This window comes from Aulonocara sp. 'chitande type north' Nkhata Bay, linkage group LG22 (assembly GCF_057382095.1).
Source record: "Aulonocara sp. 'chitande type north' Nkhata Bay isolate Kocher_YH1m ecotype deep benthic linkage group LG22, A_spYH_male_GT1.1, whole genome shotgun sequence".
Taxonomy (NCBI): Eukaryota; Metazoa; Chordata; class Actinopteri; order Cichliformes; family Cichlidae; genus Aulonocara; species Aulonocara sp. 'chitande type north' Nkhata Bay.
Window position 1 is genome coordinate 1,931,157 of NC_141364.1, and position 67,746 is coordinate 1,998,902.

Sequence of the window (67,746 nt, forward strand, 5' to 3'; positions counted from 1 at the left end):
TGATTGGCTGCTGTCGGTCTGAAGAAGGCGGGTGTAAATGGAGGCAGCCAGTCGTCTGTAGCGCCCCCTACAGGCGGCAGCAATAATAATAATAATAATAATAATAATAATAATAGCAACCCGCGGGGACCGTGGGCTTGTTCTGAGCAGGTTTCTGTTTTTCTGAAGATTTTTGTCGCATCAAAATCATGAATTTCACAAAGACCTGGATCTTTTTGTTTCTGCCCTTCCTGTGGGTGAACGTGGGCCCGGCTGGAGGCGGTAAGTGGGCGGCATTGACAGACAGGAAGTGTGTGTTCGTTTAATCTCGCCCCCACCGACCTTAAATAAAAGCTTGATTCTGGGCTTTTCTGCACATCTGTGGCTGAAAGCTCGTCAGTGGACTGACTCACACTCAAAGTCTGGCTCTTATTCCTTCTGTTAATCGATCATCTGACTGTTTGAGCTTTTAGTCCATCTCATAATCCAGACTCCTGTTAGGACATGTTGACCTTTAACCTTCATAAATAGATGGATCAGCCAGTTTATTCATCAGGTTTTAATCTCTTCACATAAACGGAAACCCGTTTAGAGGCCTGTCCCGTGTGTGTGTGTGTGTGTGTGTGTGTGTGTGTGTGTGTGTGTGTGTGTGTGTGTGTGTGTGTGTGTGTGTGTGTGTGTGTGAGTTGGTTGACATATAATAACTCATCACCCGATTCTTCTTCATCTTTTGGTTTAATATTTGTTGTTAGTGTTACAGAATGATCCCATAGACACACACACACACATATGGACACACTTGTTATGAACATCTGGGGTCCATACAGATGTTTCTGTTTTCCAACATATTTAAGGAAACAAAAAAAGTTAAGTTATCTCAAAGTCTTTCAGTTCTTCCTCCTGTGAACATGAGTCCAGCTGTTGTGGGTGAACATCATTTAATTGGCTCATTCTTGTGTTACATCAGTACACACTGTCTGTCCTATGATTTTAATATTAAAAAAAAATAAAATGCCCATTTGTTTCAGAATTATGAGTCACTAAAAGTAATTATTATTAAATGTTATTAGATTATAGCTACTGATTTATTTTTTTATGTAGTCACAAACCCCGCCCATCAGAAGCGTCCGTTTCCTTGGATGAGTTTGTTTGTGTTACTTCAGCATTTCTTACAGTTTAACAAGTCCCCACGAACCCCCGTGAGTCCGACACGTGTTTAATGTGCGCAGATGAAATGTTTTCGAGAGAACAGCTCGATCAGCTGACGCAAACTGCTGCAACGAGGAAATAAAACACGGAGCAGGAACCAGGAAGCCCTGCGACACATTCACTGATCTAAGCTTAAACGTGTAAATACTTTCATCAGGCACGGCTGGTTAAGTCTTTAATCCGCACAGGGTCAAATCTGAAAAGTGATCATTTTAGTTTAAAAGGTTTAAACTATTCTAACGAACCACAAACACGTGAAACACGCACAGATTATTATTTTTTTTAATTAATCTTTTTCCAGGGTAGACTTTGAGTAAAAAGTGAATCCTGTTTCTCTGAGCTGAGTTTTTCAGACTGATCAGTGAGCGCTGAGGTGAAGGTGTCCGTGTTATCGGTCCTTCAGGTCCTGGTGGTCTGGGCTGCGTTAAAAAACTCAGCTCGGCTTCTTAAGTTTGTGAAATCCTTCCAGTCGGGGACATTTGGGGTCTTTTCAACCACTCAAACCGGAAGCTTCTGTCTCTGTGATTAAATAAATAAATGCAGTTTGTGGGACAGTTTGAGCTCCGTTGGTTCTACCTGCTCTCTCACCTTTGTCAGTTACGTAAACACAAAGCAGGCCAGCAGGTGGGCGTGACTTGAAGGCGTGTGTGGTTTACGAGCGGCAGTGAATGCAGCAGTGAGCAGACACAGTCAGGAAATCGAGACGATCACTTCAGGAAGGACGCGTCCGACCGAAAAGCGGATAAATCTGAGACTTTTACCGAGCAGAGGCTCTGATTCGGAGTCACGATGATCTTGTTCGCGGTGGTGGTCCTTCTGGGGACGGCGCTGACCGTAAACTGCGGTGAGTTTGCGCTTTTTTACCGAGGCTAGCGGAGCGGGTCCAAACCGAAAGTAAAAACGGACTGTGACGTCGCAGAAAAACAAAAGTTCAGACGACGATTTTAGTTTAATTTATCGGTATTAAACGGAGATTTCTGAGTGTTTCGGTGCCGTGGCGTGACTCTGTGCACCAGGTGTGTGAAAGTGGGAAATAAGAAAGCGCTTTAATCCTCCCAGGAGTTTCTCAAGTTCAGCTGCTGCCGCGGGTCTGCTGAGGCCCGAAGAGAAACACTTACAGACACAAATACTGAACATTTTATGGATTTAAGTTTTTCATTTAAATTCTTGGCTGTGTTTTAAGATCAGACAGTTTCGTATAAACTGCTGAGTTCAAAACCTGAAAACTTCAAAGCTGACTGAAGATCACGGCTGTAAACTGTGTGTGTGTGTGTGTGTGTGTGTCTCTGTGTGTCTCTGTGTGTCTCTGTGTGTCTCTGTGTGTGTGTGTCTGTGTGTGTCTGTGAGTGTGTGTGTGTGTGTGCGTGTGTGTGTGTGTGTGTGTGTGTGCGTGTGTGTGTGTGAGTGAGTGTGTGTGTGTGTGTGTGTGTGCGTGTGTGTGTGTGTGTGTGTGTGTGTGTGTGTGTGTGTGTCTGTGTGTGTGTGTGTGTGTGTGTGTCTGTGTGTGTGTGTGTGTTAACCAGTGCGATAATACAGGTTAGAGTCCTCTGGTTTATAGCAGTGGACTTCGTGTTAGCGGTTGTGAATCTTGTCCTGACACTCGTCAGTTCTCAGTAAACAGGTAAGAACAGGTGTGTCGCTGTGAGCTGCTGAGCCGGACTGATCGCATCGTTATCATATCTGTGACGTGACGACCAGTCAGAAGCATCTCAGAGTTTACTGTGAACAACTTGTTTTCCTGCTTACCTGAGACAGGTGCGAGATCTGAAAATCTTTGATTGAATTAGTAACATTTCCCCACATTCAGTGAACGCACCTGAGACACTGCAGGGTTTTTTCCCACGCTGACAGAAACACGTCACTCGTGTCTCTTTACACTTCTCTGTCGGTTTGAGGTCAGAGCTGCTGATCAAAGCTGAAATCAAAGGTATAACTTTTAAATGAAACGGATTACTGCTGTGCTGATGTTGTTTCAGGTCTGTGAGGTGACGTTTTTGACGTTTACACAGGAATGTTACGATGATCTCTTTACCAGGAGAACAGCTCATGCTGAGGAAAACTGTTTATTATTGTAACAAGTGATGATTCATTTTATTACATTTATTTATTTTTTACATTTAGTAATAAAATGTGACAATAATACTGATAGTTTCTCTCAGTCAAGTCTGCCTCACTAGTTTCCTTTGTTCATTATTTTGATAAGTTTTAAATTCAGTTTAGTTTTTAAAGTTTAAACATATTTTCTTAGAGTTTTTATTACTTTTGATGTTATTGTGGGTGTTATTAATAATCAAAGGAGCTTGCAAAGAAAAGCGTCTGGACTTCTTTAAGTTACTTGAAGACGTTTCACCTCTCATCCGAGAAGCTTCTTCAGTTCTAAGGTCAAATGGTGGAGAGTCCCAGATATAAACCTAGTGGGAGTTTCCCCCCCACAGAGGGACAAAAGGACCCCCTGATGATCCTCTAATCGCCTGAGCCAAGGTGTGAAACTGGGTGTGGGTCCCAATCAGCCAGGGTTTCAGGTGAGCTCAATGCAGCAGCTTCGGCAATGGAGACGCTGAACATGGTCCATTCGGACTCAATGTCCCCAGTCTCCCTCGGAATGCTGTTGAAGCTCTGCCAGAGGTGTGCGTTGAGGATCTCGCGGACTGGGGCCTCTGCTAGATGTTCCCAGCACACCCTCACTACGCGTTTAGGTGCACCAGGTCTGTCCAGCGTCCTCCCCCGCCATCTGATTCAACTCAGGTTGGTGGATTGTGTGATGTAAGAAGATATAAACAGATTGCAGTACCTGCAGCTGACTGATGGTGGCGCACACATTCTGCTGTGAGTGGACCGAAGCTGGCTCTGCAGTAACCAAACAGAGAGACTAAGAATAATATCTTTAATTTTTTAAATATTTTCAATAGTTTTGTAAGATTTTCTGTCAGTTTTCTTCAGGTTTAGTTCATTACTGTAACCTGACATAATGTTCTGTGACTGTCACCGGTTAACTTAAACATCCAGACTGGACTCTAGTTCTTGTTCTGTGTGGAATCATCATTGTTGTTAGAGCTGTCTCTATTTTCTTTAACAACTGAATGAACAGCGTTTTCATATAGAAAATTTCCGTTCAGCAGAGAATTATCTAACTTTATTAGATTAGATAAAACTTTATTAATCCTTCCGGTGGGTTCCTCTGAGTAATTCAGTTTCCAGTAGCACCGACAGAAGTTGCACGTTACAGAGTTGGAATACCAAAACAAGGGGAGTGAGAGAGTATGGAAATAAGCATAAATATAGCATATATACATGTATACACATATGTAAATACAGAACATATAATGGGGATAAAGGGGAATACTAGTGAAATATAGTCAATTCAAAATTTATTTCTATAACGTGTATATACGTTTAAAAAAACAACAGTCGACCAAAGTGCTTCACAATCGGTTAAAAACAAGAGAAAACAATAGAGAAACAAATAGAGATCAATAAGAAGACAGTGAATTAACAATAAAAACATAAAACAGGCCTGAAGGTGCTCATGCTGAACTCGAATTAAAAGCCAAAGTAAAAAAGTGAGTTTTAAGATGCGATTGAAAAGATTAAATCGACTCTGAAGTACGAATCTCCTGTGGCAGATTATCCCAGAGTCTGGGTGCTGCTGCGAAGGCCCGATCTCCTCTGTGCTTCCATCGAGACCTTGGTCGTGCTGAGAGCATCTCGATTATCTCAGCGCTCTTTTGGGGTCATACATGTTGAGGAGTTCGTTTAAATAACTCGGCACCATTTTATTTAAAACTCTGGGCTGAGTGTAGATGTCACACATCTCATTGATGAGATCTAGACCGCCACAGTCCATTGCACATTTCAACTATTGTGAGTCTATTGCACAGTGATTGTTGCACAGTTGAATATAAAAAAACACTGCAGCGTCGTTGCTCCCGCCCTCCTTCGTCCTCCTGTTTCCCCTCCAGCGAGGAGTTTGTTGGTCCGAGACTTTGAGAGGAGCAACCTGTCACTGAACAGACTCCTCTGGTTGTTTATGACCACATGCAGAGGATGTCCAGCATTGTCCATAATGTCCAGCAGCTTCTTTCTCCTCTTCTCTGCCACTGTCACCAGAGTGTCCAGCTTCATGCCCACCACAGTTAAAAACCAAACCACGTTTGTACCGAAACTCGTAAAACCGCATAAGTGTTTGTAAACGTGAGCTAACTGAAGGCCGAGCGAGAGGAGGAAGTGTTTTGCTCTGCCTTTAAACATCAGTCAGGTTTGTAGATCAGGTGCAGCGCACTGACGTCTACACATGGCCGAGAACAGAAACTGAAAACAGCTTCAGCTTTAGGCTGTGTCCCAATCCAGCGACCGCACGCTTCGGCGCACTACGTACGGTGCGTACTACAAGTACGAGAAGTGCGGAAGTGAGAGGCCTGTGAAATGGGACGGTGACAGTGTGTATACAGATGTATCATATATAAAAGACAAATATTGTTCGTTTACTATGTTGGCATTATTACGTTTGGCTAATTTGGCCATTTAAAATGTACGCGCTGTGATAGCTGTGTCTGATAGAATGAAGAGTAGACTGATATATGAAATATTCCTTTATTGGGTGAGAAAATCAGACCATGTCATAACTGCTGTAAGTCACACAGAATAGATATCAGAGCCTTAAACAGGCTGACGTCTGCTAAATGGGTCAAACTGGGCAGACAGTACACAAACACATAACATCCTTATAGAATATGATGTAACACTATAGATCAACTTAGCTCAGAATATATAAAGCATATAAACAGTTACAGCAATATGATGCAACAAACACAGCAGCTACTGATCCAAAATACTCAAAGCTTCATAGAACTGAAACCAACATTTATTTTAGCTCCATTCTGCTGCTGATACAGACTTTAGGTTTCTGAACATTAAACTTGTTGCTGCCTTTCATGGTGTGTAACTTGAAGGCCCTGAGTACTCTGAGTACTTTCTCCCACACTGGAAACACTGGGATGATCACATTATTTGAACATTACCTAATAAGACTGATTCAGCACAGACAGTTATGTTAAACTTTCCTAGCAGTCCTTCACAAACAGGGAACAGTCTGTCTATTCTCTCCATCTGTCAGCTGCTGCTGGCTCTTCCTCCTCCTCTTCCTCACACACTGCTGAGTTTGTCCTGGTGGATCATCAGGGCTGCAAAGCCTCACAGATGATGTGCAGCAGTGGGTCCCTCAGTCTGTCCTCACTCTGGACACTTGCAGTCGTCACACATGGACATCAAATGTGTGATAAGCTGCAGGATTCAAACACAAGTGTAACTTATAAACACATGTTCATACTTTTATTCCACAATCAGAGAGAAAGAAACAGAGAGAGAGTGCAGGACAGACAGACAGGTGACAGTCTCAGGTGTACACACTGCTACACAACAGCACAGAGAAGCAGGATTTAGTGTTTGTGTTATTACGAGTGTAAACAAGAAGAGTTCCAGATGGTGCAGTGGACACGTGTGTGACTGCTGTGATTAAAGCATCTTTCTTTCAGCTTAACGAGTGAACCGTCAGCTCGTTCAAACACACGTTAAAGTCCGTTTGGCTCGACACCACCGAACAGAGGCAGCAATATAACACAGCTCACATTAACAGTGCAGTGGATCCTGCTTGTGCCGTGATGTTCAGGAAACCGAGCAGCATCACTGACTTTCAGCTTGTTGTGTTTGTGGATATATGACTGACTTTAATTATCCACAAAATCATCACATTCTCTGTGAGATTAAGGTCGACTCTATATATATGTAGAGCAGGGGTGCTCAATACGTCGATCGCGATCGACCAGTCGATCGCAAAGGTAGTATTGGTAGATCGCATGGCATTAAAAAAATAGATGCCAGCCTATCATCCATCCCGTCACTTGATTGATACAGGGAAGCCAGTCAGGTGACATCAGATTTTTTCTGACGCTTAGGTCGCTGCGCATGCGCAAACAGCGGCGCGAAGTGTAGTAAAACTGACAAGCTAGTCAGCGAGTTAACTCCAATTTTTAGCTCTCGGTTTTTTCTCTTAAACCTGGCCGTCAGCAGCTACTGTCCGGACTATGCATCCCTGGCTGATTCAATTCAGTGCAAGTCATCAGAGTAAACTCAGGTAATGACAAAAAATTTACATAGTTAATTGTGTTGTGAAATATTGGATATTGCGGTTATGCATGTATATACATTGTAGATATAAAGAATCCTCAATATATTTATAAATAAGTATATGTTTTGGATTTTTGTAGTGGGTAGATCATTTTGACTTGGTCATTTTATAAGTAGCTCACATGCGGAAAAAGTGTGAGCACCCCTGATGTAGAGGCTTTAAAACCAAGTTAGTACAAACGTCACTAACGTCACATGACTTTGCCGACATGTGACCAACAGCAATGTTTTAATGTTCTTCATTATTAAACATTTGCACATAAATAAGTGACACAATATTCAGTACTTACTTTTGACAGTTCACTCTTCGGCCGCTCCCTTCTGCCGTATTTTGCGGCAAAATTATCCACACCCACCGCCGCGCTATGAATTGTGGGATATATGGGACCATAAAGCGTGCACCGGACCACGATTGATATTTGGGGAAATGAACTGCGCATTTGGAGTATGCATTTAGTGTACACGTCGGATTGGGACAGCCGTCGCCGCGTCGCCGTGACGTAATAGGTCTCAAAACGTGTACTCCGGAGCGTGCGGTCGCTGGATTGGGACACAGCCTCTGGCTGAACGTTACAGATGGTCAGTAAGCAGCTGTTGTTACTTTAATTTTAATTATCAGGAAAACAACTTCAATGCACGTGTCTGGTCTGCTGCTGCTTCTCAGCTGTCACACATAAATAAATTAATATTGTGTGTTTTCCCACCTGTGTGACTTTCAGACACTCACTCCCTCACCTACATCTACACGGCGCTCTCCAAGCCTGTTGGCCTCCCGGGCATCCACGAGTTCACAGCCATGGGTTTGCTGGACGACAGGATGATCGACTACTTTGACAGCGAGCATCAGGCAAAGGTTCCCAAACAGGAGTGGATGAGAGAGCGTTTACCTGCTGATTACTGGGATAAAGGCACACAGTCCCGCAAGAGCAAGCAGCAGTGGTTCAAGGTCAACATCGGCATCCTGATGGAGCGAATGAGACAGAATGACTCAGCCAGTAAGTCTTTGCTTTATTTCAGTGACAAAGCGAGGCCTGATTAATCTTGACCCACACATCATGGTGTCCTCTTTCTCTTTCCTTCAGACCCTCACGTTCTTCAGTGGATGCACGGCTGTGAGGGTCAGACGCAGCCTGACGGCACGCTCAGGTTTGTCCGAGGCATGGACATGTACAACTACGATGGAAACGACTTCCTGTCCTTCGATGATAAAAATGGAGTCTGGGTCGCTCCGACTCCGGAGGCAGAAGCCACCAAGAGGAAGTGGGACGGCGTCCAGGTGCTGAAAGAGTACACCAAGGGATACCTGGAGAACGAGTGCATCGATTGGCTGAGCAAGTTTGTGAATTATGGACAGAAGCAGCTCAAAAAGAAATGTATGTTTGTCATAAATATTAGTATTATTAGTCCACATGTGCCAAGCCTTACAGAGAGTGTTGAATATTGTTACGGTTTAAAAAATTAAATCCAAATGACTAAAGTGTCAAACACTTACGTCCTCACGTGCACATCCATTCAGCACCGTCTGGAAAAGATTAAACTTTTAAAGTCTTAAATGGAACTCCAGACTCTGCCGTTCCAGCCGAATCATAACTGAGTGTAGTTAAAGTATAAATGATAAAGTATAGTTCTGAGACAATAGACCCTGATTAGCCAAACGGCGGCCATTTGGACATGAAGCAGTCACAAACCCAGGTGTTGACTAAATAGAGCACAGCCTTCATTATTATTAACACCACATGTTTAACGACTGCTGTTACAAAGGCAGTGAGCCCCACCGTCTGTTTGTATGCACGATATTCACTGCATGGTGGAAAGTCTTACTGTAACAAAGTACTGAAGGTACCAGCTGATTCCATGAGTTAATCTGTGTTCCAGTTACCACATGTGGTGACACAGTTTCCATTTCCTGCTTCCAGCTCCACCTGAGGTGTTTGTGTTTGCAAAGAAGGCCAAAGTGGAGACAAACCTCATCCTGACCTGCCTCGCCACAGGCTTCTACCCCAAAGACATCATCGTGAGGATCAGAAGGAACGGACGTGTTCTGACTGCAGTCGACGGCCTGACGAGCTCAGGAGTTCTTCCAAATGACGATGAGAGCTTCCAGAGACGAGACCATGTGGAGATTTTGAAGTCTGACCTGTCAAAGTTCAGCTGTGAAGTCATTCATGAGGCGACTGGTGTGGATGTTACAAAGACTTGGGGTAAGAAACTTTATTTATTGCCTCTGTTGTTGATCATAACTCTGTTTCTTCAGTCAGAGCCTGGAGCTCTGTGTCCAGCAGATCTGCATCATTCTGTCCTGATCACAGTCCTGAGGTCAGATCCATGTCAGTCCATCTAGAACTAAGCTAGCATGTCACATGTAGCCCAGCTCTGCAGCCCTGAAGAAGCAGAGCAGCGATCTCCTCCAGAGCATCACTGAATAGTTGCAGATATGAACAGTTTCAGTGCCGTCCCCTCTCACTGACCTCCTGTTGCTGCTCCACATCACTGCTGTCAGATCACTGACTCCATCATGACTGTGGCTTCAAATCTACATCTCAGTAACAAACAGCAGCAAATAACTGACAGTGACCTCAACCTGAAGCTTGTGTCTGTGTTTCAGAGAACGGTGACCCTCCGGAGGAACCTGGATGTGGACCTCCGATCGCTGCTGCAGTGGGAGGAGTCTTGGCTGTGGTTGCTCTTGTTGCTGTAGTTGCCTGTGTGATCTTGTATAAAAAAGGCTGTCTTGGTAAGTCCAGTGTGCTGTTGTGTGTAATTATTGTTGAGTGGAGCTAAAATGTTTGTCTTTGTATCCTGTAAAAATGAAACTGTCCTGGTCTCAGACAGTGATGACATGGAGCTCTGTTACTGATCATCACATTTGAAACACATGAAGAAAATCATTGAAATGAATGTAAGAAATGTTGAATATCAGCTGCTCCAGTCTGTCAGCCTTCAAACACTTCACTTAGTATTCTATTAGGACTCCATGAGGGGGTCAAAGGTCACAGTCATGTGACATGATGTCAGACTTTCCTGTCTGCAGCTTCTGATCCAATAACTTTGAGCCCTCTGGGACATAAATGTAGTTTTTCTGTGCAGAACAGAAATGATTGATGTTTGCTGATAGTGTGCAGCTCGTTTCCTCCACCGTCTCCACTCAGACACATCTGCATGTAGAACAAACCACTGAGTTCATCCATCATCACTGACAGTCTGTGTTACGTCTGTTTACAGGACGCAGACGTGGAGCCAACGACAACAAAGGTAACATCTTTATTTTTCTCTTATGAAGTTTGATGCTCAGAGACTCGAGTCAGTCTGAGCCCATCCTCTAACACCTTTAACAGATTAGTATTTGTTCAGTGTAGCACAGAGGAGGTGAACAGGCAAACAGTGGAGGAGACAGAAACTTGAAGCATGAGGAGAAAGGTTAGAGCAGCCAGGCTCATGGTTACCTGTGTTCAGTATAAAGCTCCTAATATCTAATATCTGGGAGAGCCTGACAGGTGAAACATGGCTGCTGTCAGGTGTGTGCAGAGGTTCCTCTCTGTGACAGCTGCTCAGTTTCACTGACACTTTACATCTTTATGAAACAAACAGAAGAAAAAGTCAGACGTACTTTTGACTTTCAGTTTCTCTGTGGAGTCACTGCTCTTTAACATTTGTGACTTTTTATAAGAACACAGATAAAAAGAATCAAACATGAAGCACTGACTGAATTAAAATGTCGTTTTGTCTTTCTATCATTTGTATTTATCAGCTGGAATAAAGACTATTTATGCTCCTGTGTCAGGTAAGCTCTTTATTTCTCTGCTCTGGATGTTGTTAAATGTCAATGTTTCTGATATTTAAAGTGTTTATGTGGTAATAATATTTATACAGCAGCAGCTGAAAACCTTAAAGCTGATTTAAACCTGCAGTTCAGAACTAACGTGTGTGTGTGTGTGTGTGTGTGTGTGTGTGTGTGTGTGTGTGTGTGTGTGTGTGTGTGTGTGTGTGTGTGTGTGTGTGTGTGTGTGTGTGTGTGTGTGTGTGTGTGTGTGTGTGTGTGTGTGTGTAGGTGTAGTTGGTAATGGCGTTGCAAGCACACCTCTGATAAATGGTAGGTGCCCCTCCCACCCTACAAAGATTTATACAAAATAGTTTATTGAAGTTAATATTAATATTTTGTGTGTGTGTGTGTGTGTCTGTCTGTGTGTGTGTGTGTGTAGTTGCTCCTGTGCCTGCAGCTTCCAGCAGTGGTACGTGTTTCCTTCTCCTTCCTCAGACACACATAACAGTTTAGTTTAAGGCCCAGTAGATTGTAGGAGATGTTCTTCATATTCTGTGTGTTTTATGTGGAACGGTGCCTCTTTTATATCAGTCGTTCTCCATCTGTGGGGCACAGAGTGGGATGTAGAGGACCAGTGAAACAAATTTCTATGAGAGTCATTGTTGCATTAAAATGAAACTTTGATAACTTTTTATTGATAATGGTGAATAAAAATTGTGTGACGTGGATGTTTTTACTTTCTGAATTGGAACAAAAAGGTTTTTAGGAACGTCGACTCCTTTCCTGCAGGCTTTCCTCCACGTTCCTTTGATGTGAGGTGTTCAAGAACACTGGGGAATTCCCACGTTTATCTTTAAATTAAGACTACAAATATAACCCGGTTAGAGAAACTGCAGTAATCAATGAAAGGAACGACCCTCACATCAGAACGATCACCAGCATCACATCAGTGTGTTGCTAAAGTTTGCTGTTTCCTTCATGTAGCTCACAATGTATGTTGTCTTTACAGGAAGTGCAGCAGTTACTGTAGATAAGAAGGCTGATGCTAAAGATGGGAAGGATGGGGAAACCGAACGTCTCACAGACAGTGACAGTAAGTCTCCCTCAGCTAACATGCTGCTCTGTGTTGTATAATATGAGTCACATTATTCTGTACTGTGGTATTGACTGATACATTTTAAGCTCATGTTGCAGCTGATTACTTTTTTCCTCCTTCAGAGTCCCTTGACAAAGTGTCTAACTCCAGCAACGCTGACTCTGGTGTCTCTTGTAAGTATCTCTGATGCACTTCAGATTTACACTTTAACACAGGATAAACGGTAACTGGTCTGTATTTGTACAGCGCTTTACTAGTCCCTAAGGACCCCAAAGCGCTTTACACACACATTCACATACTGGTGATGGCAGCTACATTGTAGCCACAGCCAGTTTTTATTGTATCTCAACCTTTGTTCACACTCAGCTGATGTCAGTATGAAGCTCAGGTGACGACGATGCTTCCCCTTTCAGTTTCTCTGTTCCCTTTCAAACTTTAGAGACTTTATTTGAAAGAAGACACTAGTGTGAGTGTAAATAAGAGCAGTGAGCTGTAAGAGTTTAAGTTGGTGCATCCCTCACTGAGAACCTGCTGTTACTCTACATGTAAAATAATACTGTTGCTCCTCTCTGCAGCTGATTCTGACAAACAAGGTCAGGCCCAGGAGTCATCCTGAATCTTCGGCTACATCAAGTTTCAAGGCTCGCGTGAACTAGATTATTGGCATACAGACGACAATAATTAAAAATAATAATAATAATAAATATATATACTTTACAGATTAAACATTTGAGGTATAATGTGGTTCTTTAGCTTTCCATGAAATGAAATGAAATGAGTTTTAAAACTGTTCATGCTTCCTCAATCTGAACCTTCACGACAGCAAAATTTATGAGTCAGTTTTGATCCAGTTTAAGAAACTACAGGAAACCAAATGAAGTTTAAACTCTGATAAAGTGGGCGGAGCTCAGCAGTCACGCCTGCTGCCTCTGCAGGAAACGTCTCCAGGCAGGTGGAAGAAAATGTGTTAGTGTGACGTCTGTTGATGCATATAATGTTTTTATGTAGAAGAAATATAATTAAAATATCATCATATTTAGAGTGAATAAAATGGTTGGATACAAAAACAAAGCATAAATGTAATGTGAAGGTTGGTGCTTTAACCCTTTCACTGTAAGTTGGCTTAACGAATCAGACCTTTACAAACAGCGAGACCTCAGGCGCTCATGAGAATTAAATGATTTTAGATACTCTGGTGTGATCAGTGTAATGTAGGCGTGGACAAATCTACTGATTAAACTTCTTTTTTTATTATGGCTTTTATGAGTTTTTGGCCAAATTGAGTGAACTTCTAGATCATAGGTGTCAAACTCTGGCCCGCGGGCCAAGTTTGGCCCGCAGCCTAATTACATTTGGCCCGCGAAGCCATACCAAATGACTATCAGAGCTGGCCTACTGGTATTATACAGCTAATATATATATAGTTTAGTATTAAGCTTTGCTTGTTCCATATTCAGTTTTTCAGCAAACGTGTTTGAGTCCATAAGAAAAGATTCATTCTTATATCTGGAGGAATAAATATATTTCAATAAATATTAACGTTAGCCCGCGACTTTGTTCCAGTTTTGAATTTTGGCCCACTGAGTATCTGAGTTTGACACCCCTGATCTAGATGATTACAAAAACTAAAGTCTGTCTGTGTAAATACATTTAATGTTTTATTGCGCCTTAAATATTCATTTGCAGTGAAACTTTGTTTGAAAATAGAGAAACTTTTTCTGTGGGAAATTTAGGGCAGAAATCTGGAAAATGTTGTTTCAGTATTTTCTTGCATTTACATGTAAGCTCTTAATTTGAAAAGTTCTGTTTCCAAGGTAATTTCTGCTTTTATTCAGCACGAGCTAGGATTACTTTATTGGATAAGATGCTTTAATTATATTCTAGATTTTAAGTGTGAACGTTACAGTAAAAGGTTCAGTCCACATAATGAAACTGTCTGTGGATGAATGAGTGAAATATTTGCTGTAAGACTCAAATTCATCTTGTAATCCTGAAATGTCTTCCATTGTGTGGGCGTTTCCTGCTAATAATAATGGGATTGTAAAGCATCGTATATTTGAAGATTGTGTAGAAAAGTTCTTTCAGGGTTTGTGTTCTTTCTTTTAAAAAAGTTATTCTGTTTACTCTTTTTTCCCCATTTAAAAATAAAAATTTCACTTGTTTGTTTCTATTTTTTCCTGTAATAAAAAATATAAGAATAAGAAAGTGTAAGACTTTAAATTCATTTGAAAGCCTGATGCTTCGCCTCGTCCACCCCAGCTGTGAAACTCAGAAACCAGTCTTACTTGTTATCATCTATCGTCCACCTGGGCCTTACACAGAGTTTCTGTCTGATTTCTCAGACTTTATATCTAATTTAGTTCTGAGCTCAGATAAAATAATTATTGTGGGTGATTTTAACATCCATGTAGATGCTAAAAATGACAGCCTCAACATGGCATTTAATCTGTTATTAGACTCAATTGGCTTCTCTCAAAATGTAAAAGAACCCACCCACCACTTTAATCACACTCTAGATCTTGTTTTAACATATGGCATAGAAACTGAACATTTAACAGTGTTTCCTGAAAACCCTCTGCTGTCTGATCATTTCCTGATAACATTTACATTTACAATAATTGATTACACAGCGGTGGAGAGTAGACTTTATCACAGTAGATGTCTTTCTGAAAGCGCTGTAACTGAGTTTAAGAATATAACTCACCTCTCCACCTCTCTGGGAACATCTCAGGCCGTCCAAAGTTTGGAGGCCTATCTCTCCTCACCAGCTAAATTATTGTGATGGTGTTTATTATGTTTCTCTCTTTTTTGCTAGTTTTCTCTTTTTCTCTCAACAGGTGATCCGGGAATTTTTTTTTCTTTTTAAGTGCCCTTTCTCACGGTCCTCCTTCCTGTCTGTTTTTCTTTTCCTGCATCTTTCTTCCTTTCCTATCACCAGCCATGTCTGTCCCGTCTGTGACAGCTAACAGATCATCTGCAGAGGCTTATTTGAAGAGTTTCAGTCAAGTTTCAGAGCTCAGCACAGAAACGGCTTTAGTGAAGGTTACAAATGATCTTCTTATGGCCTCTGACAGTTCAATTCAATTTTATTTATATAGCGCCAAATCACAACAAAAGTCGCCTCAAGGCGCTTCATAGGTACAGAGAAAAACCCAACAATCATATGACCCCCTATGAGCAGCACTTTGGCAACAGTGGGAAGGAAAAACTCCCTTTTAACAGGAAGAAACCTCCAGCAGAACCAGGCTCAGGGAGGGGCGGGGCCATCTGCTGTGATTGGTTGGGGTGAGAGAAGGAAGACAGGATAAAGACATGCTGTGGAAGAGAGACAGAGGTTAATAACAGATATGATTCAATGCAGAGAGGTCTGTTAATACATAGTGAGTGAGAAAGGTGACTGGAAAGGAAAAACTCAATGCATCATGGGAATCCCCGGCAGCCTACGTCTATTGCAGCATAACTAAGGGAGGGTTCAGGGTCACCTGGTCCAGCCCTAACTATATGCTTTAGCAAAAAGGAAAGTTTGAAGCCTAATCTTGAAAGTAGAGATAGTGTCTGTCTCCTGAATCCAAACTGGAAGCTGGTTCCACAGAAGAGGGGCCTGAAAACTGAAGGCTCTGCCTCCCATTCTACTTTTAAATACTCTAGGAACAACAAGTAGGCCTGCAGAGCGAGAGCCAAGTGCTCTAATAGGCTGATATGGTACTACAAGGTCATTAAGATAAGATGGGGCCTGATTATTTAAGACCTTGTATGTGAGGAGCAGGATTTTGAATTCTGGATTTAACAGGAAGCCAAAACAGGAGAAATCTGCTCTCTCTTTCTAGTCCCTGTCAGGACTCTTGCTGCAGCATTTTGGATTAGCTGAAGGCTTTTCAGGGAGTTTTTAGGACTTCCTGATAATAATGAATTACAGTCGTCCAGCCTGGAAGTAATAAATGCATGTGTGGATCTAAATCTTCACCACAAAGTCTGTTCACATACAAGAGGAAGGGGAGTGAGTGGGTCAGCGCTCAGGGCACAGAGATTAAGTTGGCCTTAAACACACCATTTATTTCCATGGAAACAAACACAGCCAGAATTACAAATACAGTTTAAAATCCCCCTATACAATAAAAAGAGTGTTCTCAATACGCTAAAAAAAAACCCTGCCGGCAGAGATAACTATATACTATCAAAACAAAGGCTAAACAAATGTTTCCCATATGCTAAAATTCCCCCGTTTCTTCTCCTCCTGCTCACCTTTCCCGTCTCTGCGCTCACTATCCCCCTTAACAGGTCAGTTTGGCAGCTGATAGGCCGCCTTGGGGAACGCCCCCACCTCACAGGTGCCTAGAACTGTCCACTTAGTCCACAGTGGATTAAAAGAATATTGTGCAACTACACTAAAATACACAATATAAATATGAGGATAAAACCATGCAATATAAATATCACAATAAAATCATGCAAACACACAGCCTGATCCAAAACAAAATATAAGAACACAATTTTCCACTGTGTGATACATGAACTAGTTTTTCAGCATCACTCTGAGACAGGTGACCCTGAATCCTCCCTTAGGTATGCTGCAATAGATGTAGGCTGCCGGGGGATTCCCATGATGCACTGGGTGTTTCCTTTCCAGTCACCTTTCTCACTCACTATGTATTAACAGACCTCTCTGCATTGAATCATATCTGTTATTAACAGTGTTGGGTAAGTTACTTTAAAATAGTAATTTAGTTACATTACTAGTTACTTCTCTCAAAAGTAACTCAGTTACTTCAAGTTACTCGTTACTTTCAAAGTAACTAGTTACTAGGGAAAGTAACTTTGGTTTTACTCAGAATTCTCTTGTTAATGTGTTTCTTCCATAACTTTGCAGTCTTCTAGCTTGCTTACTTGCCACAGTGCACTGTGCCACCTACCAATAGAAAGGAAAAAATAATGTGCACATTTCCACGAGAGAAATCCCACGCCTGGACCGTCATTGACTGCTGCCATGATTCTAGCCTACGTCACAGCGTCATGTGCGCCTTTTACATCCAACACAAAAACTGCAGTCGTGGTGCTTTCGATTGTACTCAGAACTCGGAAATTCTGCCTTCTGAATAGGAAGATGTAGGTAACAGCAGACTGCAGATGAGCTGCATACAGGGCTGGACTGGGACAGAAAATTGGCCCGGGCATTTTGACTAGAGACCGGCCCACCATTATAGGAAAAATCATAAAGCCTTTGAATGAAAATAAACACTGTTGTGACAGTGATGTACACTGTTTTGATGGTATATATGCATCAATCTATCAATCGTTTGTTGTAAGATTCAGATAATTATTTTTTTAAAAGCTAGACATTTTAAATGAGAATAAGAAAGTAAAGTATTTCTTTGTGCCCCCCATTCCCCGTTAATGCCCTACCTGCCCCCCTGGCAACACTTTGCTAGATCCGCCCCTGCACAGTTACCAGCTGTCAGCTACTTAGAAAAGGATCCTGGTGTTATTTGTCTCTCAGAAACAGTTCATAACTTCCCTTCAACTCATTCATGTCACCTAAAAGGTAAACCTGTTTCTCCATCACCTGTTCAGCTCTGATGATTCAGTAAGGACATCTCCTGGTTTCATCTTCATGTTTCCCTCTCACCAGATAACCAAACCATATCATGACCAGCAGGTTTACAGCTGTGGCTCCAGCAAACATCAGCTGATACTAGAAATTAATATTAAATAAATTCTAACAATAGCTGATCAAGCTTAAACGTGCTGCTGTTGTTTAGCGCGACATCCGCTGATTTCTGGAAACCAGCGGTGAGTGAGCGATAAACAAACAAGAGAGCCGATCAGCTGATCATTGATCAGTTTCATGATTGAAGTAGAAACGGGAGAGAGAGAGGGGGAGAATGAGAGAAGAAGAGGCAGCTGTGCAGCAAAGACACAGAATAACTCCAGCTTTGTGTCTTTTTCATTGTAGCTGAATTACGGGACAAACTGTTCCCTTTCACCTCAATAAGAAACGCGTAATATTTTCTCTGAATACCAGACGGGACGGTTGGCAACTCTAATAACTTATGAACAAAATAAAGTTCAACATCAGTAACTTCATAGCACCCACCCAGCTGTATAGAAACTCCGTCATGCTAGCTAGCACGCAGTATGGAAAAAGTCAGAATAACGAAAATAAACTCCACCTAAACTTGGTTTATATCTGACCCAGAGAGACTGCAGGTCATAACTTCTTACCTGAAGTTCAGTTCACACTTGGACCGGCGGCCGCCTCGGGTCTCTTTTCCTTCTGCGTCCCCTTTCCCTCCTCCACCTGCTGGCCTCCACCACCTGCTAATGTTACTGAATCTGTGGAAGCTCCGCGATAGCCACCACACGAAGTAACGAATAACGAGCCTATCTAAATCCCAGTAACGAGTAACGCGTTCCTGATTTTGGCATAATAACTAGTTACCGTGCTCGTTACCACAATAATAACGTAGTTACTGTAACGCGTTACTTAATAACGCGTTAGTCCCAACACTGGTTATTAACCTCTGTCTCTCTTCCACCGCATGTCTTTATCCTGTCTTGTTTCTCTCACCCCGACCAATCACAGCAGATGTCCTTTGTCTGCAGCTTGTAAGGAACTGATCTTTGGAGTTCCACCAGGGGCTAAAAACGCCTGGGCTTAGAAAAAAAGACCCCCAGAAACAAACTACAGGGCCAAAGTTCACATATTTGTTGTTGTTTAGTGTTTCATAGTTCAAAGTTCAAATCGCTAATTCTAAATCTTTTTCCATTCAGTAAAAATCTGCAAAATGTCAATTTCATTTTGTGTGTTCCCGTTATTACTCCCTTATTACACACTTATAACATTCAGTAAAACAAAACAACTACCAGATGTTGAAAGAAGTGGTATCCCTGAGAAAAGGGACAAAAGCACATCCTCACAGACTTTATGACACTTTTACAAACAACGACGTCATTCCAGGCGGCCTGTTTAACTTTATGGGGTTTAAAGGGCTACGGTTGCTAAGTGGAAACCTTTCAAACGTCCGACCACAGCGTAGATTTACAGCCATGTCTATCAATCCGTGCTACCTTACGTGGTTTATGCCTCCATCGGACATGGCCGTTTTGAGTTGTGCGCACGCGCAGTAACACAAGTAGGGTGTTTCGTTAGAACACTTGTTTACCGACGTTCACTTCCTGTTGACCCTTTCACAATAAAACAGGTTAGATTACGCCACATCAGATACTCAAAATAAAACTGGAGCTAAAAAAGTTAAATGACGCTGAAATATTTACACTGATAAAAATAAATAAAGATATTTTAAATGCTCTGATTAAGTCTCCTTTATGTGTTTGTATTATTATTTTTAGTGTTGGTGTTCCAGGGTTTGCTCTTCCGTGTGTGATCTTCCAGAATAAAGCTGGGAATAAAAAAAATAGAAACCGTTATCCAGCTGAAGTCTTCCAGCTGTTGCTCACTAACATCAGCAGGAAGGCGAGCAGCTGTAGGTCTCAGGCAGACACGGAGACCCCGCTCCAGCAGGAGGATAAAACTGGTTCTAAAGGAGAACAGAATGATCCTCGTGGTGGTTCTGGTCCTCGCGGGGACAGGACTGCGCGTGGACGGTGGTGAGTGACCGTCCTGCAGGAGGCTTAAAAGTGAAAGTAAAGAGTGACGCACATTTCAGATGATCGATTCTAGAGCTTTAACCCTGCTGCACAGGCCTGACATCTCAAAACACAGGAGGAAATAGTTTTCACGAGATGTTCCGTGTCTGTAACTGTCCCCACGGACCGAGAGAAAACTCCGTGTTAGTCCATCCTGAGATGACCGAGTGCTGCTTCTAATTTCCACAAGTCTTTACTAACACTGATGTTAGTGCGTTATTTGTCACACTTACCGTGGAACATATATATACTGGAATACTGGGTATAAAAGTCTGGGCTAAGTCTTCTGTTAGAAGGACTGCAGCAGTCCAGGAGGTTAACTTTCTTTCATTAAGATTGTTTCCATCAAAGTGCTTGCCAGGCTTAATCCAAATTCAGTGCAGCCATACTTGAACTTATTGTTGTGTAGTACACAGTATGTGTGACTCTGAGCATGGTTTTCTGGAAACAGAAACAGGTAATTCTACAATGAGTAGAGTCATAGATAACTAGGAAAACAATCACAACACATCATCTATTAACACAAGCAATATCTCATAATGTCCACAAGGGGTCACTGTAGAAGATAAATTGGCCAAACCGCACATGTCTTACAAGTTGTTACTAGTAAGGCACAAATATGGCAAACTAGCAACAGTTCAACTAAACAATAGAAAAGTCCTTCATTCCTAATACAGCTGGATGGTCACTGCTACTAACTTAGTACTAAATAATCCAACAACTGAGGCATAATTTTAACATGCACTGGTTAAGTATAACCAGTATCATGCCAATTAACCGACCAAAAGAAATAACACTTCGAGGTTCATTAACGCACAACTTGATCACACAAAACTGTGTTACCACTGCAGAGCTCAGCAGCAGCTCCTTTAGTCATCCCCACTCTGGTACTGAGCACACGGCCTCTGATGCACTTGTTTCCTTTGGTTCACTTGCTGAAATTCCACTTGTGTGTAAATGATCAGTTTCAGTTTGTTCTTCTCTCCTGGTCTCGTGTTAGCATCAGTACTTATCAACAGGTCAGCACCACTGGATTAAAATGCTCTTTACTCACCTGTTGTCATCTTCAACCTGGTGTCAGAGCTCTGCTGATGCTGTTTTAGTATCCAGGCACATTCTTTAGGTGGGATTTTAGATTAGCTGAAGTCTGTCCACAGACTTTTGTCTTTGTGTCTACATTTTTAAGCATGTCACTAAAATCTTTACACAACAGAAACATGACATTTTTGGTCAGCATACAAACAGAGATCTTTACTCATGTATGAATCACAACCTTATCATTGGGGAGGGGTTTGTACCTCAAGGACTCATGTTTTCCACAGCAATGGACCATGATGCCTCCGTCAGGACAGGGTTGGGAGGCTCAGGCCTTGGGGAGGGGCTCATCAGTGAGGGTCTTTGGCCTTGATTGTCATGGGCCAGCCCTCCTGCCATCCATGCAGGGGACCGTAGGAGGAGGACTTGACAGTCACAAATTTGTGCTGGTGTCATGGTCATCCTCTCTGTGGTGGGGAAGAGCTGGAGCTGAAGCATGAAGCTGAGACACAGATACAGGCTCACCTCAGAGTGCAGCTTGTGTTCTGGAAACGAGAAAAGAAGCAAGAACAGAAGAACAATGGGTCGAGTCTCAGAACGGTCATATTCAACAATCCTAGTTTTTCCAAGAAAAGAACAAGTTCATCAACTGATTGTTTATCAGGGACTGACTAAAATACCAAAGAGCAAAGCTTCCTGATTCATAGTGGATGTAAATATTCAGATGGTTTTTCTCAGCTGGCTGGAATAAAAACATTTCCTCCTGTGTGACTTTCAGACACTCACTCCCTCCATTACATCTACACGGCGTTCTCCAAACCTGTCGGCCTCCCGGGCATCCACCAGTTCACAGCCATGGGTTTGTTGGACGACAAGATGATCGACTACTTTGACAGCGAGCATCAGGCAAAGGTTCCCAGACAGGAGTGGATGAGAGAGCGTTTACCTGCTGATTACTGGGATAAAGGCACACAGTCCCGCAAGAGCAAGCAGCAGTGGTTCAAGGTCAACATCGGCATCCTGATGGAGCGAATGAGACAGAATGACTCAGGTCAGACCCTCGAAAGCTGAAGGACCTGCATGACATCAACAAAATAACATTTTAATTGAAAAATGCTTCCATTTGAGATCAGGTTCCTCAGGTCAGGAACAAGTTGTTCCTGCTTCCTCATCTCGTCTCCTCTGAATCTTCATTTCCTTGTCCTTTGTTTGTTCTTCCTTTATTTCACCCTCCTGCTTCCAGACCTCCACGTTCTTCAGTGGATGCACGGCTGTGAGGGTCAGACGCAGCCTGACGGCACGCTCAGGTTTGTCCGAGGCGTGGACATGTACGCCTACGATGGAAACTACTTCCTGTCCTTCGATGATAAAAGCGGAGTCTGGGTCGCTCTGATTCCGGAGGCACAACCCACCAAGAGGAAGTGGGACGAAGTCAAGGTGCTGAATGACTACACCAAGGGATACCTGGAGAACGAGTGCATCGATTGGCTGAGCAAGTTCTTGAATTATGGACAACAGCAGCCATGAAACACCTGTATGTATGACATCTAGTTTCTGTATTTTGATATTTATTCTTATTAGACTTCATAGACGAGGCTTTGTGTGTGATTATGGGTCAATAACATTCAGAAATCCAAGAACCTTCAGTTAAACTTCCAACTTTTCTAAGTTCAGGTCAAATAAATGTAAAAAGCTTAAAGTTTCCTGTGAGTTAAATGTTTCCTCCTTTATTTGGACACAACAGTCTCATCATGGCAGCAGTAATGCAGATTTACAGCTCAATATAAATGAAAGAACACACGACTACCTATCAGCAAAATCAGTAAGCAGTCATAAACTGCCTCTTCACTTTTGATCTTCAAACTGGCGTTGTACTACCTCGCTGCGCCCTCCCCCCCACGGCAGGTGTTCACCTACAGAAACACCTGGTGGATAAAAAAGTCACAGAGACGAGATAAACGAGCTCAGTGACGTTCAGAATCAGAATCAGAATGGGTTTATTGCCAGATGTTGAGGTTTACAACATTAGGAAATTGCTGCGGTGCTTCAGTGCAGACAAGTTCAGCTCCAGATGTGAGACTACAGATGTGAAAGCATTTTGTGTGGAAGCCACAAACTAAACGTCAGCGTGCGACACGTCTGCCACAGCTGTGCTCAGTCGTTAGGGGTGATCAAAGAAACCTGAATGGTTCCTGTTTGCAGTGATAGCTGAGGAGATACACACCTCTTTACATTTCCTCCTCCAGCTCCACCCGAGGTGTCCCTGTATGCAAAGACCTCCAGAGTGGATGCAGACGTGGTGCTGACCTGCCTCGCCACAGGCTTCTACCCAGCAGACGTCGTCCTGAGGATGAAAAAGAATGAGAGCGTCCTGACTGCAGACGACGGCCTGATCAGCTCAGGAGTTCTTCCCAATGAAGACCACACCTTCCAGAGGAGAGACCGTGTGGAGGTTTTAAGGTCTGACCTGTCTGCGTTCAGCTGTGAAGTCGTTCATGAGGCATCTGCTGTGAGCGTCACCAGAGTTTGGGGTGAGAAACTTTATTTTATTTTTGTTTTTTTGATTCGTCACAGTTTTCTTCTTTGTTTAAAGTTGTGTTGGAGAGCAGCAGATCCCTGCAGCGTTAGTTTTCTGACCACAGTCACTTTTCTGTTCCGGCCAATGTTTGAACTCAGAGTCAGTTACTGAACTGAATTTGAGTGGGTGAATCCAGAGTTAGGTCCACAGTGTGGAGAGTTTCCTGTGTGCACGTCTGCTGTGGATCATCCGTCAGTCTGCTACAGGGTCTCTGCCGGCTCCTTTAGATTTCCTCTGGAAAAGTCAAACCTGAACTCTAAACAGGAAATACTTTTCCTGAACATTAGCTTAAAAATTTACTGGTTGTGCAGCAATTTTTTTATTTTTTTAAGTTTTTCAAGTTTGTGTGTTTTCAACTGTGCAGTGGTGCGTAAATATGAAAGTTATGTTAATTATTTTTATCGTGATATTGTTAATTTTACATATTCAGCTCACAAGTTTACCTGAATTAATTTCTTTCCTTCAGACTCTCAAAGCTCCTCTGACTCCGCCTCTGACTCCGCCTCTGACTCAGGTGTCTCCTGTAAGTATCGTTTATTAAAAGTTGCACAGGTTCAAACTGTGGGTGTTAAAATTCATCCTGGAGAAACTCATAAACAGTTTTAATGAAAAATATGATGATTATTATAATTATTATCAGCATTATTATTATTATCATTATTGATACGATGCTCTTGCGCTAAGGTCAGCACTTCATAGTTGAAATCGTGGCTCTCAGGTTGGTTCAGTCATGTGACCACGGTGTGACTGTCACAGCTGTGAAGAGTTTCACAGGAAATCTGTTTTAGATTCGGCGATCATCAGAATGATCAGCTGACCTGCAGGAACCGTGATCATAGCTCAGGTACGCTGCTGTTTGTGCTGGAGCAGCAGGATAAACGCGTCAGGACGAGAATCCTGAGCGAATGAACTTTTTTCTCAGCATCAGTCGGACCAAACTGTCACTCTGTCCCACCTCAGCACAGGTGTGAACACTGGCCTGTTAGCGACGGTCAGCTGATGATCGGAGGCCGTTGTGTTTGCAGGTTAATGTCAGTGTTGCTGTGTGTGAAGCTATGAGTCCTCACAGGTGTGCTGCTGTTTCCTGTCAGCGAGGAGGAAATGTAATCACTAACCTTCATCTGGTAATCTGATTACTGTGAGGCGTCGCTGTCTGTGCGTCACACTTATATCTTCTGCTTCATTCGTCTTTCACAGAGTCCGTTATTTATAAAGAACAGAAATCATGAGTAAGCAGTTTGCACTGTGAGCAGATCTCATCCATACAGCTGTTTGTCATGTGACTGCCTCCTCGTGCTGAGTCATGCTCACAGCAAACACACAGTCATGAATGCAGGTTTGCAAAAGTCAGAGCAGAAGAAGAGGCCAGAGCACGTGCACCTCTGTGATACTCTGTTCATCCCTGCAGCCGATGACTCTGACAGCCGAGGCCCGGGTTCAGGCAGACTGCTGCTGGAGCCCGTCCAGCTGATGTTCTGACGTCTGCAAGAACGTCCGTCGGAGCGCCGAAGGCTCCCTGAAGCCACATTTACCAAAACAAGTGTATTTACCACATGTCCCAACATGCAGACTAAGAGGCTCACGTTTGCTGCATTTTACAGTTTAAACTTGGAGTTTTTACTCAAACATGTCAAATCAGGTTTGTGCAGCAGTGAGAATAAAAAAGTGAATCAAACTTTCAAAGCTGCTGCAGTTTCATGTAAACTGGATTCTTTGAAAGAGCTCAGAAAGTAAAGCCTGGAAACCTCAGAGCAGCAGTTTGATTCAGAGCCGCTGGAAGGAAATGATTCATGTATGAAAGATGAGAAGATTTTCATGTAGAGAAAAATCCACTCGGTGTTTGACAACAAGCTCCGAAAAGTCAAGAAACACAGGAATCTGTTTTTACACATCAGCAACACATCAGCTGCATGACTCTGTGTCATTCTGCCACAATCCTGAAGCCTCTTCATTATAATGCACGACAGCCATGTTTGTCAGACATATTTACAGCTTCTGTTTAAAAGGTGTTTCAGTCGCAATGTGAAGGATCAGAAAATGAAAGTATTTTGTGTTGTTTCTTATAATAAACTCAACTTAATGTGTGAATCATGAGGTGATGAGTGTTTTTATCGATGTTGGAGCGACGAGCGTCAGGTGCTGCTGATGGATCCGTTCATTTGTCCTCAGTCTTTTTCTTCCTGCATCCAAACAACGACAGTTTTTATAATTATTTCGTTTTAAGCAGTTTTAAAGTCCTCCAGTGACCAAAGTGAGTGATTAAACCACCGTACAGCATGAAGGTAGAAGCAGTTACAGCAACACTGTTCATTTCAAAATAAAACGATGACGATCACGTTTGGATTACTTCCTGTAGATAATTTAACACTGAAGAACATAATTCTGATACTTTTTGTGCAGATGAACATCTGTCCAGCTTTAATTCCTGAGAAACTTCGCCTCTTTTTATACCCAGTTGTTCAGAGACAGCCCAGTAGGTAGAGTAGTTGCCCCATGATCGGAGGGTCAGTGGTTCAACTCCACTGAAGGGCCCTGAGGTTGAGCAAGGTACCGTCCCTACACACTGCTCCCCGGGTGTTGCATTGGTGGCTGCCCTGCTTCACTGGGTGAATGGGTTAAATGCAGAGGAGTCATTTCCCTACAGGGACTAACACACACACATTGTTCAGTCGTGTGACTGACCTGCTGCCAGAGAACCTGATTATCGACAAAATGTCCTGCTGAGCAGTTTTGACAAATAGACTGGTGCCAGAGTTTTTCCATCTCAGTCGTGGGACCCGGCAGGGGTGTTCTTCATCCCCGCTCTTCTTCACGATATTTCTGGAACCACTGATCTTAGCTAACGTGGCTATCAGAGGTGTTCACGCAGGCGGCAGGGAACAAGTTATTTCTATATGCTGACAGCATCTTAGCAGTATTAACGATAACATTTAATTTCTACCGGCGCTGCTCACATGCGTCGAGTCATTTTCAAGGTTGTCAGGTTATAAGATAAATTGGTAGAAATCAGAGGGCACGCCCCTATCAGCATCATGTCACTCTAGATCCATTACTCCATTCACTTTGAAGTATTTACCTTCAGGTATGAAGTCTTTAGGAATAATATTAAACCCAAACTGGAGGATATTATGCTTCCAAAGATGGAACCTCTCCTCCTAAAGATACAAACAAATCTGGATAAATGGGCTAATTTAAATCTTACATTACGGGGTAAAATTAATGTGATTAACATGATGGTGGCCCCGCAGTTCAGTTATGTTTCCATGATGTTACCTGTAAGAATTCCTTTACACATATTTAGTCAATTTTGAGAAGCTAATTAAAGATGTTTTGTGGAATAACAAGAAGCCAAGAGTGAATTTAAAGAACATCTGGGCCTCTAAAGACATTGGAGTAATGGCCCTCCCAAATGTGAAGTTGTATAATTTAGCTTTTGTAATGTCAAGACTGGCCAAGCACTGGACAGGATCGGACGGAGCTGAGCTGGATGAAGATCGAACAGGAACTAGTGAGCCCTTTTACACCCTTGGATGTTCTCTCACAGGGTTCAGCTGTTAATGGACAAGACGTTCATGATAACCCCGTGCTCGGGTATTCTAAGGCTGTCTGGGTAGAGGTGCACAATGTGTGGAGCATCTGATTTAAGACAACCTTACACCTCGCTATGGAACAACACTGCTGTACAGAAACGGTGTGCTGGAAGGAATGGCTTGTTAAAGGCAAACACAGGATAAGCGCTCTTTACTCAGGGGGAGTGTTTATGTCATTGGCTGAAATAACCCAAAATACGGTTTGATAAGAGAAAATTATTTTTGGAAATATTTACAAATAAGGGATTGTGTTACCAAAGGAAAATTTACTCAAAGCACAAATACAGTGGTGGAGTTTTTAGAATTGTCTGCTTCAGCACACAGAGCAGCTGTTTTCTATAAACTGTTTAACAACCTAAAAAAGAGACATGTGAAAACTTGAGGATGGCAGAGAGATCTGAGTTGTGTCATTTGAAAAGAAGATTAGTGTAGAATTTTGTCATTCTCCAATAAATATAAAAGAGAGGCCAGGGCTAAAAAACAAAATGCATGTTAGCTTGAAAAGTTAACAAATTGACAACAGCTTAAGGAAAACAAGTATCAACTGTAATAAAGAAGTAATACATATAATACTAACCTTGTTTTGCACACACATGATCAGGGTAGGATCAAATAATAGGCGTCCACTATTAACACCAAAAATATGGCCGTTTTGAGTTGTGCGCATGCGCAGTAACAACAGGTAGGACAGCTTTATAGGTAGGGCGTTTTGTCAGAACACTCTGTGACCGGGTCATTAGCTCCTCAATCTTATTAGGGAGCGATCTCACATTTCCAATGATCACAGAAGGGACAGATGGTCTGTAACATCTCCTTCTCAGGTGACATCACCCCCGTCTCTTCCTCTTCAGCTCACTGGGGATGTCGGGTCTGTCTGCCAGTAGCGCAGCTGCAGCTGCAGGGAGCAGTGCTAACAGCTGATCCCAAACGTAAACAAAGGAGCACTGGTTCTCTAAACATGGGTGAAAAAAGTGCAGAAAAAAACAGAGAAAAATAAAAAGAACTAGCACGAAAGTTATAAATTCATGAAATTTTTAGGTCAGTGTGTGACAACATTTCACATTAAAAAGTATCAATAATGTTTTGTTTTAAATTGCTGTCTAGTCTATTTTTTAACTTTTACACCTCCTGAGGTGGAGGTGCAGCCACTGCTGGGCCTTCTTTGCCAGGGTGTTGGTGTCGTGGGTCCAGGTGAGATCAGCATAGATGTGGGTGTCCAGAGGAGACCCAGGACAGGAGAGACATTATATATCTCGGCTGGCTTGGGGACACCTTGGTGTTTTCCAAGAGAAGTTGGAGGAGGATAAGCAAAAAAAAAATGGATGAATGAAAAAGAACAATTAAAAAATAACTGATTCTATTTTTAAAGTTAAGTATAAATGAGCTGTATGTAACGTCCTTTGTTTGGCAGAAATATGCTCACACATTTAACGAAAATATTCCTTCAATAAATGTGTCACTTTAACATCTGCATGTTTGCAGCCTGTGTGATCCATGTGGACATGTTTGTAAAATGAAGCAGAGCCTCTCTGCAGGTTTAAACTAGAAATCAGACTTTAACAGATCAGGTCTCACTCTGTGAAAGCTGTATCTGCAGCTCGTCTGTGAGATCTCTGCAGACCAGAATCAGAGTACAGAATTAAACCACTGTCATAAATAAATGAACAATCAAGTGTCTTTTATGGAAGCTGCTCCTCGAAGCTTCTCAGAATAAAATGAGGTAAACTCAGCCAGTCACATTTTTAGTTTTTCTCAGCCAATTAGATATTTTCTTCTTTGGTGACGCGTCATTATTCACAGAGTGACCAACAAAGAATAAAGAAGAAAAGCAGTGCGACCAACTCCCAACCCGTTTTCATGGAGGTTACCAACCTATTTTTCCTCTTGTGTGACCGAAGCTTTAATACTTACAGCTCATATAAGACATCCAGTACCAGCTGGTTCATTCTTTAATGTGTCACAGATAAATTCATTAAATCAGTGTTACAGTTACCACATGTGGTGACACAGTTTTCCATTTCCTGCTTCCAGCTCCACCTGAGGTGTTTGTGTTTGCAAAGAAGGCCAAAGTGGAGACAAAGCTCATCCTGACCTGCCTCGCCACAGGCTTCTACCCCAAAGACATCATCGTGAGGATCAGAAGGGACGGACGTGTTCTGACTACAGTCGACGGCCTGACGAGCTCAGGCGTTCTTCCAAATGACGATGAGACCTTCCAGAGACGAGACCATGTGGAGATTTTGAAGTCTGACCTGTCAAAGTTCAGCTGTGAAGTCATTCATGAGGCGACCGGTGTGGATGTTACAAAGACTTGGGGTAAGAAACTTTATTTATTGCCTCTGTTGTTGATCATAACTCTGTTTCTTCAGTCAGAGCCTGGAGCTCCTCTGTGTCCAGCAGATCTGCATCATTCTGTCCTGATCACAGTCCTGAGGTCAGATCCATGTCAGTCCATCTAGAACTAAGCTAGCATGTCACATGTGTGGTGTATTCATAATTGTCTCTGGTACATTTGTTGTATGGGCAGTATGTGTTCACTGTTTGATTGTGTAATTACGTGTTACGCACTGGCAATGCATGCCGGTAGATGGTAATACAGGAAGTAAAGAGATGGTCTTACCGCACACAGTGGTCCCGCGTACTTATTCAGATTCAGAGTAAGAATCACACATGGTGTCAGAAGTGCTGTGTGACTCGTAAGACTCCATACATCTGCCGAGTGTGAGGAGAAGAGGAAGGTGGAAACAAAATGCCGAATGACGACGTAGACGATCATCCGAGGGCAGGAGTTAGCACCGCGGCTAGCACTCCCAGCGCTACGTTTAGCATCCAACCACCGGAGCCCTTTGATTTTTCCAAACCACACGAATGGACAAGATGGGTCCGTCGCTTCGAGAGATTCCGTCAGGCAAGTAATCTGTCTGCGAGCTCGGAGGAAAATCAAGTGAACACTCTCATATATTGTATGGGAGACGAAGCGGATGACGTCCTGAGAGGACTAAAGTTAAGTGATGTAGACCAACGGGACTATGCTAAAGTGAGAGATAGCTTCCACAACTTTTTCATTGTCAGGAAAAATGTTGTTTATGAGCGCGCACGTTTTAATATGCGCAAACAAGAGCCGAATGAGACTGTTGATGCATTCGTGACTGCCTTGCATGCATTAGCAGAGCACTGTAACTACGGACCGCTCCACGATGAGCTGATAAGAGACAGAATAGTAGTGGGCTTGGCCGACACGAGGCTGTCTGAGCGCATGCAGATGGAAAAAGACTTGGACTTGGATAAAGCTATAAATATGGCCAGGCAGTCAGAAGAAATCAAAAAGCAACAGTCAGCTTTGAGAAGTGAAACAAATGTAATGCATGTAAATGCGAAAACAGTTGACAGAGTGATACAAAAGCACGACAAAACAAAGTTCAACATGTTCAAAAGTAAAACTGTCAAAACACAACAGCAATATAGCAAGAGACAAAGTAACAAATGCTACAAGTGCAGAGGCTCTCCACATCCGAAACCTGAGTGCCCAGCAAATGATGCAAAATGTCATTTATGTGGAAAAAAAGGTCACTACCAGCGAGTCTGCAGACAAAGCAAGACAGTGCAAAGTATTGAGGAGGAAGAGGAGCAAGGTTTCTTCCTAGGCTCAGTTTCCAGTGACGGCCAGGCGTGGACAGCCAACATACAAGTGAAAGATGCAAAAATCACTTTCAAACTGGATACTGGAGCAGATGTGACTGTAATAGCTGACTCGGACTTATCAAAGATTTTTGCTAACGAACACAGACCAGTTCTCCAGCAGCCAGAAAAACCTTTGTTAGGCCCTGGAAAAACACCACTGGACGTTGCAGGTTTTACAAAGCTACAGCTCAACTACGGAGCGAAACAGACAACAGAGAAGGTCTATGTTGTAAGAAACCTGAGCACTCCACTGCTAGGCCTGCCCGCCATTACAGCTCTTGGCCTGCTGGTGCGAGTTGACGCGGTTTCAATGGACACTCTGAAGACTACTTACCCTAAACTTTGCAATGGTCTAGGGAAAGTGCAGCGGGCCTATCACATTAAACTCAAACCGAATGCTGTGCCGTACTCACTCACAACTCCGCGAAGGCTTCCTCTGCCTCTGATGGGAAGGGTAAAAGAGGAACTCCAACGAATGGAAGAGCTTGGTGTCATTACCCGAGTTGAGGAACCAACGGATTGGTGTGCCGGCATGGTTGTTGTTCCAAAGAAAAACAGCCCTGGGCTAAGACTTTGCGTAGACTTTACCGGACTAAATGAGTATGTGTGCAGGGAAAAATATGTGCTGCCATCGGTTGAACAAAGTCTCGGAATGCTCGCAGGAGCCAAAGTGTTTAGCAAACTGGATGCCAACATGGGCTTCTGGCAGATTCCCCTGTCCGATGAGTCTGCCAAACTCACCACCTTCATCACACCCTTTGGGCGGTTCCACTTTAACCGCCTACCGTTTGGGATCAACTCAGCGCCCGAACACTTTCAGCGCATGATGGCGGAGGTCATCGAGGGTCTCGAAGGAGTGGTGTGTCACATTGACGATGTGTTGGTGTGGGGACGTAACCATCAGGAGCACGATTCCCGTCTCCATGCTACACTGCAAAGACTGGAAAAAGCAGGCATAACGCTGAATGTTGAAAAATGCAAGCTCTCCCAGAGCAAGGTTGCTTTCTTGGGTCACATCATAGCGGATACAGGAATCAGTCCCGACCCAAAGAAAACGGAGGCAATTACAGAAATGACAGAGCCAACTAATGTGTCAGAGTTGCGCAGTTTTCTGGGCATGGTGAATCAAGTGGGCAAGTTCATCCCCCATTTAGCTGAAAAAGACAAAGCCCTGCGAGATCTTCTTTCCAAAACGAACGCATGGTATTGGGGAACTGACCAAGTGAGAGCTTTCAAAACATTACGAGATGCCCTGACCTCACCCCCAGTGCTCGCAATGTATGACCCCAACAGAGACATTAAAGTATCAGCAGATGCTTCATCCTATGGTCTCGGAGGTGTTCTTTTGCAGCTGTGGGAAGAAGGATGGCGACCAGTGGCGTATGCATCGAGGTCCCTTTCTCCTACAGAACAATGATACGCACAAGTGGAAAAAGAGGCACTGGCATCTACATGGGCGTGTGAGCGTTTTCGTGATTTCCTGATTGGTAAACATTTTTGTCTTGAAACGGACCACAAACCTCTCGTTTCCTTACTGGGAGGACAAGCTCTGGATCTCTTGCCACCCAGGATCCAGCGATTCAGAATGAGACTCATGCGTTACTCGTACACTGTGCAGTACGCCCCAGGGAAATCGCTCTGGACAGCAGATACTTTGTCCTGCTCACCTCTGAAAAAACCAATGAACCTGTCAGACAAAGAGCTAATGGAAAGCACAGACATATATGTCGACAGTATTGTAGCAAACATGCCTGTCAGTTCATCATATATGCAAACACTGAAGGAACAACTGAAAAGCGACAGTGTGTGTGCTCGCGTCATGGACATGTGCACCGAAGGCTGGCCAGAACATGCAAAACAAGAGCCTTTACTGCGAAATTACTGGCCTGACCGAGCCACGCTCACTGTTGAAGACGGCCTTTTGTTAAAAGACACACGGCTTGTCATTCCTTCAGCGATGAGAAACGAGGTGCTGGAAAAACTACACGAAGGACACCGAGGTGTTGTAAAATGTAAAGCTCATGCACGCCAAACAGTGTGGTGGCCCGGGCTGAGTCAACAAATCTCTGAGATGGTGCTCAAGTGCAAAACGTGTATTCAAGAAAGACACAATAACAGTGAGCCACTCATGCCAACAGAATACCCTGCCCGCCCATGGCTGAGAGTGGGCACAGATCTTTTCGAGCTGGGAGGGAAAACTTACCTTCTCGCCGTTGACTATCACTCTAGATTTGTTGAGATTGCTTTGTTAAACAGGACAAAATCAAACGATGTCATTACTCACCTGAAATCTTTCTTTGCCCGTCACGGCATCCCAGAGGTCCTCATGTCTGATAATGGGCCGCAGTATTCAGGTCAAATCTTTACAGACTTTGCAGCAGCATACGGCTTCAAACACATCACAAGCAGTCCCAAGTTTCCACAAAGTAATGGAGAAGCAGAACGTGCTGTGCAGACTGTAAAAAATCTTCTGAAAAAAGCAGCTGATCCTTATCTAGCTCTTCTTGCCTATAGAGCTACACCACTGCAGTCCGGATACAGCCCTGCAGAGCTTTTAATGGGCAGACGTCTGCGAACCACACTGCCGATGCTTCCATCGCAGCTGGAGCCCACACTGCCGGACAACGCACTGCTCGCTCGAAAGGAAAGGGAGAAGAGGATGATGGACATGGCAAACTTCAACAGGCGCCACCGCGCAAAACCTTTATGCAGCCTGTCCCCAGGAGAGCAAGTTTGGGTGACTGATGTCAAAACTACAGGCACTGTTATCCAAAATCACTCTACACCCCGATCATACACAGTGGAGTTACCACAAGGGACTGTGAGGCGTAATCGTGTGCATTTGATTCCTTTAAGTTCACCTGTGCATGAACCTGCTAATGTGCCTGTGTTGCAGAAGCCTCAAACACCCAGTGTGACCCCTGCTACACCTGTTAACACTGATGTCAGAACCAAGTCAGGGAGGCCAATAGTTAAACCTAAAAAGTTAGATCTGTAAGAGAAAAAAAAGGTTGTTGTTATGTAACTGTGTTATAAGGGTTTTGTAGAGCACAGTAAAATAAAGCTAAAAAGAGTTGTTAAGAAAAGAAAAGAACAAGAAAACAAAAACAAAAGGTTAAAAATGTAATGCAGATTGTTTGCCAGATGTTCTTGTATGGCTTTGAAAAAGAGGAAAAAAAGAATCAAGAGGTAGTCTGGTTGGAAGTTCTGTCCTGAGAAAAGTAATATTCTGTTTTTGTTTAAAAGGGGAGATGTGGTGTATTCATAATTGTCTCTGGTACATTTGTTGTATGGGCAGTATGTGTTCACTGTTTGATTGTGTAATTACGTGTTACGCACTGGCAATGCATGCCGGTAGATGGTAATACAGGAAGTAAAGAGATGGTCTTACCGCACACAGTGGTCCCGCGTACTTATTCAGATTCAGAGTAAGAATCACACAACATGTAGCCCAGCTCTGCAGCCCTGAAGAAGCAGAGCAGCGATCTCCTCCAGAGCATCACTGAATAGTTGCAGATATGAACAGTTTCAGTGCCGTCCCCTCTCACTGACCTCCTGTTGCTGCTCCACATCACTGCTGTCAGATCACTGACTCCATCATGACTGTGGCTTCAAATCTACATCTCAGTAACAAACAGCAGCAAATAACTGACAGTGACCTCAACCTGAAGCTTGTGTCTGTGTTTCAGACATCAATGACCTTCCACCGGAACCTGGATGTGGACCTCCGATCGCTGCTGCAGTGGGAGGAGCCTTGGCTCTGGTTGCTCTTGTTGCTGTAGCTGTGGGTCTGATCTTGTATCTTAGTAAGTCCAGTGTGCTGTTGTGTGTAATTATTGTTGAGTGGAGCTAAAATGTTTGTCTTTGTATCCTGTAAAAATGAAACTGTCCTGGTCTCAGACAGTGATGACATGGAGCTCTGTTACTGATCATCACATTTGAAACACATGAAGAAAATCATTGAAATGAATGTAAGAAATGTTGAATATCAGCTGCTCCAGTCTGTCAGCCTTCAAACACTTCACTTAGTATTCTATTAGGACTCCATGAGGGGGTCAAAGGTCACAGTCATGTGACATGATGTCAGACTTTCCTGTCTGCAGCTTCTGATCCAATAACTTTGAGCCCTCTGGGACATAAATGTAGTTTTTCTGTGCAGAACAGAAATGATTGATGTTTGCTGATAGTGTGCAGCTCGTTTCCTCCACCGTCTCCACTCAGACACATCTGCATGTAGAACAAACCACTGAGTTCATCCATCATCACTGACAGTCTGTGTTACGTCTGTTTACAGGACGCAGACGTGGAGCCAGAATCATCAAAGGTAACATCTTTATTTTTCTCTTATAAAGTTTGATGCCTGCACCTGTGTGTGTGTGTGTGTGTGTGTGTGTGTGTGTGTGTGTGTGTGTGTGTGTGTGTGTGTGTGTGTGCAGGCAGATAACACAGACTTTCAAAGTAAAACAGGAAACACATAACAGTCACGCCAAAAACAACACACTGACAACACCGAAAACGTAACACTCTGCAACAATTCATATAGAAAAGATTGTACAAGATGAGCTGTGACATTTTGTGTGTATGTGTGTGTTTAGGCAGCAGCAACCCAGCAGGCACGCCTCTTATGACAGGTAAGTGTTTCCTTGTGCAGAGATTTTCATACATACAGCAGTGTAGCAGATGAGTTTAAATATTTTGTGTGTGTGTGTGTGTGTGTGTGTGTGTGTGTGTGTGTGTGTGTGTGTGTGTGTGTGTGTGTGTGTGGGCAATGGCAACGGAAATGGAAGCAATCGTAAGTTTGTTACTCTGCAAAGATTTATGTAGAAAGGATTATAGAACATGACCTTTGACATTTTGTGTTTGTGTGTTTCTATGTGTGTTTCTATGTGTGTTTCTATGTGTGTTTCTATGTGTGTTTCTATGTGTGTGTAGCATCCAACATTTCAACCATCAGCCAAACTGACAATGAAGTCACAACTCAGAATGGTAAGTTTTCCCCTGAAGCAATTTACCATGAAGCTGCTAGTGACAGGAATATCTCAGCAGGTAGAGTGATTGCCCCATCATCGGAAGGTCGGGAGTTTGAATCTACCCAACATTAATATGAAGGTCACATTAATTAAGCAGCAGAGTCCATAAATAACTCTGAACCTACAGTACCAAAGTTTGTGATTTGCCTTTTCAAAATAATTCTCGAATGCTGAAATTCTCAATGGCCACACATCAAAAACTACATCTACATTTTTCCAAGGCTAATAAGTCAGTCTTAAACATAAATTAGGGGTTGGGTTTACTTTAAGGTGGACGTCAGTGCAATGCTCACCAACTGTTAATTTACTGCGCAAACACAGAAATGCACTAAAATAGAGGTCATATTAGAGGTTGTTAATACTTTTTCATGTGTCCACAGCACCCCCCACTGGCCGCAAAGGTAAGTGTGTTCATCTGCATATAAAAGAAAAGAAAGAAAGTATAGGTTAACATTTTTTGGACTGAATCTGAAAACATCGTCCTTCCTTCACAGGGTCAAAGGATTCCACTGAGACCAACAGTAGCTCTGGCGTCTCTTGTAAGTATTTTTGACAGTTGCTGTTTTAGGTTTATGATTTGGATTTTGAGGGTTTAACAAAAAACATCACTTATAACTTTAATGATATTTTAACGCAAAGAAAATGCAGGTTTGCCAATGAAAATATAAGCACAAACCAGAGCAGGTAGGTCTCTGTATTGTTCTAAAATAAGTTTGTTTGTCCCTGCAGCTGAGACATCTCAAAGTTCACCCCAAACTGCAGAGGAGGAGCGTCTAATGCCGTCATCTAGCCAGGAGACTGTCTGAAATCTTCACAAGAACTTCCATCAGAGCACATAGATTGGAGCCTGACTTAAACTACAGATATATCGATCAGTGCACAAGCATTACGACTAAGGGTGGTTAGTTCCAACATTTTAGAAAACAGAAGCATCAGCAGTAAAATGAAGGGTTTTTAAAAATTAACTTTTAAAAATCACTGGTGGGTTACTCAAACATTTAAAATCGGGTTTTTACATCACTGAGGATAAAATAAGTGACAAGCTTTAAGGTAAATCTTTGAAAGGCACTGAAGGCAAATGGTAAAATCGAGTCTTCACAGCAGTGTTGTTCAATAAAGTTTCTCAGGTGGAAAGAAGAGTCCTCTGTGGTCATTGAATGAGTGTATAGAAGAAAAGGACATTTTATTTTAGTTAAAAAGAAACGATGGCTGCTGGGAATAAAGCTTAATGAGAACCAGTTTGGTGCCTTTGTTGATTTGATCCTTCTAGCTTAAACAGTTTTATGAATCGCTGAGAGCACTGCAGCATGTGACAATTGGATTTTACATGTCCTGCTCTAATCACTGTTGTGGGCTGATGAGGATAAAACAGTCATTTTTTTACCAATATTATTATGATAAATGTTTGATGTCTTCATTAACATTTAGTGAAAAAATGGATCACTTAATATAGCTAATACTCTGTGAATAGATTTTTCATTTTATTGCAGCTTTAAATTTAATTTGCAGGCCGTGAGATTTAGAAGCTTTTACTGTCGGAGCTTTAGGGCAGAATTCTTGAAAGTTTGATGATTATCTTTAGTGTTATATTTACAAATAAGCTTTGAAGCTGAAGAGTTTTTATACTTGTGATCAGTAGCTATACTTTAATTCATGCTGTTATTCATCTAAAAGATTGGGCTGGAGTTTTTTACTGTGCTGACTAATGCAATAAAGGATTTTAAACATAATGACTTTATGGATTTTACCTCTCTGTATCATCTATTTCTTTGAAAGTTACAAAGGTTTATTCCTTATGATAAGATGGTTTTCGTCTTCATAAATCTGTGAAATACCTGCTGTGTGTCCTTCTCAGTGTAAAAAAAGAAGAGTGTAATCCTGAAACATCTTTGAAATGTGTTTCAGTCGTTTGTGCAAAATGCACAGAGGTAATACGCTCATGTATGTTTTCTTTCAAAGAAAAATCCTCAACCTATTCTGTGTGAATCAGATTACTCTTTTCAAAAATAAAGAAAAAACTTTCTCTGTCTTGTTTGTGTTGTTTTCTTTTTCTCCCCGTTCGAATGCTTTGCTCCAAGATTTTCAGATGTTCAGAAAGTGAGTTTCGTTGCCACACTGGGTGATGTGGACACAATAACTAGTTGTTTTTGTACATGTTGGTTTGTTAAAAGGTCACGCTCTAAATGAAGTGACTAGAGATGTTGTTGAGAGGTCACCGCCATGCGTGTCAGGAAGTGTCACACACACACTTCACTTACACATGCTTGCCTTAAAACTGTCACTTGGCTAACTGAATTATGTGAGATGAGATGATGAGATGGCCTTTATTTGTCAGTTGCAGGTCTTTTGCCCACAACCGAGATGACAGACCTTGCCGACCGTACATAAAATACACAAACATCACATTGGGGAGACAGGTCAGGCCAGGTAGCGAGGAAAAAAAACATTGAAATGTGTAACACAAAAGGATAATACAGGGATGCACAGATATCAACACACCATAACACAATAAACACAGACAGCAACATGGGGAAGAGTTCCAGTGTGCACATCTGATCTGGGACCTCTGCAATCTTCGACTGCGCCTCCAGCTGACCCGATGTCCACATCAGAGGGGAGGTAAGCGTTGGAGGTGGCGTTGGGAGGGTGATGCGTCAGTGAGTGCTTATCAGTATCAGTATATGTATGTGTGTGTGTCCAGTGTTCAGCTGAGACAGTGTCCTTCGCCCTGCCAGGCTAAGTAAACAGTCTTCCAGCCAACCCAGGTGGCCTTGTAGGGAATGGAAAGGAACAGACTCAACACAGTCGTTATCAGGGTGTTGTTGTTCAGCTCCAGCCTTGAGCCCACAGCTGGCGCCGAAGGGGCCCTTATGATTGTAATTTTTCTTTGTGACAACTCATGAGAATTTCAAAGCTGTTCTTTAACACTCCGACACTGGTCTCTCAATCTCCTGTTGGAGAACCGCAAGCTTCCCGATGATGGTATCAAACTTGCTGGTGTTTTCATTCTTTTGCCCAAACAGCCGATTCTGAGAACTCACAACTGCAGTGAGACCTCTGTTGTCAATAAAACAGGCTGAAGTGCATTCTAAACAGATCTGTAGTTCAAATTTAGTAGTAGACATTTATTATGTGTCAAAACTGACCCAAACAGTACTGTGATGGTATGAAATATGAACAGTATGTAAGAGTCAAGCATTCACAGCAGCTCTTTGAGTCATTTCAGCTGTAAAAATAAGGATATGTGTTGTCTGTGTCATCGTCTGTTGTCAAGTTTAAAGGTCTGTTGTTATTTTATTATGATTTCATGAAATCCTCAAAGGTCACATTGAACTACCCTGTTACTGATTATGTGATGTAATGTGGGATTTTCCATCAATGAACTAATGGCTGACTGATGTCAGCTATCACTAAGCTTTCATGACAGTTTATGGCTCAGTAACATTTGCAGTTTTTGGTTTCTAATGTGAGAACTGTGACCACCTGTAGTGCGTATATTCAGATATCTTATTTTTAAGTCAGTTTTTCCTGCAGCTCATTTCCACTTTCTCCACTGAAACACAGCTTTTAAACATATAAAGTGGATTTGGTGAGACGGACTATTTTTTCCCTTTGTTCTTAAAGCCTGCAGTAAACTGTAGGATTGAGAAACGGTGATGTTAAACATTTTCATGCTGAGGGCAGAAATACTGTGAAACTGCAGAAATGTATTATCCACTTTATATACACTTATGTATTGTGGTCGCAAATTTTAAAGCCATCATGATAAACTTCTCCCACCAACGATGTGGAGATCCAACCTTTTTAGATCCAACTAAAATCAAGGCACTCAAAAAGATGCTCTGAAAAAGAGTAGAATTCTTGGAACAGAGTTTAATACACTGAATCATATGAACAGCAGGAAAAATACATACAGACATTTAGCAAGAGAATTACATAGCAGAAAGCAAGAAAAGCAAAACCCCGGGGTGTACAGCCTTAAGCACAGACAGCAGAGCAACACAGAGACAGACAGAAAGTAGCAGCAGGAAAAAAGAGTGCTGGGGTGTCCTCTGGTCCCCTAATATATAGGGACCAGTATCCCCGCCCCCTGCTGCTGGGTAACTTTCCCACCCATCCTCCAGCCAAACACAGCTGCAGGGGTCAGTCCTGGCCAGAGGCCAGTCAGGACTCTCACTACCCTTTGGCTTTGGCTTATCGCAATAGGTCACAACCTGGTCAAACGTCGCACATTAATCCTAATTATTACATCTTACACAGCAGGTACAATATTCTAACTACATAGTGTTAAGTAAAGCAGTTTCACCCCGGTTCTTTTTTATTCCTCGGGCATCCAGAGACGGCACTGGACTCAGTAGTCATTTCACAAAACCTTTATTCATCTTCAGTTACGCATGCATCTTCTAGAAGGGGAGACGTGCAAGGCCGGTGTCCCTCTGCAGATCTTCACTTCTTTGTTTGTTACAATCAGTTTTATAGACGCGACCCCATCATAAAACCCCCACGGAGTGTTGCAAACTCTGCGTTTGTGTATGTACGTGCGAGCATGTGAGTGCCTGTGTGCGCGTACCTGTGTGTTTATGTGAGTGCACGTGAGTGACTGTGCGTGTGGGTGTGTGTGTTGTAACAGTTAAAGCAATGTGTGTTCCTCCCCACCCCCGGCTGCCTCCCTCTTCCCGCTCCACCACACCCACCCACACAAGGGCCTTGGGGTGCGGGTGTGTCACCAGGGTGCAGGGGAGGCACCCCCCCCCCCCGTCCCCTTCTGGCCACCTGTACCTCAATTTTATTCCACAACTTAGACACTCACATTACTCACACTCTCATAACACACACATATATATAGGGCCTTGAGGGTGGGCACGTTAATGGCGTCCAGTGGACGGTCTGTGTACTCAACCCCACCTCTGGCGTCGGTGCCCACCTTTCAATTTTAAATCCATGTAGACATTGAGGGTTCTCGGGAGGGGCCGTGCTGCTCTCTGGCAGCAGCACCATGCTCTCCCTTATTTTAAATGCACTTTAGAACAACACGCAGCAACACTACACATGAGCGGGAGGAGGGAGGTATGGGGTCTTCACACACCCCTGTTCTCTGTTGGCCATCGGGGAGGAGGTGCTGGCCGTCCGATTGGGATCTGGGATGCGGGGCCTCCCTGCTGCTGCGGAGCCTCGGGCGGTCTGCTTGCCTCCACCCCGGGGGAAAGGGTAACATCTCCTGGGTCTAGGTGCCGTTTCCCCCTCCAGGGGCGAGGGTACCTGGACCTGGGGTATAGAGTATGTTTGGGGAGTGTGATTGTGTGTACATGTCCATTTATGTCAGTCCTTACGTTGGGTGAGTGCTGAGTGTTTGTATATGTGTGCATGAGGGTGGGAATGCATGTTTGTGTCTGTGTGTGCCTGTTTGTCTGTGTCTATATGTCAGGTCGGATCTTAGACTCCACCTCTCTGGGAACTCCCAGGCCCTCCAAGGCCTGTCTCCCCTCACCACACTCCCTGCCAGTGACTGATGCCCTCAGGGGTCGGTGCATTGGTGGTTCTTGGTGTCCGGGGCTGGGCACTCAGGTATGTACCAGCCACTTCCGGTGGCTACTTGGCGGAGCCTGGTGCCTGTTGCTCGGTCAGGCCTCTTCCGGGGCAAAGGGGGGCCTCGGGCCTTCGGCCTCTGGGCCTGCGGCTCGGTTCACTCTGGCACAGCTGGCAGAGCCGGCGGGCACGCCACTGCAGCCCCCTCTGGCTTCTGCTCCGTGGCTACTGGGTGACCCCTCATCTGGGGCTCTCCTCAGCTCTTCCCAGGAGGGTGGCACGGATGCCCCTCCGGTGGTCCTCCTTGGGCTCTCGCACTCTGGGGCCTCTGGATGTCTGGAGCCTGGATCTCCTCCATGCCTGCTTCATGCCCTGGGGGGCGGGGCTATGGCTCGCTACATCCTCTTGCAGACCATTACATGGGGAAACCTTTGAATACAAGCGCGCTGAACCACACAGGTGTGCACACGGGTGTTCACTGCTCGTAGACTTAAATTACACCTTTCTTGGCTGCTACTTCAAAGCACATTGTGCGCTGTCTGTCCTGCTTGCTACACAACAACATTCAATATTTAGTATTTACTGCTGTTTACACTTAGCTAGATTAACGTGATGGTGTTGTGTTTAGTATGTTGCTCTGTTTTTTTTTTTTTTGGCTTGTTTTCTCTTCTTTCTCTTTTTCAAATTCAAATTCAAATTCAAATTTTATTTGTCACGTACACAGTCATACACAGTACGATATGCAGTGAAATTCTTAGACAACTGCTCGTGACCTAAAGAAAAAAAAAGGCTATGAATAAGATAGGAAATAAATATGAAAAATTAAAAAGGGTAAATTTAACTAGGAAGGAATAAAATATAAATTAAGGTTAAAAATGAAATAACTGTACAACACAAATTAGAATGAAGGGTAAATTTAACTGGGAAAGAATAAGATAAAATATATAAATTAAAGTTGAAAATAAAATAACTGTACAACAAAATACACAATATAGAACTATGTAAGAATGTATGAAGAAATATAAATAAATAAATATATACACAATAACAGCAGCTGTACAAGTATTAACTGGAAATGAAGAATATAGTGACCAGTGTTGTGCAATCCACATTATGTCTTGTGCAGTGCAAATATGCTTAAAGTGATTTAAGTGATGAAGTGAAAACAAAGTCCAGAATGTCCAGTGTGTGTGTAAGAACCATATGTGTGGGTCAGTACTGTGTGGTGGTGTGATTGAGAGACCGTATCGCCTGCGGGAAGAAGCTCCTCCTCAGTCTCTCTGTGTTGGTCTTCAGGGAGCGGAATCGCTTTCCTGACCTCAGCAGAGAGAACAGTCTGTTGTTGGGATGGCTGAGGTCCTTCACCATCTTCCTGGCCTTGGTCCAGCACCGCCTGCTGTAGATTGAGTGCAGGTCAGGGAGCTCGGAGCGGATGGTGCGCTCAGCTGACCGCACAACCCTCTGTAGAGCTCGTCTGTCCTGCATGGTGCTGTTCCCGAACCAGGTTAAGATGTTTCCCGTCAGGATGCTCTCTATGGTGCACGAGTAAAAGTTCCTGAGCACCTTGGAGGGCAGTTGGAAGTCTCTCAAGCGTCTGAGGTGGTAGAGACGCTGTCGGGCCTTTTTCACCACGGTGTTGATGTGACAGGACCATGACAGGTCCTGCGTGATGTGAACTCCGAGGTATTTGAAGCTGTCCACTCTCTCCACTGGGCACTCGTTGATGACGGGGGTCTGGTAGTTCCTCTCCTGCTTAGTGCTGAAGTCCACTATCAGCTCCTTTGTCTTACTGACGTTTAGAAGGAGGTTGTTCCTCTGGCACCAGTTCTCCAGATTCCTAATCTCCTTCAGGTAGGCCGTCTCGTTGTTATCAGAGATCAGGCCCACCACGACGGTGTCGTCAGCAAACTTGATGATGGTGGTGGAGCTGGTAGTGGCCACGCAGTCATATGTGTACAAAGAGTACAGCAGGGGGCTCAGAACACACCCCTGGGGGGCTCCAGTGCTGAGAGTGGTGGAGGCTGAGACATGTCCGCCCATCCTTACTGCCTGTGGTCTGCCAGTTAGGAAGTTGGAGATCCACTGACACATAGATGAGCTGAGTCCCAGATGCTCCAGCTTGGTGGTGAGTGTGGAGGGAATTATGGTGTTAAATGCAGAGCTGTAGTCTATGAAGAGCATTTTAACATAATTCCCCCTTCTAGTGTCCAAGTGAGTGATGTGTGGAGGAGATGAGAGATGGCATCGTCTGTGGAACGATTTGGACGGTAAGCGAACTGTAGTGGGTCCAGTGTGTCTGGTAGTGAAGAAATGATGAAGTCTCTGACCAGGCGTTCAAAGCACTTCATCACTACTGAGGTGAGGGCTACAGGGCGATAGTCATTGAGAGAAGCAGGGTGGGGTTTCTTCGGGACAGGAACAATGATGGACTCTTTGAAGCATGTGGGGATCACCGACTGAGATAAAGAGATGTTGAATATCTCAGTGAACACAGGAGCTAGCTGGTATGCGCAGTCTCTTAGGATACGACCTGGGATGCCGTCTGGTCCTGCTGCTTTCCTGGTGTTCACTCTTTTGAAGGCTCTCCTTACTTCATGCTCGGAGATGACGAGCACGTTTCCGGTGCTGGCAGTATCTTCCTGTCTGCAGCCGTTAGCACCGCTAGCACTAGCATTGTTGGAGACCTTAGCTGCAGCCTCGAAGCGAGCATAGAAAGTGTTCAGCTCGTCTGCCAGAGCCACGGCCGCGTTCGTCATACCGGTCTTTGGTGCTTTATAGTCCGTTATTGTCCTTAGTCCCCGCCACAGGCTCCTAGAGTCACTCTGTTGGAGTTGTGACTCTAGTTTCCTCCCGTAGCGCTGCTTCGCCTCTTTCACCGCCCTCCGCACGTTATATGACGCGGCTTTGTACGGGTCCATGTCCCCCGTCATGAGTCCTGTGTTGTAGGCAGCGGTGCGGGATCTCAGAGCGTCGCGGATGGTTTTATCCACCCACGGCTTCTGGTTGGGAAACGTTGTGATAGTCTTTGTCTCCACGGTATCATCCGCTAGTTTCCCGATGAATCCCACAACCGCTTCCGTAAACACGTTGACGTCATCGTCGGAGCTGTTTCTGAACATGCCCCAGTCTGCGTCATCGAGTGCGTCCTGTAACGCGGCCACCGATTGATCAGTCCAGCGCGCGACCTTCCTCTGAACCGGAACTTCCTGTTTCAGCCTTTGTTTGTATTTTGGCATGGCGGCGTGATCAGGTTTGCCAAACGGGGGGCGGGATTGTGCCTTGTAGCCGTCCTTAACCGTAGTGTAGCAGTGGTCCAGTGTCCTTTCACCCCTGGTGGGGCAGGTGATGTGTTGATAAAAGTTCGGCGCTGCGCGTTTGAGGTTGGCGCTATTAAAGTCCCCCGTCACAATAAGCGCAGCGTCCCGGTGTTGTGTCTGGTGCTGTGTGAGTGCCTCATGCAGCTCGCATAAGGCGGTGACCGTGTCCACTTGTGGTGGAATATAAACGGCACTTACAATGACCGATGTAAATTCCCGAGGTAGATAAAAAGGACGACACATGATGGACAGTAGTTCCAGATTTGGTGTGCAGGAGCGTGTGAGAGGAACAACGTTCGCACTGTTGCACCAGTTGTTGTTCACCATTAAACACACGCCGCCTCCCCTTGACTTCCCCGAGTCCCGTGTCCTGTCCATGCGGTGAACCGAGAAGAACTCGGCCGGCTGGATGGCGTGGTCCGGCACCGCTGGGTTCAGCCATGTCTCGGTGAAGCAGAGGAGATTGCAGTCCCGAATGTCTCTCTGGAACTTTATCCTGGCCCTGAGGTCGTCAAGCTTGTTCTCCAGTGACTGGACGTTGGCGAGCAGGATGCTAGGCAGAGGTGTGCGGTGTGCACGAGCTCTCAGCCTGTTCCTGACGCCGGCTCGCTTCCCTCTAGGCCGCCGCCGCTTCCCTTTGTTCTCCCTCGAGATCTCACTCGGCCAGCTCGGATCCGGAGTTAAAAACTTCGAATTGTGAGTACATTGTAAACCAATAGAAACAAGAGTGTCACTGTCATACCTAATGTACCCAATGGTGATGATTTTGCCGATTTAGAAACGCTGAAAACTAACTTAAAAAACAAAGACAAAGAAAAAGTGGTCGGAGCAGTCGTGACGGCAGCCGACCTCACCGGCGCCATCTTTAGTTTTTAAGTTTCCTTTCTCACTGTCCCTCTCCCCTTCTGTTTTTCTTTTCCTTCCTCTTTCTCTCTCCCTTTCCTATCCCTCACTCATGTCTGTCCCGTCTGTAACAACTGAAAATAAAATAAAATAAAAAATAAAAACAAAGGTCGATCAAATGGACCAATACGGCAATGCCACGATGATCCATTTGGCCAAATAAATCCATTGGGTCTCCTTGTTGGTCTTCAGACAACAATTCTGACGGCTAAAGAACCAAATGGGACAGGCAAAAAAAAAAAAAGCACTGTGTGTGTCTCTGTGTAGGTGACTTCCTGCCAGTCATAAAAGTAATCTCCTCTCTCAAGCTACACCAAATTCCTTTACAAAACATACAAAACAGAGTTAACATTTTACAAACACTGAGACCCCCACTCTACAGATAAGGTGGAGAGTCTCCTGCAAACCTACTTCTAAGTTATGACAATTATGAGCTTTTATTAAAGGTATAAGCATCAGCAATCCCCAACTGTAGTGTTGGAGCTATTTGCTCTTATTTTTTTTCTTATTTTGAAATTAGTTAAAGTTTGTTGTTAGTTTACTTATATTTTGGGATTTATTTACAAGTTTATTTGTCGGTTAATATTTTGTTTCAATGTTTGTTTGATGTTACTTTGTTAAATTAGTCAGAAAGAGCTGTGGGGCCATTTTGTTTCTATAAATAAAGAGACTGGTATAGGACCAGCTTGCACTGGGGTGGGCCTGTGGTTTTTTATTCTTGGGGGTAACTGTGACCGAGGACCTGTCCTGGGGCAACCATATCACCTCAGTTGCACGGAAGGCCCAACAGCGCCTCTACTACCTGAGGAGACTGCGGAGCGCACACATACCCAGATCTCTGATGTTGAACTTCTACAACTGTGCCATCAGCAGCGTTCTGACGTATGGATTTCTAGTGTGGTTCCCCAGCTGCACCAAGGCCGATCAGCAAGCACTCCAGCGGGTGGTGAAAGAAGCTGGCAGAATTATTGGAACAAGTCTGCCAGAGATCAGTAATATCTTCCCCACTCGCTGTCTGAGGAGGGTGCACAGTATCCTGCGGGACCAACATCACCCTGCGCGCCACCTTTTCCATCTGCTGCCCTCAGGGAGAAGGTACAGGTCTATACAGGCCAGAACATCCAGACTGGCCAACAGCCTGTATCCACAGGCTGTGAGGCTCCTGAACTCTCTGCCCCCCTCTCACGGACAATAACCATATCCAACTTCTTAATAGCAATGAACTGGTCTGCATTGGTGCATCATATCTTTATTCTCTTCCCCCTCCTGCCCCCCCCCCCCCCCTCTTTCTTAAATAGATAACTATCATATCTGATATCATATCTCACAGTACAATAATATTGAATGGGTTGCATTGTTGTACTCTGTCATGTTTCTCAGGTCTCTGTCTGAATTTCTACGAACATTACGTGTCATGTTCTCATGTTATTGCTAAGGATTGTCTCATTGCATTGGAGTCACACTGGGTTAAATATGTACACTTGGGTTTTAAGGGGTATTTATTATTTTCTTCTTTTTTGGGGGGTTGTATGGAAGCCCCAAACGCAATTTCATTGTTCCGACAATGACAATAAATAAATACTACTACAGGAGAAGCAGCAGGAAGTAACAAAAAATGGATCTTGTTATTGCCAAACTGGATAAATAAACCATAAAAACGCAACTTTCAAGTTTGGACAGTGGACTTCTTTTGCCTGCGTACGAAATATTATCTCAGTGCAGCAGTGGCTTGTGGACTTTTAATTGTGGGATGCAGGGACGTGCAGAGGGGGGGGGACTAGAGGGGCTTGAGCACCCGCCCCTTTCCTGATGAGTGCCCAAAGTGCCCTTTTGTTGAGGCAACTTTTAAAATTTTTTTATTTATTTTTTAATGTGTGTGTGCGGAGTCCTGTCTGTGCCCCTCAACAATAATATTTAACTATTAATCACAGTTTTGCTAAATAAAAGGATCTGGCTTGCATCAGTCACATGATCACATTTAACCAATGATCGCCCTTGACGGCAGAACGCGCTGGTTACGAGCCGGGAACGAGCTCACAAAGAGCACGCGCATTTTTAGCGGTCCGGAGCTGCAGGAGAAACACAAGTTAACTCAGAGACACAGACTGATGCGACAAAACCAGTAAGTAGGTGTACAGCGTACACTGTAGTGTGTAGCACACAGGAGTATTAGCTTATTATGTACACGTTGGTAAGCTGTCTTGTTGCAACTCACGAACTGAAACAAACGAGCGTGCTGTGTGTGCAACAGCGCGACACACATTACCTGTCCTTTTATTAACTGCACAGGTAGTGCTGGTCATAGCTGCTGGCTACCTGTGTAAGGCTGTCATGGGTCTGTAGCTCTGTCACCGTTTTAGGGAACATGTTTCGTTTTAAAGTAAGTTTCTGGGCATTTCCTGCCTTTCTGGAGGGATTATATTTCACTAAAAACGATCTAATATGCATGTCCACATAATAATAATTATAATTATAATATATTAAAAAACACACGCTGTATTTTAAAGAACAATAACAGAACAGTAAGGACATGAGGAGGAAACAGCAGGAGCTGTGTGAGGCTACTAAAGGCAGGGCTATAACATTTTTCTGTCATCATTTTATTATAGATTAAGTGCAAGAGTTGTTAGGTGTGGATAATTAGATTATAGTTTATTGCAATAGCAAGTTGTGCCTTGTTCTCACATAGACAGCAAGTGGAGAGTGATATATGAAATGATGGGATGGAAGGAAGAAGAGAAGCAAAGAGTGATTCACAGGCAGAGCCGAGTTTATGTCACAGTTTTTTGTTGCCTTATGGTTCCAAGCGCTGTCACCAATCTTTGCATTTTGTTATTATCTCATGACACTTGTTTAATCAGCTACCATCTCTCCTGTGGACTTTTTAATGTCTACAGTCTCAGATCAACACAGCCCTGCCCTCCCCATATTAGATTCTTGATGAATGTGTGTTGTTGTTATTCAGCCTGGTTCAATGTGCCCCTTTTTAACTTTGAGCACCCGCCCCTTTAAACCTCTCTGCACGTCCCTGGTGGGATGTTTGGTTTGTCAAACAAAAGGAATTGCCGCTACATGTGTTAATTACATAAATAAGATGTAATTTTCTCTGTAGCACTTCATGGATTTAAGCAGCACACCTTAGTTGTTCACACAAAGCATAAAGGTAAAAAACAATATATGCAGTGTTATCTTCATTTTAGATGTCACAAAGTATTTGAGGCTCCCAGTGTTTTCTTTTGCGTGGAAACCGGCTCCAAATGGTTCTTTGGGTGTTAAAGGTTGCTGACCCCTGGTTTAGTGTTTTCGCGAGCGCGTCGCGCATGAGGATATCACCAGGTAAACTCGCGACATTTTTAAACATTGACAGAGTGTGTTTGAGATAACTTCACAAGTGTCACAGATGACACATTTAAATAAATGAAGATGAATGCATCTTTAGTTTACCCGCGGTCCCTGAATCCATCACTCAACTCAGAACAAGGAAGCAGAGAGGAGCAGACACGGAGAGGAATATTCGGTGCAACGGAGGGGAATGAATCTGAGTTTATTCCGGACAAGATGACTTAATTTGGACTAAAATGTTCGTGATCGCAGTTCTGGTCCTTGTGGGGACAGGACTGACGGTAAACAGCGGTGAGTTTTAGTGTTTTTACACTTGTTCGTGTGACGGGCTCAAATCGGAAGTAAAATGTAGCGTCGTTTAAAAATTGAGTTGAACTTGTTAAGTTGTTATGCATTTATTTTCAGCTAAGCCTACTTTTAGGTATGTTTGTTTAAATGTTGAGGTTATTCATTAGTTTCAGTCTTACTTCCGGTTTAATGTTGCAAATTATGTGTCAGAGAGAAGGTTTAGGAAGTTGATACCGGATGTTTTTAAAATGGCGCTTAACCCTGATCACAGCTCTCTGCAGGGTTAAAGAGATCTGTGCAGAGGACAGCACCGTGCTCTGTCCTCATTAAATGACAAACAGATCACATCTGTGCTGCTGAGGAGCTCTCACTGCTTCTCAGGAGGTCTCTGTGTTTCTCTGTTTCCCCCTCATGTTTCAGGAATATTCTACACTTCTCTGTTTTAATGAACAAAGGCAAGTTACAGTTAAGAAACACAAGCAGAAAGGTGATCAAAATTAAGCATCTGTCCACCCTCCCAGCCTGGACTCCATTTACAAATACAGGGACAAGATTTATTTCTGACCTGCACAGTTTGAAAGAAGCAAGAACAGAAAAATCGTTCAGTTGCAAACTGTGACAGAAATAACACAGCTGATTATTTACTGCTGCTCACTGATTGTTCATGACTGAAATAGCAAAGGGCCAGAGCTTCTGATCCATGGATCTGCAAACATACCTGCCCAGTAAAAACATCAGAGCTCATCCATCCTGCTCCTGTGTTTTCCCTCCTGTGTGACTTTCAGACACTCACTCCCTCACCTACATCTACACGGCGCTCTCCAAACCTGTCGGCCTCCCGGGCATCCACCAGTTCACAGCCATGGGTTTGCTGGACGGCAGGATGGTCGACTACTTTGACAGCGAGAATCAGGCAAAGGTTCCCAGACAGGAGTGGATGAGAGAGCGTTTACCTGCTGATTACTGGGAAAGAGGCACACAGTCCCGCAAGAGCAAGCAGCAGTGGTTCAAGGTCAACATCGGCATCGTGATGGAGCAAATGAGGCAGAATGACTCAGGTCAGACCCTCGAAAGCTGAAGGACCTGCATGACATCAACAAAATAACATTTTAATTGAAAAATGCTTCCATTTGAGATCAGGTTCCTCAGGTCAGGAACAAGTTGTTCCTGCTTCCTCATCTCGTCTCCTCTAAATCTTCATTTCCTTGTCCTTTGTTTGTTCTTCCTTATTTCACCCTCCTGCTTCCAGACCTCCACGTTCTTCAGTGGATGCACGGCTGTGAGGGTGAGACGCAGCCTGACGGCACGCTCAGGTTTGTCCGAGGCGTGGACATGTACGCCTACGATGGAAACTACTTCCTGTCCTTCGATGATAAAAGCGGAGTCTGGGTCGCTCAGATTCAGGAGGCAGAACTAACCAAGAGGAAGTGGGACAGGGTCCAGGTGCTGATAGAGTACACCAAGGGATACCTGGAGAACGAGTGCATCGATTGGCTGAGCAAGTTCTTGGATTATGAACAACAGCAGCTCAAAAAGAAATGTATGTATGACATTAAAAAAAACGTTTTTAAATTAATTCTGGTGTGTGGGACAGTAAACGTGGAAACCTTCACCATCAGGTCTCTTATCCCCGATCACTCTGCTTCCTCTCACCGATTCAGGATAAAGCAGCCAACATAATAAAACAGGCCATTTCAGGAAAAATAACTCAATTTATACACTTGGATTTACAAACTTTGAACCAATTCCAGTATAAGGAAATTATTATTTTAATAGTCATAAATTATATTATTGATTATAGGATAAAATGGAGCACATTGATAAAAATGAACATTAAATGTAGAATAACTTATGTTGCAATGACTCTGTGATGTCCTGATATTCAGAGCATTGACTGAATGGCGCCACCACACCAAGTGGCGCTGTCACTTGGTGTTCGCTCGCTCTGTGGTAGAGTATCACTTCCTGTTCCTGCTCAAACACAGTGGTGTTTCTGAGTAGCTTATTTGCTTAGCAATTTAATTAACAACTTTTAAATACATTCTTCTTTCATAGTATAATCTTCACGTGCTTCATCCGAAGCACACTTTCTGTGTACTCACTACCTAATTTATAGCCAAAGCATTCACTCACTGTCTCTGTACTGTCTCGCTAGCTTAGCTTAGCTCGTAGCCGACTCGTTAGCACCATGGCTACTTCACCTGTCCCTCCTGCACTTTCTTGCTCATTGTGTCAGATGTTTAGTTACTCCTCGGCCTCCTTTAGCAGTAATGATATCTGTAACAAATGTAGCATATTTGCAGCGCTGGAGGCCAGGATTACTGAATTGGAGACTCGGCTTCGCACCCTTCATTCACCCGTAGCTAGCCAGGCCCCTGTAGCTGGTGCAGCCGAAGATAGCGTAGGCCCCGCTAGCTGTTCCCCGGCAGACCCCAAGCAGCTGGGGAAAGAGGGCGGCTGGGTGACGGTGAGGAGGAAGCATAGTCCTAAACAGAAGCCCCAGGTACACCACCAACCCGTTCATGTGTCTAACCGTTTTTCCCCACTCGGCGACACACCCGCCGGGGGTCAAACTCTGGTAATTGGTGATTCTGTTCTCAGACATGTGAAGCTAGAGACACCGGCAACCATAGTCAATTGTCTTCCAGGGGCCAGAGCAGGCGACATTGAAGGAAATTTAAAACTGTTGGCTAAGGGTAAACGTAAATTCAGTAAAATCATAATTCACGTCGGCAGTAATGACACCCGGTTACGCCAATCGGAGGTCACTAAAATCAATATTGAATCGGTGTGCAACTTTGCCAAAACAATGTGGGACTCTGTAGTTTTCTCTGGTCCCCTCCCCAATCAGACCAGGAGTGACATGTTTAGCCGCATGTTCTCCTTAAATTGCTGGCTGTCTGAGTGGTGTCCCAGAAACGATGTGGGCTTCATAGATAATTGGCAAACCTTCTGGAGGAAACCTGGTCTTGTTAGGAGAGACGGCATCCATCCCACTTTGGATGGAGCAGCTCTCATTTCTAGAAATATGGACAAATTTATTAAACTCCCCAAAATATGACTATCCAGAGTTGGGACCAGGAAGCAGAGTTGCAGTCTTACACGCCTCTCTGCAGCTTCTCTCCTCCTGCTACCCCCCCAAAAACCCATCTCCATAGAGACTGTGTCAGCTCCCAAACAGACAAAAAACAAACTAAAAACCAGCAACAAACAACTTAAACATAAACAATCACAAAGAAAGAACAATACAGTATCCACATCTGAACCAAAGAGTAAAACAGTGAAATGTGGATTATTAAATATTAGGTCTCTCTCCTCCAAGTCTCTGTACATGACTGAATAATTGATCAACAAATTGATTTACTCTGCCTTACAGAAACCTGGTTGCAGCAGGATGATTATGTTAGTTTAAATGAATCAACACCCCGAGTCATTCTAACTACCAGAAACCTCGAAGCACAGGCCGAGGGGGCGGTGTGGCAGCAATTTTTCACACCAGCCTATTAATCAACCAAAGACCCAGACAGACTTTTAATTCATTTGAAAGCCTGATGCTTCGCCTCGTCCACCCCAGCTGTGAAACTCAGAAACCAGTCTTACTTGTTATCATCTATCGTCCACCTGGGCCTTACACAGAGTTTCTGTCTGATTTCTCAGACTTTATATCTAATTTAGTTCTGAGCTCAGATAAAATAATTATTGTGGGTGATTTTAACATTCATGTAGATGCTAAAAATGACAGCCTCAACATGGCATTTAATCTGTTATTAGACTCAATTGGCTTCTCTCAAAATGTAAAAGAACCCACCCACCACTTTAATCACACTCTAGATCTTGTTTTAACATATGGCATAGAAACGGAACATTTAACAGTGTTTCCTGAAAACCCTCTGCTGTCTGATCATTTCCTGATAACATTTACATTTACAATAATTGATTACACAGCGGTGGAGAGTAGACTTTATCACAGTAGATGTCTTTCTGAAAGCGCTGTAACTAAGTTTAAGAATATAATCCACCCACTGTTATCATCTTGAATGCCCTGTACCAACACAGAGCAGAGAAGCTATCTGAACGCTACCCCAACAAAGGTCGATTATCTTGTTAATAATTTCACCTCCTCACTACGTACGACTCTGGATACTGTAGCTCCTGTGAAAACTAAGGTCTCTAATCAGAAGTACCTGACTCCGTGGTATAATTCTCAAACACGTACCCTAAAGCAGATGACTCGTAATCTGGAGAGGAAATGGCGTGTCACAAATCTAGAGGATCATCATTTAGCCTGGAGAAATAGTTTGCTGCTTTATAAGAAAGCCCTCCGCAAAGCCAGAACATCTTACTATTCATCACTGATTGAAGACAATAAGAACAACCCCAGGTTTCTCTTCAGCTCTGTAGCCAGGCTGACAAACAGTCAGAGCTCTTTTGAGCCAACCATCCCTTTAACGTTAACTAGTAATGACTTCATGAACTTCTTCACAAATAAAATTTTTATCATTAGAGAAAAAATTACCAATAATCATCCCACAGATGTAATATTATCTACAGCTACTTTTAGTACCATTGATGTTAAGTTAGACTCTTTTTCTCCAATTGATCTTTCTGAGTTAACTTCAATAATTACTTCCTCCAAACCATCAACGTGTCTTTTAGACCCCATTCCTACAAAACTGCTCAAAGAAGTCCTGCCATTAATTAATTCTTCGATCTTAAATATGATCAACCTATCTCTAATGATCAGCTATGTACCACAGGCCTTCAAGCTGGCTGTAGTTAAACCTTTACTCAAAAAGCATCTCTAGACCCAGCAGTCTTAGCTAATTATAGGCCAATCTCCAACCTTCCTTTCATATCAAACATCCTTGAAAGAGTAGTTGTCAAACAGCTAACAGATCATCTGCAGAGGAATGGTTTATTTGAAGAGTTTCAGTCAGGTTTCAGAGCTCATCACAGCACAGAAACAGCTTTAGTGAAGGTTACAAATGATCTTCTTATGGCCTCTGACAGTGGACTCATCTCTGTGCTTGTCCTGCTAGACCTCAGTGCAGCGTTCGATACTGTCGACCATAATATCCTATTAGAGCGATTAGAACATGCTGTAGGTATTACAGGTACTGCACTGCAGTGGTTTGTATCATATCTATCTCATAGACTCCAGTTTGTGCATGTAAATGGAGAGTCCTCTTCACACACTGAGGCTAATTATGTAGTTCCACAGGGTTCAGTGCTAGGACCGATTCTGTTTACATTATACATGCTTCCCTTAGGCAGCATCATTAGAAGACATAGCATACATTTACACTGCTATGCTGATGACACCCAGCTCTATCTGTCCATGAAGCCAGATAACACACACCAATGAGTTAAACTGCAGGAATGTCTTAAAGACATAAAGACCTGGATGGCTGCTAACTTTCTGCTTCTTAATTTAGATCAAACTGAGGTTATTGTACTCGGCCCTGAAAATCTTAGAAATATGGTATCTAACCAGATTCTTACTCTGGATGGCATTACCTTGGCCTCCAGTAACACTGTGAGGAACCTTGGAGTCATTTTTGACCAGGACATGTCCTTCAACGCACATATTAAACAAATATGTAAGACTGCTTTCTTCCATTTGTGCAACATCTCTAAAGTTAGAAATATCCTGTCTCAGAGTGACGCTGAAAAACTAGTTCATGCATTTATTACTTCCAGGCTGGACAACTGTAATTCATTATCTACATCTATTGTTTTAGTGCAATTGGACCTTGTCTATTGTCCATATTGAACTCTTCCTTGCTTTCCGGCTATGTACCATCAGCTTTTAAACATGCTATAATCCAACCTGTTCTTAAAAAAAGTAACCTTGATTATAATGATTATGCCAACTATAGGCCGATTTCTAAGCTTCCCTTCGTGGCCAAAATTCTTGAAAAGGTAGTTCTGCTTCAACTTCAGACCTACCTGGATGAGAATAACATTAATGATAAATTTCAATCGGCCTACAAACAACTAGTGATGGGCAGATGAAGCCCCATGAAGCACTGAAGCTTTTCATCCAATTGGTTCACCCCAACGCGAAGCTTCATGAAGCTTCATTTGCTCTAGCAGGACACCTACTGGACGTAAAAATAATAGCTGGCATGAATTTGAAGAGTGTGGCATTTTGCACACAGCCTGTAAATGTCAACAACAAAAGGAGTGTGTAAAACATGTATATTGTAGTGATGGCAGTATACTGTGTATATTTATAGTGGCAGTATGGGAAATGATTATTTGGAAATGCTTGAAATGGAAATGATCATTTACTGTGAGGTGAGGTGTGGTTGGGGTGTGGACAGTGGTTGTGCTTTTGTAACGTTGAGGTATGGACAGCTACACACTGAGGCTTTGAGCCTCAGTCCTGCCTGTTCACATTTTATTCTGTAAAAACTAAATTTTCACTGCTTTTATGACCTTTTTAGTGGGGAGAACATAGCTGGGATTTAATGATTTAACAAATCTTTTGAATCCTTTGTCCTCCACAATGCTAAATGGCTGGGAGTCCTCAATCACCATGCTGACCAGGTCTTCATCTATTTGAGATTGTTCTCCTGAGGAAAGACAATAAAGATAAAGCACAAATATAAATATCACACACGTAACTTATAACAGTTGTATAATATTGTTATATCATTTAGTAACATTACTGCATGCTATATTATCATTGCATTTGATGGCTCACCTGGTCTTGCTCCACGATCGGTGTTCCCCTTATTCTCATGCAAAGCTCTGTAGTGCCTAAGCATGGATGAGGTGTTGTTGTTATATCCCAGCTCCCTGGCACATAGCAAACACTTCACCTTGTACAAAAGTCAAGACAGCTCAACATAAATTGTATTGCACCATCAGTATCATGAAAATACATCTTCTGTAGAAATTTACATACCTTGTTGGGAGGAATAAAATCAAAATGTTCCCACACAGGGGAGGACATCCTCCTCTTCTTAGCTGGCTCCATTCTCTCCTGACTTTCTCTCCTCACTCTCATAAACCTCCAAACGGTCTCCAAACTCTCTCTAACCGCAACTCTCCATCAAACACCCACATTTTTGAATGAAGTCTGAGGGGTTTATATCGCTGTCATATCTCGCGGCAAAGTTCGAACCACTTCATGAACCAGTCACGTGGTACAGCCGGGCAGCGAGGCTTCGGACGTCATCATTTTCAGCTCCTCCCATAAATGAAGCAAGCCTCGATACGCGCTTCGCGGAAACGCCCCCTCCATTACTCGACACACGCTCCGAAGCCTCGATACAGAACGTCCCATCACTACAAACAACATCACAGCACTGAATCAGCGCTGCTCCGAGTTTTTAATGACCTTTTACTAATGGCTGACAATGGACGCCCCTCTGTCCTAGTGCTATTGGATCTTTCATCGGCATTTGACATGGTTGACCATAACATACTATTGGTGAGACTAGAGCACACTGTAGGCATCAAGGGCGCTGTCTTGGATTGGTTTAAATCTTACCTCTCCAACCGGCTCTCTTCGGTTCACTTGGCCACCTCCTCTTCTTCCGCTGTACCTGTTTGCTGTGGTGTCCCCCGGGGATCTGTGTTAGGCCCTACCCTGTTCTCATTATATATGCTTCCTTTAAGTGCTATTTTTGAAAAGTATCATATTGTTTTTCATTATTATGCCGATGACATCCAGATCTATTTTGAGTTAAATGATGATCTAGCTCTGTCCTTGAATAGCTTTCGAGAGTGCATGTGTGAGGTCAAGCAATGGCTTCTGGCAAATACTCTTATCCTTAATGATAAGAAAACTGAAATTGTGGTCTTTGGTAGTGATGCTCTTCGTGCCAAACTCCGTGATGCCTTTGGTTTTCTCACTAGTTCCTTTTCTGACACTGTTAGGAATCTGGGTGTGCTACTTGACAGCTCATTTAAACTTGATAAACAAGTGTCTGCTGTCGTCAGATCCAGTTTTTACCAACTTCGCCTTATTTCTAAGACCAAACACTATATCCCGCACAATGACCTGGAAAAGCTCATCCATGCCTTTGTAACGTCAAGGCTAGATTATTGTAATTCACTTTATTTTGGTCTCCACTCTACCCTTTTACATAGATTACAGACAGTCCAGAATGCCGCTGCACGCATTCTAACTAAAACTAAGAAGTTTGCTCACATCACTCCCGTCCTTGCTGATCTGCACTGGTTGCCTGTGAAATTTCGTATTCAATTTAAAATTCTGTTGCTTACTTTTAAAATTACTAATAACACAGGACCAAGCTATCTTAAGGAACTCCTAAACTCATATGCTCCTGCGAGGGCTTTAAGATCATCCTCACAGTTATTGTTGGTTCAGCCCAGATCTCGTTTGAAGTCTAGAGGTGATCGAGCGTTTGCTCTAGCTGCACCTGAGCTGTGGAACAATCTTCCGATTGGCATCCGGGCGTCTGATTCTATTCAATCTTTTAAATCACGGCTTAAAACATATCTGTTTGAACTTGCTTTTTCTACCAGTTAAATCCTGGCCTGTTTGCAGTGAGTTATTCTATTAATTTTTCTGTTTGTCTTGTGTTGTCTTGCGTTGTCTATGTTCTCTACTACCGTGTTTGATGGTATAGTTTTACTTTGCTATAGCTATGTGCTATAGTTTATTCTTATTAGTGGTTTTTATCTGTGAACATAATCCCACACTTATATGACCCTGATGATATAGTGTTAATTGTTTCATTGTTTTATTGTTTTATGTAAAGCACTTTGGCATGCCCTTGGTTTTTAAATGTGCTCTATAAATAAAGATTGTATTGTATTGTATTGTATTATTATCAGGATGTCCAAAAAACTCACTGAAAAGCCTTCAGTTAATCCAAAATGCTGCAGCAAGAGTCCTGACAGGGACTAGAAAGAGAGAGCAGATTTCTCCTGTTTTGGCTTCCCTTCATTGGCTTCCTGTTAAATCCAGAATTCAAAATCCTGCTCCTCACATACAAGGTCTTAAATAATCAGGCCCCATCTTATCTTAATGACCTTGTAGTACCATATCACCCTATTAGAGCACTTCGCTCTCGCTCTGCAGGCCTACTTGTTGTTCCTAGAGTATTTAAAAGTAGAATGGGAGGCAGAGCCTTCAGTTTTCAGGCCCCTCTTCTGTGGAACCAGCTTCCAGTTTGGATTCAGGAGACAGACACTATCTCTACTTTCAAGATTAGGCTTCAAACTTTCCTTTTTGCTAAAACATATAGTTAGGGCTGGACCAGGTGACCCTGAATCCTCCCTTAGTTATGCTGCAATAGACGTAGGCTGCCGGGGGATTCCCATGATGCTTTGAGTTTTTCCTTTCCAGTCACCTTTCTCACTCACTATGTGTTAACAGACCTCTCTGCATTGAATCATATCTGTTATTAACCTCTGTCTCTCTTCCACAGCATGTCTTTATCCTGTCTTCCTTCTCTCACCCCAACCAATCACAGCAGATGGCCCCGCCCCTCCCTGAGCCTGGTTCTGCCGGAGGTTTCTTCCTGTTAGAAGGGAGTTTTTCCTTCCCACTGTCGCCAAAGTGCTGCTCATAGGGGGTCATATGATTGTTGGGTTTTTCTCTGTATCTATGAAGCGCCTTGAGGCGACTTATGTTGTGATTTGGCGCTATATAAATAAAATTGAATTGAACTGAATTGAATGAGGCACAAATGAATTCTTAAAGCTTCCAAACTCACAGTGTGGAGCTCCGTGTCTGCTGTCAGAAGGTCACAGTTCATGTTGGATCAACTCCTCCTTGCTTGCTGTAACACACACTGTTCATAAAGGCATTGAGGACAATGATCAGCTTGCTGGTTGCACCACTTTTAGTAACCTTAATTTTCCTGCCATTGACAGATTTCCACATCATGCTGTTGGGCCATCTGACTGAACTTTCTAGAACAGAAAAACAGACCAACATCTAAAACTGTTATCAGTGTTAATACTGAGGTACTTGTCAGACTGAACTTTGACCTTGGATGCTCACAGGACTGTGATGGTCACCATCTTTGGATCAAACCAGTTTCTTTACATTTAAATATTTGTGATTGCATCATCTCACAGACTGTTGGATTTCAGAATGATAAATCCTCCTGATTTCAGTTGGTCCAAGTCAGACTGACACAGGTTGTGGCCCATCATGTGACCTGTGCAGTTGTCTTTCGATGAAAAATTGTTCACTTGGAGGCTGAAGGTGCTGCATGCTCGACCTCTGGGTGACACTGCACTGTTGGTCACTGCAACTACTTGGACTTGATCTCAGACAAAAAAAAATGAACTCAATTCCCAACCAGTGTGTCTTTGCAGTCTCTCTGAGGTTAACATATTTTTTGCTGTAGTGTGGCTTTTAGCAGCTACAGCATATAAGACATTCAATTTCATACACTGCTTTAATATTTCAGAGATAAACCACATTCATATAATCACGTATCAAATGTGGTGACACAGTTTTCCATTTCCTGCTTCCAGCTCCACCTGAGGTGTTTGTGTTTGCAAAGAAGGCCAAAGTGGAGACAAACCTCATCCTGACCTGCCTCGCCACAGGCTTCTACCTCAAAGACATCATCGTGAGGATCAGAAGGAACGGACGTGTTCTGACTCCAGTCGACGGCCTGACGAGCTCAGGAGTTCTTCCAAATAACGATGAGACCTTCCAGAGACGAGACCATGTGGAGATTTTGAAGTCTGACCTGTCAAAGTTCAGCTGTGAAGTCTTTCATGAGGCGACTGGTGTGGATGTTACAAAGACTTGGGGTAAGAAACTTTATTTATTGTCTCTGTTGTTGATCATAACTCTGTTTCTTCAGTCAGAGCCTGGAGCTCCTCTGTGTCCAGCAGATCTGCATCATTCTGTCCTGATCACAGTCCTGAGGTCAGATCCATGTCAGTCCATCTAGAACTAAGCTAGCATGTCACATGTAGCCCAGCTCTGCAGCCCTGAAGAAGCAGAGCAGCGATCTCCTCCAGAGCATCACTGAATAGTTGCAGATATGAACAGTTTCAGTGCCGTCCCCTCTCACTGACCTCCTGTTGCTGCTCCACATCACTGCTGTCAGATCACTGACTCCATCATGACTGTGGCTTCAAATCTACATCTCAGTAACAAACAGCAGCAAATAACTGACAGTGACCTCAACCTGAAGCTTGTGTCTGTGTTTCAGACATCACTGACCTTCCACCGGAACCTGGATGTGGACCTCCGATCGCTGCTGCAGTGGGAGGAGCCTTGGCTCTGGTTGCTCTTGTTGCTGTTGTTGCCTGTGTGATCTTGTATAAAAAAGGCTGTCTTGGTAAGTCCAGTGTGCTGTTGTGTGTAATTATTGTTGAGTGGAGCTAAAATGTTTGTCTTTGTATCCTGTAAAAATGAAACTGTCCTGGTCTCAGACAGTGATGACATGGAGCTCTGTTACTGATCATCACATTTGAAACACATGAAGAAAATCATTGAAATGAATGTAAGAAATGTTGAATATCAGCTGCTCCAGTCTGTCAGCCTTCAAACACTTCACTTAGTATTCTATTAGGACTCCATGAGGGGGTCAAAGGTCACAGTCATGTGACATGATGTCAGACTTTCCTGTCTGCAGCTTCTGATCCAATAACTTTGAGCCCTCTGGGACATAAATGTAGTTTTTCTGTGCAGAACAGAAATGATTGATGTTTGCTGATAGTGTGCAGCTCGTTTCCTCCACCGTCTCCACTCAGACACATCTGCATGTAGAACAAACCACTGAGTTCATCCATCATCACTGACAGTCTGTGTTACGTCTGTTTACAGGACGCAGACGTGGAGCCAACGACAACAAAGGTAACATCTTTATTTTTCTCTTATGAAGTTTGATGCTCAGAGACTCGAGTCAGTCTGAGCCGATCCTTTAACACCTTTAACAGATTAGTATTTGTTCAGTGTAGCACAGAGGAGGTGAACAGGCAAACAGTGGAGGAGACAGAAACTTGAAGCATGAGGAGAAAGGTTAGAGCAGCCAGGCTCATGGTTACCTGTGGTCAGTATAAAGCTCCTAATATCTGGATGAGCCTGACAGGTGAAACATGGCTGCTGTCAGGTGTGTGCAGAGGTTCCTCTCTGTGACAGCTGCTCAGTTTCACTGACACTTTACATCTTTATGAAACAAACAGAAGAAAAAGTCAGACGTACTTTTGACTTTCAGTTTCTCTGTGGAGTCACTGCTCTTTAACATTTGTGACTTTTTATAAGAACACAGATAAAAAGAATCAAACATGAAGCACTGACTGAATTAAAATGTCGTTTTGTCTTTCTATCATTTGTATTTATCAGCTGGAATAAAGACTATTTATGCTCCTGTGTCAGGTAAGCTCTTTATTTCTCTGCTCTGGATGTTGTTAAATGTCAATGTTTCTGATATTTAAAGTGTTTATGTGGTAATAATATTTATACAGCAGCAGCTGAAAACCTTAAAGCTGATTTAAACCTGCAGTTCAGAACTAACGTGTGTGTGTGTGTGTGTGTGTGTGTGCGTGTGTGTGTGTAGTTGGTAATGGCGTTGCAAGCACACCTCTGATAAATGGTAGGTGCCCCTCCCACCCTACAAAGATTTATACAAAATAGTTTATTGAAGTTAATATTAATATTTTGTGTGTGTGTGTGTGTGTGTGTGTGTGTGTGTGTGTGTGTGTCTGTCTGTGTGTGTGTGTGTGTGTAGTTGCTCCTGTGCCTGCAGCTTCCAGCAGTGGTACGTGTTTCCTTCTCCTTCCTCAGATACACATAACAGTTTAGTTTAAGGCCCAGTAGATTGTAGGAGATGTTCTTCATATTCTGTGTGTTTTATGTGGAACGGTGCCTCTTTTATATCAGTCGTTCTCCATCTGTGGGGCACAGAGTGGGATGTAGAGGACCAGTGAAACAAATTTCTATGAGAGTCATTGTTGCATTAAAATGAAACTTTGATAACTTTTTATTGATAATGGTGAATAAAAATTGTGTGACGTGGATGTTTTTACTTTCTGAATTGGAACAAAAAGGTTTTTAGGAACGTCGACTCCTTTCCTGCAGGCTTTCCTCCACGTTCCTTTGATGTGAGGTGTTCAAGAACACTGGGGAATTCCCACGTTTATCTTTAAATTAAGACTACAAATATAACCCGGTTAGAGAAACTGCAGTAATCAATGAAAGGAACGACCCTCACATCAGAACGATCACCAGCATCACATCAGTGTGTTGCTAAAGTTTGCTGTTTCCTTCATGTAGCTCACAATGTATGTTGTCTTTACAGGAAGTGCAGCAGTTACTGTAGATAAGAAGGCTGATGCTAAAGATGGGAAGGATGGGGAAACCGAACGTCTCACAGACAGTGAGAGTAAGTGTCCCTCAGCTAACATGCTGCTCTGTGTTGTATAATATGAGTCACATTATTCTGTACTGTGGTATTGACTGATACATTTTAAGCTCATGTTGCAGCTGATTACTTTTTTTTTTTTACTTTTTTTTACTTTTTTCCTCCTTTGTCTTTACAGGAAGTGCTGACGAAGACGAGGGTAATAAAGCAAGTTCCAGTAAGTTTTTGTCAGCTAACATGTAGCATTGAGCTCTGTGATGTGTAATTGTAAGCCACATTATTCTGTACTCTGGTAGTGACCGACACATTTTAAACCCATGTGAATACTTTTTTCTCCTTTACAGTGGCCTCTTCTTTCTCCAGCGGTTTTTACTCTGACATGTAAGTATAACTGATGATGTAGGATACTACTGCACCAGTCTGATATCAGTCTCACAGAGCTGGATCCACATCAACTTGATCGTTGCTAGCTGACTTTTCTTTTTTGATTTTGACTATTTTATTATTTTCCTAATAAATATCAGATCAGTGGGTTTCTATTTTTGGAAGTCCCTGTTACATTTAATTGATTTAAATTACAGATAGAAAGTAAATATTTAAGTGGAGTGTGTCCCTTACACATAAGGGTTTATTAATTTTCATGATATGATCAGGTTGGTGTATCCCTCACTGAGAACCTGCAGTATGTTTTCTGAGTTAGAGCGAGGGTAGAAAGCAGCTTTGCCAAAGAACAGAGAATAAATCAGAGCAGATCAGCCTCTGTGTTACTTTACATGTAAAATAATACTGTTGTTCATGCCTGCAGCTCACAGGTTCAGGATTCACACTAAACCTTCTGCCACAGAGAATACTGGCTGAGGTCATGCTAAATCCAGTGCCTCCAGCTGTATCCCTGACTTTGACCTTTCCTCTTTGGCCCCCCACGAAAAATCCAGCATCACTAATTTAGGTGTGAAAATGGACCCCAGCCTAAAACTCGACTCACATGTCAATGCTGTGGTTAAATCCTCCATCTTTCAGTTGAGGCAGCTGTCAAAATGAAGCCCATCCTGTCTAGATGCCGCCTTGAGACTCTGATCCATGGATTTATCATCGCTCGCCTGGATTAATGTCTTGTGTTTGGAATAAGCCAGGCCCCCCTCTCACATCTACAGCTGGTACAAAACACTGCTGTACGATTTTTAAGCAAACGAGAGCACAAAAACCCCGGTTTAGTGGACCTTCACTAGCTTACCATTCAGTTTCCAATCCATTTTAAAATTCTTTTATTTGTTTGGAAGTCTCTTAAAGGTCTTGGCCCTTCTTATTTGTCTGAGATGTTTCACCCTTACACGCCATCACCTGCTTGTAGATCAGCTAACCAGGTGCTTTTGACTCTCCCAAAGACATTTTATAAATCCAGAGCCTTTGCAGTTTTCCTAAAACGTGGAATGAGCTGCTGCTAGAGGTCAGGCAGGTAAACACTCTCCTGCTGTTTTTAAAACTCGTTTAAAAAATAAAAAAAAAACCCAACACCTTTTCTCCTTGGCTTTTATACCAGCGTGAGTTTTCATCTGTCTTGAACTTTTACCCTTTTTGTACAGACCTTTGGTGCTTTAGAAATAAAGTGGCATGTGTTTTAAAAGGAATGTGACAGGAAATTTCATTACAGCATTTACTTTAATGAATTTACATTGGTGTGTCGTGGTAAAACATAGTGATTAATCTCCTTTATTTATTAATAAGGCCAAAGAGTTTTTGGCCAAGCTGAGTAAACTGCAGGATGATTACAAAAACTAAACTGTGTCTGATACTAGTCAAAGTCAAAGTCAAAGTCAACTTTATTTGTCGATTCTGCCACATGTACAGGACATACGGAGAATAGAAATTGCGTTACATTTAAATATATTTAAATATAAAAGTGATTAAAAAATGCAAGTAAAATAATTAAAAAGTAAAAATAATTAAAAAGTAAAAATTTAAATAAATACAATTATACATATAACAAGAAAGCTATATAATATACAATATAATGGGTAAGTGACATTGAGTGTAAACCAGGCAGAGTAGTGCAAATAGGCAAATAGTGCAAATGGAGATTTGGTAATGTACGGTAAGAGAAAGTGTAACAACAAAGTCTTATGAGGTAATGGCAGTCCAATGCTCCACAAAGTGACTGGTAACTGGTGCAGGCCAGTGAGTGAGTCAGAGAGTGTGTGTGTGTGTGTGACAGAGTTCAGTGAGACCGTGGAGGAGAAGAGGGGAGAGGGGGCAGAATCGGGAGGGAGTTAAGCTTCCTGACAGCCTGATGGATGAAGCTGTCCTTCAGCCTGCTGGTCCTGGCCTGGAGACTCCGCAGTCTCCTCCCCGACGGCAGCAGCTTGAAGAAGCTTTGCATTGGGTGTGTGGGATCAGCCGCTATGCAAAGGGCTTTTTTAGTGAGACGGGTGCTGTAAATGTCCTGGAGGGAGGGGAGAGAGACACCAATGATCCTCTCTGCAGCTCTCACTATGCGTTGGAGGGTTCTATGACAGGACGCATTGCAGGCTCCAAACCACACAGTGATGCAGCTCGACAGGATGCTCTCGATGGTGCCTCTGTAGAAAGTGTGCATGATGGGGGCTGGTGCTCCTGCTCTTCTTAGTTTGCGGAGAAAGAAGAGACGCTGCTGTGATTTCTTGGCCAGTGCTGTGGTGTTGTACGTCCAGGAGAGATCCTCTGTGATGTGCACACCCAAGAACTTGGTGCTGCTCACTCTCTCCACAGACGCTCCGTCAATGGTCAGAGGAGCATGTTGGGTGTGCATTCTCCTGAAGTCCACAACAATCTCCTTCGTCTTCTCCACATTCAGAGAGAGATTGTTGTCAGCACACCACGTGGCCAGGCGTCTCACCTCACTTCTGTAGTCGGTCTCATCCCTGTTGCTAATGAGACCCACCACCGTTGTGTCGTCCGCAAACTTGATGAAGAGGTTGGAGCTGTATGATGGGGTGCAGTCATGGGTCAGCAGAGTGAAGAGGAGGGGGCTCAGCACACATCCCTGCGGGGCCCCCGTGTTTAAAATGATGGTGCTGGATGTATTACTGCCAACCCGTACTGCTTGAGGTCTTCCGGTGAGGAAATCCAACAGCCAGTTGCACAGTGAGGTGTTGAGCCCCAGCTGGACCAGTTACTGTGTAAATACCTTCACTGAACACTGTCAATGTATTTACTAATAGAGTTGGCAAAATGACATTTTTTTTTTTTTTTTGTTTTCATTTAATTTTCAAAATTTAAGAACATCCACTGTTTAACATCTTCATGGCAACGTAGCAACAGTTGAAATGAATCTTTCTCTGCTTTTAAAGACAAATATGCAAGTTGTCTGCAAAACAGTGAAATGAAAGGTTATACGGTTTAAAAAAGACAGAAAAATAGACTCCTAGTGGCAACATGTACAGTGCAAACAAGAGTAGACCCAAGATTGAGCTTTCAGATGCACCATCATTAAGAGTGGCTGCTGTAGAGCTGTGGGGGCACATGCTGAAATAAAAAGTCCTTCCAGATAAGTAAACTGAAACCACTGACACGTTTGAGCCAGCATATCATATTTGAGAATGATATCTATATATGTTTTCCTTTTTATCAGCGTGTGTTTTAACGATTGAGGTTGACTGTGTCAAAGGCAGCAGGGCTGCCAGAATCCAGAGTTAAGAGAATATCATTAACAACATTAGAATGACTGATCGAACTAGGCTTTGACTTTGACTGTGGTTTCTCTTGTGAGTATGTTTTATTGAAATTTGCACTGCACAGATTTACACTTAAGGGAAACAAAAAAATATCAACACTGAACCTTCTGTTTGTTTTCATGCATGTAAAAATAATACTGCTGTGTGTCCCTGCAGGTGATGCTTATGACAATTAAGATTGTCACAGGCTGGGTCTCCGACCCAGCACTCTGAGTTTTCTTTGTATTTTTTGATATGTTATTAGTTTGTGTTATTTCCTATTTGCCTTTAGTTTAGGCAGTTATTGTTCCTGGGTTTTCTATGTTTTGGGGTTTTCTATTTATTTCATCACGTATTAGGTCTGTTAAGTTGTGTTGTCATTTCCTGTTTTATTCTGACAGTGTCATGTGTTCTTTGTTCATTATATTTAGCTTTCCTCTCCTGGTCCTGTCTTTAGGTTTATGTCTGTCAGCCGTTCCCCCATGTGTCCCTACTTCCCCTGATCACCTCATGTCTGTATTTAAGCCTTTTGTTTTCTTCATGCCATTGTCGGTTCGTCTGTTTAATCTCACCAGAGTTACAGTTATAGTCATAGTCTTAGCCTGTTTACCTCGCCCCAGTTATAGTTCTAGTTTTCGTTTGTTATGTTGACCTTAGCCTTAGTTTTTGTCTTTGCCTGCTTATGTACTCCACAGTTATAGTTATAGTGTTTGGTCTTAGTACCTTATAGTGTTTTGTTTCTTAGTGTTTTGCCTGTTTGTTTTGGTCTCTTGGTTCATTCCCTGCCGTCATCGCAATAAAGGTTCACTTTTCTGTTAATCATTACAATTCCTCGTCATCATCTGCTTTTGGGTCCTGTTTCCACATACATCGGCGCACCCCACCGTGACAAAGATGTCCAAAGCCCTCATAAGAACTTCCATCAGATGAAAATAGGGCTACGCAATTTTTCCCAAAATGATAATTATGATTATTTGTTACAATTATTTATGATTTTTGTAACCAAACTTTTATAGTGCATTGTCATTTAAAGAGAAGAATTCTGGTTCATATTTGCACAAATTCCTGAATTAAAAAAAAATTGGCCTTACTAACATAAATTCAGTGCACTGATGCACTATTTAGGCTGTATACACCGCAGTACTTGATTTGTTTTTGCTTCACATTGTATTGACAGAACACACACTTCATTATGGTTATTTAATTGTGGGAAGCCAAAATTGTGATTGAGATTTACCTAGTTTTACCAGAACAACACCAATAGGCAAAGTATTTATGATCATAATGCTGAATGTGGTTCTATTCATTTAAGTTGCACCACCATCACATAAAATTTAAAGTTTACAAGGTCATGAGTGCTGTTGGTTCCACAATTAAAAATGTTTGGCTCTACTCCAGAAAGCGTGTCCAGCAAACCAGCTTCTTCTCATTAATGTACTTTTCAAAATGCTGTTCAACATCATTTAATGACTATATTTCCACACACAAACCCGTTTCAACAAAATGTGACAATAAGATTGCTGAAATTAATTTTTAAATTAAATCTCAAAATTGTTTTAGCTTTGCCTTAATTTAAATAG

At 43.0% G+C, this 67,746-nt stretch overlaps 1 protein-coding gene and 1 pseudogene across 3 annotated transcripts; both read left to right on the top strand.

Annotated features, from left to right (window-relative positions):
- The first annotated feature begins 1,962 nt into the window (after positions 1-1,962).
- LOC147303153 (uncharacterized) lies at positions 1,963-36,606 on the top strand (annotated as a pseudogene). Its single transcript, XR_015127009.1, has 24 exons — positions 1,963-2,032; positions 8,091-8,366; positions 8,454-8,744; positions 9,288-9,572; positions 9,977-10,105; positions 10,594-10,623; positions 11,120-11,152; positions 11,420-11,461; positions 11,571-11,600; positions 12,141-12,224; positions 12,350-12,400; positions 12,803-12,820; positions 21,685-21,957; positions 22,150-22,440; positions 23,153-23,587; positions 23,951-24,007; positions 29,106-29,390; positions 34,445-34,561; positions 35,050-35,079; positions 35,351-35,386; positions 35,688-35,741; positions 36,166-36,186; positions 36,280-36,324; positions 36,515-36,606. The product of XR_015127009.1 is annotated as an uncharacterized LOC147303153 (transcript).
- Positions 36,607-49,002: 12,396 nt separating this feature from the next.
- LOC147303154 (major histocompatibility complex class I-related protein 1-like) lies at positions 49,003-66,994 on the top strand. Of its 2 annotated transcripts, none has more exons than XM_086281476.1 (13): positions 49,003-49,164; positions 49,947-50,219; positions 50,411-50,701; positions 59,632-59,916; positions 60,324-60,452; positions 60,941-60,970; positions 61,460-61,492; positions 61,674-61,709; positions 61,845-61,874; positions 62,415-62,498; positions 62,656-62,694; positions 62,822-62,858; positions 63,283-66,994. In XM_086281476.1, exons 1-13 carry the CDS (start codon positions 49,110-49,112, stop codon positions 63,305-63,307), a joined length of 1,347 nt encoding a protein of 448 aa, XP_086137602.1. In that variant the 5' UTR covers positions 49,003-49,109; the 3' UTR covers positions 63,308-66,994. The 2 variants fall into 2 exon arrangements, with proteins under 2 accessions (XP_086137602.1, XP_086137603.1); XM_086281477.1 differs by having other exon boundaries at positions 66,344-66,994.
- The last annotated feature ends 752 nt before the right edge of the window (positions 66,995-67,746 follow it).

Bases quoted from the DNA above. Each gene is read 5' to 3' on its own strand.
- LOC147303154 (XM_086281476.1), top strand. From the start codon at position 49,110: ATGTTCGTGATCGCAGTTCTGGTCCTTGTGGGGACAGGACTGACGGTA. The intron at 50,220-50,410 runs GTCAGACCCTCG...TCCTGCTTCCAG, and splicing joins AATGAGGCAGAATGACTCAG to ACCTCCACGTTCTTCAGTGG. The intron at 62,499-62,655 runs GTAAGTGTCCCT...TTGTCTTTACAG, and splicing joins ACGTCTCACAGACAGTGAGA to GAAGTGCTGACGAAGACGAG.